We start from the raw sequence: 72,089 nt of genomic DNA, 5'->3' as shown, positions 1-72,089 counted from the left end.
GCTTCGTAGCATCCAAGTAAGTGGGAAACCAGCCTACTTACTTTGATGCAACTTTAATGTTAAAACGCCTTACAACTCGACTTTGATCAAAATGTCAATATGATAGAAGCAGCGTACAAGTGAAACGCGCCCGGCATTATTATAAGTACAGTTATATGGCAGCATCCAAGTGTGCTTGGTCCAAGTACCTTTGATCGTGTCATCACGCCTTTTTAGGACCACCAGCGTAGAGAGTTAAAAAAAGTAGCTTGTAGAATAATATGATTAATTAATTTAAAATTGTTTATTTTACTTTTTTTTGTTATTCCTGCAATTTGTCGAAAACTACACGTAGCATGAAAAAAGGAAATATACTGGTAGAATCAAGGTATCTAATATACTTAAAATCATTGTAGACCTGTGTTATTTAATTAATTCGAAACACTACTTATTAGGAAGAAAAAAAAACGGGAAATCCGGGAAGTATCAAAAAGATGTTTCTGTCGAGAAAAGGGTATAAATATTTTTACGTCGTTTCTCCTCATATTCGAAAATTCCAAAAATAACCCAACCGGAGGAATTCTAAGCCGGGCCTGTTTTACATATCACGTTAGGAACAACGCGATGAAAACACTTAGGTATGAATATGGCATTATGCAGAAAAGTCCAGGTTCCTGTATCACTTTTATGTTGGCCACGTTGCGGCCTCTATTTCTGGCAGGGCAGTCATGCGTGTAAATTATGTAAATGCCCCGGCCGCAGCTGAGCTCTGCTGCCGTAACTTTGTTAGAAGAATTTATATTTAAATTAAATAGAGGTTTTTTGGGGTAGGGAGTAGGCAGTTGCCCCAAGTAGCAGCGTGTGTGTGTTGCTTTTGCTTTCGAACATTGTCAAGTTATTTATTTTTCTCGCAGCGTGAAAATATTGTGCGTTTTAGAAAATTTTTGATTTAAAACTAAGAAAATCATTATAATAAACTTGATACTGTACCTGTGTACCAATATCTTCTGGTTATGTGCTATATAGGAAGTAAATTTTCATGCATATTTCATCGATAGGTTTGTAGCTTCTTAATAACGGTCTAGGAAAAGCATCTAGCTCATTTGCTAGCTCAGAATTAGAATTATTTGAGTTAAGCAACTGGTATTTTCATTGGAGGACATCGTCATATTTATTTCAAACCAAAATCAACGAGAATATTCGTATAATTTAACAAAATTACTGTAAACCACTATAAATATGAATTGTTGGTGAGGTTCAAAATTTTTTCTCTTCTTAAATAAATTTAAGCGTTAACATTATTAGGTATCTGCATAGAAATGTGTATCGTATTCCACAAAATTTGCAGGCTATTGAGGAAACAGAAAATGTACAGATTACCGAACTTAACAAAAAATAATATTTATATTAAAGCAGCATTAAAGCAGTTATATGTCACTTTTTCAAACATGTCCTTCAAATCCGTCAATTATTTAATAGCTGTTAGAAAGAAGTTACACTTCATATACCGGGTGTTGCATCATCGGACGGGACATAGGAAATCCCATGTAAATTTTAATGGGGTCAGTTATTGGCTTCCCTAATTATTTTAGAGAATAATTCTATTTAGGTTTATTGAAGAGCACGAAAACCCTTGAATGTGGGTTTTCGTGCTAGAATAACTTTAGATATTTTTGATTAGCTCGTTTACGAGTTATCGCCGATTTCTTTTTAAATATTTCTCCTTTCTTATGGCCCTGTATTTACTTATGAGCACCAGTCAAGGTAAAACTAACTAAGGTAATAACTGTCAAATGAAGTTGTCATTTCAGAAATTTACCTATGCAGTGCTTTATTATTATTGAAAACTCATTCCTACATCGGAAATCTTAAAGATGTATTTATAAATACAAATTAATATAAATTAAAATAAAATAAAGTAATCAATTACAAGATTAATTATAGTATTATTACAATATTCAATAACTTATTAATTTAGGTTCTATTAAATTAACATTATTAGCCTGAAACGTTAAGCATTTTTTTTCTTTGTTAGGCAAATTTGTATTACTGTAAACATAACTTCTGACAAGCAGCGTCCGTTTAGGTTTAACGCAGTAGTGTTTACAAAAAATAATTATTTGATTTTGAAGATTTTCTTGCAGTGCAGTGGCGAAATACCCATAAAGGATTTTTTTGGAAAGATGAATCCGTCATATAGGTATAGACATTTTTTACTATTAAATTGTTAGAACTTTAGGATTTAAGAAGATGTTCAAATATTCCTCCATCCACTGCTAGGCAATAACCCAGGCGATCATAAAATTCTCTTCTTACATTCGCTAGTTGGTAAACTGAAATTCTACTGCATTCGGCAGAAATAGCATTTTTTAACTCGTCTAGATTTGGGTATTTTTTATCCTTGTATATCCGGTTTTTTAAATGGCCCCAGAGAAAGAAATCATTTGGCGAAATATCAGGAGACCTTGCTGGCTAATTTACTGTATGATTTAGGCCAATAAAGTTTCCATTAAAACTATTGTCTAAATATTCCCGAACAGCCAGGGTACTATGTGCCGGGCAGCCATCCATTTGATACCAAACTTTCTGATTTTCCCTAGCGGCATCGTAATATAAAGCAGGTAAAATGATTTTCGAGTAGTTCCAAATAATATTCTGCATTTAAATTTCGTGTAAGAAATAATGGCCCGATAATATTGTGTTCGAATATCCCTGCCCAAACATTTACTTTCTGTGGATATTGCGTCCTTGTTTCGACAAACCTGTGTTGGTTTTTTTTGTTCCAATGTCGATAATTTTAAACATTGGGTTCATTATTTAAGGTAAACGTGCATTCGTCAGTGAAACATATATTTTTAAAAAATTCCCTATCCGTGTTTGCTCTCTCCATCATATCAAAACAAAACGGCTGCCGCTGTATTTCGTCGCCATCTCGTAGCTCTTGGTGTTTTTCATATTTGAAGGAATAGTATTTACGTCGTTTCAAAATTCGAAACGCTGTAGTGTGATCTATTCCTATTTCATCCTCAAGTTTCCTTGTGCTGATCTTTCCATCGTTCTCTTCCACGCACAATAAAACTTCCAAGTTGGTTTCATTTCTTGCATCTTCTCTTTGTTCCTGCCTTGCTTCACATCCGCAGTTATTTATTAGGGTACCTTTGGTCTCAAATCTCTGGATATTCCTTGCGATTGTAGAATATCCAGGTATCGGTCTATTCGGATACAGAGCAGCAAACATGTCCGACACCTCTTTTGATAACTATTTCCTTGATAATACCATTTAATCATCAATACTTTTTCTTCGGTAGTGTAATTCATGGCTAATATTTTCGATGTAGGTATGAATAGGTAAATTTCTGAAATGATAACTTCATTTGACAGTTATCTTTCCCTTGACTGGTGCTCATAAGTAAATACAGGGCCATAAGAAAGGAGAAATATTTTTAAAAAAATCGGCGATAACTCGTAAACGAGCTAATCAAAAATATCTAAAGTTATTCTTTTGAATGTGGGTTTTAGTGCTCTTCAATAAACCTAAATCGAATTATTCTCTAAAATAATTAGGGAAGCCAATAATTGACTCCATTAAAATTTCCATGGGATTTCCTATGTCCCGTTCGACGATGCAACATCCGGTATGTGCACATAGTGCACACATAATTTTTTTTACTTTAAACTGATTGAATTAAAAATAAAACTTAAATGAAAGGAAAAATATGTTGATTAAAAAAATCACAGTTCATTTATGTTTAATTCACTTTGTTAATTTAATTATCCCTTCAACTAAGAAAAGAAAGGAGAAACGATAAAAAACGAATGATCTTAAGCCCAGTTCCTTACCCTATAATAAGAATTTTTAAAGAGCTTTCGAATAAAACTCGATTTTATTACATACCCAGACCCTACCTAGGCAAATAATTATTCTACATTTCATGGAAATATGCTTTTTTATTAAAATTTCGCCTTTAAATTGTCGGCTGGAAACTCGCTAGTTAAGCTGAAGATTATCCTGTGTTTTCAGACTTCTTATTTACCTTCGCTTAAGATTTTCCCCCTTATACATGAAGTTATTGTTTTACATTAAAGTATGTAGGTATACTACTTTGTATAAGTTTTAATTACCTTGTTTTTAACTTTATAAATATACTAGATTTTTTTACAGCAAACTGGGGTATGAATTTACTAAATTCGCTTTATCCAAATGATTTAAATTCTGGTTTATCAGTGCCGTTCTCATTTTATTTAAAAAGTGTAAAATTATGATGTAGTGTAGACGTGGGGTAGACTCAATAATTTGTTGTTTTATTTTACGTTGTGAATAAATGTTGGTAGTTATTAAAATTGTTATAAAAATATGGCGTTAGGCAGGGATGTGTCTTAGCGCCTCTCCTATTCAATATATTCATGGCAGAGCTCTCCATTATAGTGGAGAGCAGGAGAGAGGTTTAGGCATTAGATACAGATACGAGGGCGCGCGCCGGTCTGTTCAACGTAAAAAGACTCAGGGCAAAAACACGTACAAAATTCATCACAGAACTTCAATACGCTGATGACTGTGGTCTAGTTTCTGTAGTTACTGTGCTCGACGTTACAGCAATTGCAAGAAATGTTGAACATATATACATGGGCATACGAGGCTTTGGGACTTAAGCTGAACATCGATAAAACTAAAATCATGTGCACTCCCCCGGAAGATCACAACAATACTATAAAAATCGGAAAAGAACTATTGGAATATGTAGCGGAATTCCATTACCTCGGCAGTTTGATTTCGGAAAAAGCCAATATCGACTCTGAAATTCAGCACAGGATTAGCAGCGTCTCAAGAGCATTCTGGCAATTAAAAGACAGGGTTTCCTACAATCATGCCTTGAGCACAAAAACGAAACTTGCAGTGTACCGAGCCATAATAATATGTTATAGGGAAGCGAAATCTGGGTGCCGCGCCATACCGCCGATACATGAACGCATTAAACAAGTTGCAACAGAGACATCTTAGACAACTCTTAAGAATCAAATGGTTCCATCATGTCTTAAACGTATCGGTCCTTGGAAAAGCTAACTGCAAGAGTATTGAAGTCATGATTAAAAAGTCCCGCTTAAGATGGGCTGGTCACGTATGCAGAATGCAAGAAAACCGCATACCAAAATCTCTGCTTTACGGTGAGTTTGTAGACGGTAAGAGGAGGCCGGGTGGACATCAATCTAGATTTACTACCTTTATACAACTATCAGTAGTAGAATAAATAATAAATAACATAAAATAAGCTCAAACAAGACAAATCTACAAAATTTAAAATCAAATTCAAATGTGTCAAATGAACCGTTAAACAGAACTGTCAAGGATCCTCACCCTAGAGTATTTTTTCCGCCCATTTTGCAAATGTAGTATGACACTTTTATACAGGGTATGACATCCTGTATAAAAGGTGTTACCAAATGATATCAATTTTTAAAAAGCGGGAAAAATAGAAACTCTCGAAATAAATAACTATCTTTGAAATATTTTATTAGAATTTTCTCCTGCTGTCCACATTTTAAGACTTGTCATAAATTTTCTGTTTGCTACCCTGATTACATCAGATTCCGGTGACATAATATAAAAATTAATAAATAATATTTTCTTGCCTTTAGCTGTGTATTTTTTCTAATTTCGAAAAATCGAAAGTAGAGAAAAAATTAAAAAAAAATAAAAAGTAAAAAGAAAATTGTTTTGCTTGTCGTAAAGGGGGGAACCAAGCTCCACTCCCACAACCGGTTTCTGGGCCTACCCTTCATCAGGTGGGCTGTCCAGGGGCTGGTTCTCACCGATACGGCAAGCAAAACTTCTTCTATATCAACAGACGATGTCGTAAAGTGTCGGTGAGATATTAGTGCATCTCCCGTCAAAAGATGGTAAAGAGCGTTTTTCGGCCCGCTCAAATCGGTGAGAACCAGCCCCTGGACAGCCCACCTGATGAAGGGTAGGCCCAGAAACCGGTTGTGGGAGTGGAGCTTGGTTCCCCCCTTTACGACAAGCAAAACAATTTTCTTTTTACTTTTTATTTTTTTTAAATTTTTTCTCTACTTTCGATTTTTCGAAATTAGAAAAAATACACAGCTAAAGGCAAGAAAATATTATTTATTAATATAAACTAAAGCTGTAAGAAGTTTGTTCATTTAATATAAAAATTTATATCGTGTATTAGTAATTTTATGCGGTAAATTTAAATTATCAGATGTGCTACACAAAATGGATTTTTGCTGTTGCTATATTTAGGAAAATTGGGGGAAAACTTTTAAGGGCGAGGGAAATCGAAATTAGTGGTGGAAAAATTGCCAGGCGCTCGTATTTGTTCGCGATCGGCTCGGAAATTGAGCTGCAAAATCGACTAATTTCCATATTTGCTTGATTGCTGTCTACGTTGGTAAACAAAGAAAAAAAATCGTCGAATTGTTGGACAATCAGTCCGTCAGATGCAGTTCGGTTTGTAATTCGTTTGGAACGCCTGGCTGATATTGTTGATGGTCTCTAACATAATTGCTTCACTTTATATCTGCCAATTATCGATTTTGGGAATTTTTGAAAACAATTACTTTTTTTAAAAAAACGTCACAAAAGTATTAGCACAAAACATCGCCCTTTTTAGGGTTCCGTACCCAAAGGGTAAAAACGGGAATCCTATTACTAAGACTTCGCTGTCCGTCCATCCGTCCATCCGTCTGTCACAAAGGTCTATGAACCGTTATAGCTAGCCAATTGAAATTTTTACAGATAATGTATCTATGTTGCCGCTATAAGAACAAATACTAAAAATATTATAATATATTAAATTAATGTTTGTAAATAAAAAAGTACTTTCATTAAACATTATCTTTTAAGTAAGTGTAAAACTTGGAAAAAAGTTGGTTATAATAATGGTTTTATAATTCGGAAACTCTCTATTTATTTATCTAGTAATGCTAAAACACTCTATTTTAAAGTCGATTAGAGAAAATAGTATGATTCATTTGCAAGTAATGTAAATATTTACGATCTGGTAAAATTGTGATGTAAGAGGAGGCTTAGCTTGCCTGAGGCGAATCAGTTGTTGATAGGCCGGCCGGCTGTTGTGTTGTGTTTTGTCATAGAGCTGATATTTGGGAGTTGAGGGTCTTTTGACTATAAACGTTGCAAGTACTGTAAGGCAACGGATCGTTTGACCGAAAGAAAACCTCTTGTGGTGTGACGTCTTGCCTTCGAGGTTGGTTTTGAGAGTTTGAGGTCTCCCTTGTCTTCTCGATTGACACGATGCGGCGTTGGGGTAGTGAGCTACCCCAATTAGCTTATTCGATTGGGATGCGAATCTGTTTAGCGGCAGATTTGCGTCCGGAGGAAGCCCCTATACTATTTCAGGTGACACTAGCTCAAATATGTGTTGTTATTCTGTGTAAACTGTGGTCAAAGTCCAATGCTAATGACCGCGGCGTGGCTTTTTACAACAAAATTGTATTTTTAAAGATGTTTAATAGATATAAATATGCACTTTTGTATAATGAAGGCTTACTTGTGTGAACTATCTGTAACACTTTATTCAATTTATCACAACTAGGGACCACAAAAAACTCAAAAATTTACTCCACGATTAAAATATTACTTCTATTACACTTCGTGCCAGTGTTGCCAAAATCAAATAAAGTTGCACCATATTAATTTATATTATACAGGGTGAGAATATAAGTGCAAATATTTTCAGGACGGGTATATCTCGATAAAAGAAACATATTTTCTCTTTACTATTTTTCAAATAAGTCCAAAATAACCGAGTTATTTAAGTTTGAAAATTAAAAAAAAATGATTTTTTTTGATCTGAGATTAAGAAATTATACCATTGGAAAATTTGCTGTGAACAGACGTAGGCAGTTCTAAAAAGTTTTCGAAAAATATACTGGGAAATTTAAAAGAAAATGCACGATTTTTAACATCTTTTTTTTTGCAAAAAAAAACTCATAAACGTGTTCCTGGGGTCGAAATATACCACCCCTGAAAATATTTGCCCTTATTTAAGACTCACCCTCTATTGAATACATATTTAAAATTAAAATATTATGATATATATTATGTCAGTTGCCGTCTAAAATGTCATCTTGATAACAAAAAGTTAGTTATTGTCAGAGATAGTTAAAATATTAAAATTCACAAGCTATAATTAGTAATTAGACAATTATGCTATATTTTATAAGTATTTTTTCAAAAGCAAAAACATAATGGTATACAGCGTAATTTTGATATGCAGGTTCAAAACAAAAAGTTATATTGTTATATTTTTCAGTTTTCGTTGTCAGCCGCGGAAGTTTCAGTAATTTTAGTGTTGCGGGTATTTTTGTTTGTGAAAAAGATTTGCGTTTGGATTGCAAAACTAAAAGTGGCAGTTTTAATGCAATGTAAGTAAGCCTTTGTCCATTTTTGATTTTACTTTTTTCATACCAACGACAAAATACCGTGCTGGCAACTGTTACTTTTGGGTCGGCATTTACATGTGTGGAAGTAAATCGCATAGGGATCTTATTAAGTCGAAGTGAGAGAAATGCGACCGACCGACGCGACGCGCGACTGTGTGCTGTTGCGGCGTTGCCGATACGCCTTTCCCTATCAAGTAAAGTAAAATCACAATCGCAAACCGCTTATAAGAATATCGTTAGGGTGTCATTTTTTTAGGACGTCAGGAGGACGTTAGGAGAAAACGTCAGTAATCGCGATAATTTAAAAACTTAACTTCGTAACACATAACAGGCCATAACTCAAGAACCACTTTAGACACTGAAACTTTTTTTATTTTTAAGATCGGATATTTTACAATATGTTTACATAAGAAAAATTCGATAAGGTTGTTTTTTCCATTCAAAAATTGTAAACAATCCATCCATTTACTTTTAGAGCATAGCAATTTTCAGCAATCGTGTAATTTTTTATTGATAAAGATTTTCACATACTGTCTACAAAGAAAATACAGCAGAAATATTAACAAAGTTCTTGAAAAAACTACAATCTATTATTTCTAATAGATTTCGAGATATCGATTTTTGAATTCAGAGTTCTAATAGCGCGACCACTATCGAACACCCACTCAATTCCACTTATCAAACCAAAAATGCAAGTGTTTCTAGCTTGCACTTAAAAAAATTCAAACTATAGGGAAAATTACAACGACTCGTTAATAAATAAACAAATCAAGTATCACGAGACGTAATTAAATCGTGAAGCTGAACCCATGACGTACACCTTTCCCTAGAACTTTAAGTACTGACAGAGGTATTGATTGGGTCGACCGGTCAACTGCGACAAATCTGCTATATCCCCTTCCACGTGCTTCCACGTCTCTTAGCGATGTGCACAGTTTCTCGGTTTATTTCATACGTTTGGCAACGTGTTTACTGTCCTCTCTTTGTTCAGTACATTATAAACGCATTGTACTCTTCTTACATACGGAAATCTCGACCCAAGACTAACCTTTGCCAGCCCTTAGTATACATATATTGAAATTTTATAATTCGTTTTATTTAAAGAAAATGTTAGAAGACAAACCTGTAATTGACATACCTAATTGTTATGTAATGTAGCGTTTTTTTTAAACATTATCACTGCGAACGGCAGCTTTTCGTTGGTAGAGCAGTCGTGGATAAGGTATTTCACTGGAAAGAAACTAATTAACAATAATAACTCGAAATTATAAATATTGGGCGCTAGGCATGTACAGAGAAAGAAAACATAGTTGTATATTACTTAAAACTAATGACTATATTTATTCATGATGTTCTTAGATGGTACATGACATTGTAGAGTTCTAATAAATATATAGTGGTTATATGTCAAAGAAAGTGGTGGTAAGAGTCGTACTAAATATCAATGAAAACAACTACGATAAAATACAAGACATGTAAAGTTTAAGAGAATATATGAAATGTAGCATTACTTTAATTAATTTGATATATTCCATATGATGCTAAATCGAAGATGTTGCAACCTGTAGATTCTAGAATCTATGTTTGGTTATTCATCTGTTAAAATAGTGCGATAATAATATCTATAAAAGTAATACCATTACAAGATGTAATGCAATGAAACCTAAGATCTAAATTATATTTAGTATTAATTATTATATTAAATATTAAATCGACATGAATGTTCTTAACAATCTAACCACTAAACATAGTCTGTACGATATTATTTAAGATGTACGTTATTGTTTAAGACTGTAAATGTTTTAAATGTTAAATGTAAAACTAGAACTTAAATCTACACTTAGCTGTTCTTTATGTAATCTTGCTTTAAACAGTAACAGCGTGAGGTGGTCTCGCATCTCTGTACTCAACCATCCAACACAACCAAAGGGGCCAGAATGAGGACACCATGAATTGATATAGCCGTAACTAACTAGCTTATAGCTGGGAACTAAGCAGCATGGGACTCAAGCTACATCCACGCTGTGGCACTTATATGTAAGAAAAAATCATTCTTACTGGGGACACTCGTCCACAGGACATGCGTACATAAGACACTACCCGTACCTTGGACCCTAAAAATATGAAACTCATGTTTAAAACCAAACAAGGTCTAATAAACAAAATAAACCTACCTCGAAATACTTCCGAGGGCTCAATAAATAATAAACAACCTGTCCTTTCTTCCATGTGACATTCTGGAGGACAAAAGAAAAGGGACGCCAACGTGCCAGCAAAATACAAATACAAGTTGGGACATCCGTAACTCTACCCTAAAAAAAATATTCAATAATAATATCGAATCTATAAAAGGTAATAACTCATCTTTACCTGTAGCCTCGAAATAGCAGCTGATTCAGATTATACAGCAAGATTTAAATAATCACCATTTCTAAAAACTGGGACTAATGGCGTCTGACAGGCCAAACGGTCAAACCAAAAGTGCCGTTAAATCACAGAGAGTTGACAGAAGCGATGTTGACAGCGCGCGCCTCCACAGAATAGTAAAACGATAACAGGGTTGGCGACTAGGGAACGTAAAAATTACGCCAAGCGTACCAACAAAATGATCAGGCCTGAACGAGAGGGAATCCGGTGACGATAGGCCAGACATCATATATTATATGTAAAAAAGACATGTAACGAACTAAAAACGTTACAGTAATATATTCCATTTAAATGTAATATATTACTTTACAATTAAAAAGTATAAATTTAAAAAATATATTAAAAATATATACAGGTATTAATTGAAATTTTTAGTATGGGAACAAACACGAGAGGCGCTTTTTATTTACTTTTGTTTCTTAACATGACAGATGAAGTTCTAAAGGAGGATGTTTTGTGAGTATTAGTTTTTGCGACGCGATTGATAATATAAAAAACGCATTTTAACGCCTATGTGTGAAAGTAAAGTACTTTTACGCCTAAAGCTTGATTTTCATGCATCCGTTATACGTTGATACGTGGGTCCGACGGTGCTGTGATTGGTTATAGCGTTTTTGCGCCACTTTTCATCCGTAAATATTTTACTTCAGCCCGTCAACGGACCCGTTCATTCTATAACTGACGTTTTGACACTTTTTTGACAAATTTAATCTAACCTTAATAGAAATATAAGTAAAATAGCAAAATCGTTATGGAAACGAGATTATAAAATAACACCAACGTATATCCGATAAACGGAGGCATGAAAATGCAATAAATTTAAAAACTGCGTTATTTTCTAACCAACCAAAGTCTTTAAATTCTACCAATAAAATTAATATCGTATCAACGTATCGTCGGACAAGGGATGCATGAAAATCAAGCTTAAGCATAAAAGTACGAAAATATGATATTAAACTGACATAAAGTGTCAAATTCAAGGAGCGTAACCATAGTTTCGCAATATATGCAAGGTACAAGGTACTACTTTTAAATCTCTTTATATTATTTGGGAACGTTTGAAATTGTTTAATAAATTATTTGTCGTGTTTGAAAGAAATAGCATGTTCTATTCGGAGTAAAAATGACTTTTTGTGCCTCGAGTGTCAAACGCACAGCCTCGCCTCATAAAGTCTCATTTTTACTCCTAATAAAACAATATACTTTGGTTTGCCACATGCGACTTTATTATAATAAACTAGAGCCACGAACCAATCAAACTCTACTCGTAAAATAGTAATGGCTGATTAAAATTCATCCCATACCACAACATTCGGTTTAAACTTAGGATTGGCTGCGATTAACCGAAAATACCATTATATTGTCAGCGAAAATCGCTTTTATGTAGGTATAGAAGAGTGATTAGTATAAGTTATCATTTTATGTTCAAGAAATTTTATTGTTTTGATTAATTTTATGTGATATAAAGTTTTTAGTACGATATTGCCGCGGTTAGCCTTGAATTAATAGGTATGAAATATACAGACCAATCCTGATAAATAAAAGTGTATCTAGGTTAGGTTTCTGGGGTTTGGGATCATGTTTGATCCCTCACTCGGAGGTCTTGGGCCCAGTGCGATATTATTATTTATTACAAGTAAAAAACTATTTGTTATACGCGAAAAACTATCTTTTACGCGTAAAAAAATATTTGTTTCACGTAAAAAACTATCTGTTACACCGTCGCATTTCTCTCATTCCGACTTAATAAGATCCCTATGCCACACATATACTTTGACACATGTTCACATGTAAATACCGACCCAAAAGTAACAGTTGCCAGCACGGTATAATATTTTTTATTTGTAATATGTACTACCACAAAGTTGTTCTTAATTTATTTCTTTTAGATATCAAATATATAGATTAGGGTGAGCCAAAAAAGTAACCTATGGAATTTATGAGTTAAAATGAACCTCATAACTGAGAAAAAAATATCCCCGGAAGGCAGGATTTTTAGCTCAATTTTAAAAGGTGTCGGTGAATATTCAAAGTTTTCCATTTGAATAACGCGTAAAAAATCTTTTTCCATTAAAAGTACCATAACTTTGAAACGGTTTACGATAAACATTTTTACACCGCGGATTCTTGTAGAGCATAAAATTTACTAAAAAATCTATCTGAGAGTTTTTTTTTCAATTCAATAATTCGTATATTTGAAAGCTTTGAAAAGTGAATAAAATCAATATGTGCAGTTTTAGTGTTTATTGATCAGTAACTCGTAACGATTTTTTAGGAAATGTTATGCTCTGCAAGAATCCGCGATGTAAAATTTTTTATCGTAAACCGTTTCAAAGTTATGGGAGTTTCAATGGAAAAATATTTTTTTACGTGTTATTTAAATGGAAAACTTTGATTGTTCACCTAAACCTTTTAAAATTGAGCTAAAAGTCCTGCCTTCCGGGATATTATTTTCTCGGTTATTGGATTCATTTTAACCCATAAATTCCATAGATTAGTTTTTTGGCTCACCCTATTATAGATATCAACGGAAAGACAAAAACTGGAAAAAATCATCTCCATTCTAGATACCGGCGTCCAAAAAAAATTGTATTCAATGTCTTTCGATATATATATATGTTTTAGTTTATCTCTCGGGACAGCGCCCGCCATTTTTCATCGTCGGCTGATTGATTGCGGCCGGTGTCGGCAAACAAAAGACCTGACAAATTGATGAACAATCCTGAGCTGTCACTGACAAGCCCGATCGTTTGGCAACAGCGCCGCGTATAATTGCAGCAGCGATGGCATCGGTGTGAGGCATTGCATTGTTTCGGTCCAACCGTGTATTCATAACTCTAACCAGGGCCCAGTCACTCTTATGGAGCATTAAATTACAAATTGACGATTCGGCCCACTACAGATGGTGCTAATTTACGTCGTGTATATATGGTTGCAGAACAGTTCTTCGTGTATGTATGGTTGCTTCAAACGTTACGATTGGCTCGGTCTTTAAATTCATTTTATGAATTTTGCGATTGATTTCCCTCTTCCGTCCACACAGTACTTCAAATACTCCTTTATTTATGCTTCAAACTATATTTAAGCTGCCTTTATTTTGTTTTTAATACAAAATGTATTTCTCGTGCTTTTTATTGTATTCCGACTCCAACTTTTTCATATCATATTATTCAAAGGTAGCCATATTTCTTAGTGCTTCTTGAATTATACAACTGTGATGAACTGCAACGAGATGAATTTTCAAAGTATAAGCAGCCTCTAGGATAAATTTTACATATCCGTTGTAGCAGGCTGAATTCATAATTTATTACCACAAAGATATAACTCTCGTCAAGATATCTGGTGGTGTAGGGGATAAGGCTCTCGTCTAGCAACACGAAGGTAGCCGGTTCGAGTCGTGCGCCGACACGACTTTTTATTTAATAAATAATTATTTTGACCTTGAAGCCCTGAGCCGCAACTCGGCCGCGCTATAATTGGCAGCAAAAATTTGTTCGCTGTTTTATTACATTGTTTCGGTCCAACCGTGTATTCATAACTCTAACTAAATCCGGATCCGCTTTGAATACTTTACCCCCTTACAATCCGATCCTCTTATTTTTGCTTCCCGCGTGTACAATTTTTTACATTGACTGAATGGTTCTAATATGTTACCAATTGTTCTCTCTCTCTGTCTTTTGATTTTTCTATACGAGTATAGCGTTGATTGATTAAATTTCTTTCATTCTTTGTTTCTCTCATCGTTTCTTTTTGTTTCTTTTATTTATATCATTGTATTTTTTATTAAATTTTAATATAATAATAGTTATTTTTTATACAAGACGATAAAATGGTATTTTATCGTCGACCGAAAAGATTAATTAATTTCGGGAGACGATAATGCAGTTTTATCGTCCTGTATAAAACAATATTTTTTTTCCATAGCGAGATACGTTTTAAAAAATATTCAGAAATTGTTATTTCAAGGAATTTATTACGAGTAGAAAAAATATTGTGCTGGGTTGGCGTTGGTTTCTATGTAATTTGACAAATAAATAAAGCTGTCTCTTTAGTTGTCAGTTTTGAGTCAATATTTTTTAATTCTCTTTCGTGTCGATTGCTGATTGAATTGGAGTCAGAAATGGCTCAAAACGAAATAAGTAAATTACCAACAGATATTCAGGCTGAGGAGACAAACGCCATATCCAAACTACTTCCATTTAAATCCCGAATAACTTATGAAAAGGAATACAAAAATTGTCAAAAATGGCAGCAATTAAAAAACGTGCGAAAAGAAATAAAGTTTTTAACCTATCCTCGCTGTTAAAGTATCATTTAATCTACCCTTGCGGTTAAAGTACTATTTTATCTACTATTTTTGATAAATATAAGGCAATTTTAACAGTTGCTATGGAAAAAATAAATATTAGGTTTTTTCTATGGATACAACAGACTACCTGTTGCTAGGATATTCTACTAATTTTAATTTGTTTTTTAGACATTGTAAATGATCGTACACTAAAAAGTATAAAGTGTAATTGAAACCACTAATTGTGAGGTTTTGAATGTAGCTTAAGATTCAGAAATTATTAATTATCAGAATACGTACGTAGAAATTTTATTCAATTTGCCCTTCTCTATAACTCGTCTCTTTTACACGTTTCCAATACTTGCTTATTGATTGCAATTGCATTTTCAATTTCATTTTGGCGCGCTCGACCCGATCGAAATCTTTAATCTGATCAAGTTCGGTGTGTTTTATAGAAGATAAATATTTGAGCGTCGACCTCCTCGACGAATTCAATTTTCAATAACTATCCGAGGCGAACCCTCATTCCAGTCCCCAACTGAAACTCGTTTTGTTCTAAATCCCCCCTTTTTACTCCGTCCCCTATGATAAATTGACCGATAAATCTCTGGATAAAAGGAAACTGTGTTTGACTATCAGATTTTTTTTCTGATAACAACAGCCAGCAGCTTAAGTCGAGATGTAAACAAAATGTAAAATTTTATTTGGGCAAGTTTTTACGAAATATTTTTATTTATCTTTTGGATATTATGACGCTATAAATTAACGTGGGGGAAGAAAATCTTGAAAATTATTAATGGCCTATCGTTAAAAACTATCGTTGTTAATTTTTAATGTTTAAATACTTGCTTTGTAACGTTTTTAGTTCGTTACATGTCTTTCATATATAATATAACATATTATGATGTCTGGCGTATCATCACCGGATTCCGTATCGCCGAGGCCTGATAATTTACTTGACGCGCCTGGCGTAACATATTATGATGTCTGGCGTATCATCACCGAATTCCGTATCGCCGAGGCCTGATAGTTTACTTGACGCGCCTGGCGTAATTTTTACGTTCTCTAGTCAGCAACCTTGTTATCGTTTCACTGCTTCTGTTATGCTTCTGTGGAGGGCTGTCAAGATCGTTTCAAGGCGCCTCTCTGCGCTTTAACCTCACTTTTGGTTTGCGGCGTTTGCGGCATGGTCGCAAACCCGACTTTTAGAAATGGTAATTTAAATCTTGCTGCAAAATCTGAATCAGCTGCCATTTCGAAGCTACAGGTAAAGATGAGTTATTATCTTTTTTAGATTCGATATTAATATTGAATATTTTGAGGTAGAGTTTTGGATTGGCCCACCTCAACTCGTATTTGGTGTTTGCTGACACACACGTTAGTTTTCTTTTGTCCTCCAGAATGTTAAATGGAAGAAAGGACAGTTTCCTTTGTTTATTATTGAGCCCTCGGAAGTAATTCGAGGTAGGTTTATTTTGTTTATTAGGCCTTATTTGGTTTTAAACAAGAGTTTCGTATTTTTAGGGTCCAAGGTTATGGTCCAAGTTACGGACTATTTCCAAGGTATGGGCAGGTGTCCCATATATATGTATTGATTCCAAGGTTATGGTCCAAGTTACGGACATTATCTTATGGTTGGATGTCAAAGGTACGGACAGTATCCAAGGTACGGGCATTATTCAAGGTCCTAGTACTGTTCCAAGGTACGGGTAGTGTTCCCATGTATAGTTTTCCCATGGACAGGTGTCCGATGGACGAGTGGCCACTGTATGGATAGTTTATCCTATGTACAGAGACAGTACAGAGATGGAAGTCCACCTCACGCTGTACTGTTTGAAGCAGGATTGCCTTAAGAACAAACAGCTAAGTTTAGATTTAAGTTCTAGTTTTTATGTTTTAGATTTTCTACATTTTCAGTCTTGAATAATTATTAATATCGTACTAGTGGTTAAATTACTTATGTCCGATTAGTATTTAAAATATGATTTAGATCTTAGTTTCTTTGCGAACATTACGTTTTGTAATAGTATTAGTTTCTATATATATTATTGTGTCATTTTGACAGATGAATAACCGAACAGTTTCTAGAATCTATGGGTTTGCAACATCTTAGATTTCATGTCGTATAAAATTTAACAAATTAATTAAAGTAATGCTACCTTTTTATATTTTCTATGGCCTAATCTATATTGTATTTTATTATAGTCGTTTTCATAGAATATATTTAGTACTATTTTTAACACAACTTTCTGCGACATTATAACCACTATATTTATTAAGATTTTACAATGTTATTTACCATCAAAGAACATCATGAATGAATATAGTCACTAGTTTTAAGTAATAAACAACTGCGTTTTGTGCATGCCTGACTCCCAATATTCATATTTTTGATTTTTTTATTGTTAATTACTTTTTTTCAGTGAAATACCTTATCAACGACTGCTCTCCGATGAAAAGCTGTCGTTCGCAGTGGTAGTTGTTTAAAAAACGCTATAGTTTTAATTACGAACTAAATACATTTATAATAATAATCCACAGCTCTTGTCTACCAATCTAAAGGTGATGGGTTCTAACACCCTGTATATTATTACATTTTTAGTTTCTCCGATTAAAATAAAACTAAATTTGATTAAGGTTTACTACACCGTTTTTTCTACTACTTCATTTCTCCGAGGGTATCAAAATTTTTAACACTAAATATTTACTGAAGTTTATTTATTGATCAGTTATTATGTGACAATAATAAAAATAATGCTACCTGATAAGAGTGTCAGATAAAATTATTTTAAATAATTTCTAGTTTTAAACAGCAATAACTCTGATATTTTAGGAGAATCAGATGCACAATTTAACTGTCTATCAAATTGTGTTATACCATCTTTTACCTATCCCTTGAAGTTTTCGTAGAAAAGGCATTTTCTTATAATTTAGACCTCGTTTATCAATATACCCATGGAATATTGACATTTTAGATTGTTTTTGAAGCAGCAAATGTACAAAATGTACAGGTGCTAAAAACGATAATATTACTAGCCCAATTGTATACAAAACTATTTAAATCTTTATAAAAGCGTATACCATTAATTAAATATACAACCATTAATTCCGGCCAAATATTAATTAATTACATACTTAATTGTGTTAGTTAATAAAGTATTCTAAATAAATGTGAATTTGAATCAGAAATCAATATAATAATAAGTTATGAAAATGCACGTCTCTGTTTTTATAAATAATATCTAAAAACTGAAATAAAATTTTTAAGGTGTTACTTTTTACCACAATGTCTAATACACTTACAAAATTCAGTTTTTTAGTATTTGGATCAATTATTATTAATCAACGCAAACAATCATTTAATGTAGTTTGAATACTTTAATTTGTGTTTGAATCATATTCATTGGTCCACTTTAACAAATATTTATAAAGTTTTTTCTTTTTTAATGAAATAAACGAACTATATCGACAATATTAGTATCTGTAATCTTCAAAAATTATCTAAAATGTCAATATTCCATAGGTCTAAAGAAGGTGTAAATTATAAGAAAATTCCTTTTCTACGAAAAGTGGAAGAGATGAGTAAAAAATAGTATAATACAATTTGATAAACCATTAAATGGTGCACGTGATTTTCATAAAATATACAGGGTTGTGATACAGATCCATTTAAATTAAACAAGTTATTGCCGTTTAAAGCTAGTAATTATTTAAAATAAATTTTTAGACACTCTGTATAAAGTAGTATAATTTTTATTTTTGCAACACAACATTTAGTAAATAGAGATAGTACGTACTTTAATACAATATTTGGTTTTAAAAACTTAAATATGCCTAGAGAAACGGAAGCATTAAAATTATTACTGTATTTTGAAAAAAACCTCAATATTTCAAAAACGGTAAAATTAAAGTGCTATAAACCTTCATCAAATTTACCTTTATTTTAATCGTAAATTTTTAAAACTAATTTAAAAAAATTTTAACATCCTGTAACTCTAAAAATATGCATTTCCATATCCATATTTATAGGTACTTTTTTTCATATTTTTTGATTAGGAATCAATGAGTACTTACTTAGAACTTTTGCAAGTTAATGATATTGCTTTTTTTAAAGGTTGCTATTAGTCTTGGCTCAAGGCAAATTAATAAAATTACGTTTATCTCATCAAGTAGGCCGAAATCGACAAAATATCAAGAGACAACTTTTAATCGACATTAAACTGTTTACACTATTTCGCTAACATGAGAAAAAAAAGTCAGTAGCGTACATGCTTTTTTTAGAAAAATATTCCAGTGATAAACCATATACACGTCCCTGGTGAGTATGTATATGACACTTTTTTTGCTTTAAAATATGTCTTTATAAAAATCGAAAAAATATTAAAATTTTAACACCCTGTAGCTACGAAAGAAAGCAGAATCGGACCTATGTTGATATGAAAAATAAAACTTATTTTTACGTAAGGAATCACTCCACGAGAGACGTTACATGTTTTTGATATACCTTATAGTAAGTTAAATATTTCGTATTCGTCTGAAGATTCCTCTACGTCCCCCATCTTTTCGCGGCAAAACAAAAGCGTAATAAGTCTTTTAAGTGGGGCTGTTGGCTTTGTGGGGGTTCTGCCAGGCGTGAAGTTGAACGCGAGTGCCCTCTAGGAAGACGGAGACATACTATATTCCGAGCATTAAAAACGATACTTATATCTCCATTAAATGCAGACAATAAAGATATCGTGGCGAAGGGCCTTTGCTCGGTCTCTTGCAGGGTCGACGTTGCTTCGTTCGGTTGGAATTTCCTAAGATAAAAATCAGTGACGTGTAAAATTGTGGCAAATCCTCGAAACTGCATATTCTTTGTCTATGGAGTAGAAGAGAAGGAATCGGTGTGCGAAGCCGTCGCGTTAAATTTAGATTTAACGTCGTACATTACTTTTCCTCTAGGTTTAAGCGAAATTTTCTTTTATTAAACAATTTATTCTCCGTACTTTTTTTAGAATTGAAGACATCAGTTGATAAAGGTCGCATTTTTCTAAAAATCATTTTTATTCAGTATTTCATCATCCCTTTGAGAGATCTATTCTCCAATAGACCTCTACATATCAAATATAAATACCATAAAGAATATCCTAGGTGATAAAAGTGTTTAATTACCGTTAAATTATGGTTAAAATTACCTTATATCTTACAGTTGAGGGTTGGAACCTTTGGTGTTACACAGCAAAATAAAAACAATAAATCACCACAATACACCAAAACACTTTTACTTTTACACTGGACGCGCGTTTCGCTAACCATGTTAGCATCATCAGCAGATGATTATAAACTAGTTAAGCTATTTCAGTTTATAATCATCTGCTGATGATGCTAACATGGTTAGCGAAACGCGCGTCCAGTGTAAAAGTAAAAGTGTTTTGGTGTATTGTGGTGATTTATTGTTTTTATTTTGCTACCTTATACTCGTATCTATCAAAATATAGTAGATAAAATAGTACTTTAACCGCAAGGGTAGATTAAATGATTCTTTAACAGCGAGGATAGGTTAAAAACTTTATTTCTTCTCGTACGTTTTTTAATTGCTGCCATTTTTGAAAATTTTTGTATTCCTTTTCATAAGTTCTTCGAGATTTAAATGGAAGTAATTTGGATATGGCGTTTGTGGCCTCAGCCTGAATATCTGTTGGTAATTTACTTACTTCGTTTTGAGCCATTACTGGCTCCAATTCAATCAGCAATCGACACGAAAGAAAATTGAAAAATATTGACTCAAAACTGACAACTAAAGATGCAGCTTTATTTATTTGTCAAATTACATAGAAACCAACGCCATCCCAGCACAATATTTTTTTTACTCGTAATATAATAATAAGAATAACTCCCGTATATAGCGTTTGACGCCTTGGGAGTATACTCTGTTTTTTTTCTCAGGTAAGATTTCGACAGACGATGACAGAAGAAAAGCAGATGACGTCCCATACCAATCTATTTATTTTACTAAAAAAAGTTTCTAATAATTTTTAAGTTATCTATGGATGGGTTTAAATATAAATCCGTCATGCGTCGTGTCTTGTTGTTTTTAACCAGTTTTATTGGTTTATTTAAAAAATGACAGATCGTATTTCAATTTTATTGTTTGACGGAACGATGAACGACAAACGGACGCCGATGCGTATGAACTCGCCTTTAGATTTTTGTCATTTTTGACGCTTGTCAAAGTCTTGCCAAATTCTAGGTTATAATTTTGTGTCAACTTTTGTTAAATACCCTGCGTTTTGGAAGATGATGCATTTTGATTCGTATTATTACTTGTGTTTTGTGTCTTTTGAAGTCAAGTGGAGGAAAAATCGAGTGAAAATTAACTGTAGACCCAGAGCACAGTTTATGGTTAATACTCGCTGCCCAGGCAGAAAGTCTTATACACCAATGAAGTTGCCATCGATAAAGTTTATATACTATTTCGTCCTAGATAAGTGCATCTCGTATATGGTAGAAGGATCAAACTAAACACATACTAAAAACTGGAGTAGCTGTAAAATATCGACATCACACGATAGGTAAATAATGGATTTTAGTACTGCAGAAAAATAATGTCAAAAGGTACTGGTTTAAAAAAATTAAGATTAAAGTTAATTAATCAACCTTTAAGGTATAAAATTTGGTAGGTGTTATTATTAATAAAATAGTTTGTTTTATTTACCTATGTTGTTTTATTTATTCCTGTGGAATATTACAAATTTGTATTTGTACATAAGTTATATTGATAAATATAAGCATAAATGCGGGTAGTTTCATAAAGCTTGAAAGTAAATAATAGTTCTTTTTTATATTTTTTTTGGTATGTAGTGTCTTGTTCTTGTTTGTTTTGTATTAACACATACCGTTTTTATTAAATAAAATAACTCGATTACATTTTTTCAGTTTTATGCAGTTTTTTTCACAATATTTTGAAGTAATCACTTGTCATCTTGTCAATCAAATTTTAAATATATTCTGCTATGCGTTCCAGTTATACCAACTTATTTCTTTGTAAAATAAAATAAACTACTCTGAAATTAAAATGACAGACACATCTATCACTGTCAAGGATCTTCTCGTTGGACAGACTATAGCAAGGTACAGCTTGCCATGCTAGAGCCATTCGGTATACAAGGAAGGTAATGTGGCTAGCACTACGCTTCATCCGCCTATTATTACCTCAGGATTGTGAATCCCAAGTACTCATTTAAGGCTGAGTCGACCTAGGTACCCAAACTATTTTTATTTTAAGAAAAATAGTCGGCTGATGAAATGCGGGGTGTGGGATTCGAACCCACACCTTGAGATTGGTAGACGAGAGCCTGTGCCTCTACGCCACCGGGCACCTACTCGTAATAAATTCCTTGAAATAATAATTTTTGAATATTTTTTAAAACGTAACTCGCTATGGAAAAAATAATGTTTTATACACGATGATAAAATTGCATTATCGTCTCCCAAAATTAATTCACTCGCGATTTCATCGCTCGTGAATTAATCTTTTCGGTCGGCGATAAAATTCCATTTTATCGTCTTGTATAAAAATAACTATTAGACGGGTTTTGTCGATTTACTCGAAACTTTAAGCGACATAACACCTTTATCCACTCATATCTTTAATCATTGTAATATATTTATTTTTGTTATGTGCCATCTCTTGTGGGGAGATTCCTCACGTAAACGTGAGATTTATTTTTGATATCAACATAAGTCCGATTCTGCTTTGTTTCGTAGCTACAGGGTGTTAAAGTCTTAATAATTTTTCGATTTGATTTATTATACTTTTCTTCCGAGTACTTTTAGTGATTCTATTGATATTTCGTCGAATTCGGCCTCCTTGATGAAATAAACGCAATTTTATTAATTATGAAAAATAAATCTTACAGCGCTTTCAGATGGAGCGGACCGTCCGCGACAGAGCGTCCGTGACCTCGAATAAGTACCATGAGTTTATATGTACAATTTCACATGGGCGCGTATGCTCCGTCCGACGGAGTTTGTTCGACGGCTATCTTGAAAAAACACGACGGATGGTCCAAAAAACAAAAAAAACATATGGGATGGTCCGCGGACGGTTTTACGTGAGGAATCCCCCCACGAGAGATGGCACATGTTTTTTGAAACACCCTGTATATCTCAGTAATAATTCAGAATTACGGATTTGTGGCATATCACGTTATTACAATAAGCCCTTCAATTTATCATACACATATTTTTTGGCCACTATTGCTATGGATTCTCTATTTCAAACTATATAAATTCTTAGTGAAATTATAAGAATATACAAAATGATAAAAAATTCAATATTTTTATGAAAATACTCTAAATATATTCTATATTCTTTATATTTCAGTCAGCATTATATCATAAAATAGAAACAAAAGGTTCGAGAATGCAATTCTTGTTGCAAAGAAAAGAACTAGAACTCGTCTTGAGGCCAGACGTCCAGTTTATTAGATAGGGACACTAAACAGTTTTCAAACAAAAGTATGCTCTGCAGTGAATAGAGATTTTTGAAGCTGTTGGAAAATCAACACAAAAGAAAACGGCTTACTGGCATATTGTTATGTTTTCGTATAAAGGGGGGCATCGACGAATGCAATAATATTTTAATTATTTCATTTTAAGTCGGGGATATTTATAAATCTAGATGAAAAGTGTCAAATTTGAAATTGGTAGATTTTTAAGACTACAAATAATTACAGTTGGAGGTTGGAACCTTTGTTATAACAGCAAAATAAAACACTTATTCTCCACAATACACCAAAACACTTTTTACTTTTGCAATGGACGCGCATTTCGCTAACCATAATCAGCAGATGATTACAACCACTTTTTTGAGCAAATCATTTCTTTAATACCGCAACTAAAATGCATCACTATACAAAAAAATTGGCGCCGGGAGGCACGGATAACTGTCCATACTAAAATATGTTAATAAAAAGTTGATAGTCAGTTCTTTTAGTTTCAAAGTAAAGGAATTTTTCCAATTTTGGTCCGCGGTTATTTCCCCTATCCGCCACCTGGGTCGCGTCCGATGGGAGTTTGGAGTTCTCGACACGGATTTTCTCAAAAACGGAATATATCAAAAACTGCGATTTTGACTGATTTTGATGTTATTACAAATTGTGTTGCAAATATTATCCCTAATCTTAAATTGAAAACCGCGTTTCGTTAGCTACTGTAATTTTGGAGTTAAGATTTATTAAACTTTTTAACCCCCTCCCATCTTCCCCTAGGAGATGCAAGACCTTGTCGTTGGTGGGGAAGCTCCTGATCAGGTGCTGGGTGGAATCCCCCCTAGCACTTGGCTTGGTCTAAGAAGCATCTCACTCATCGTCTTGTCCCTGACTATAGTGTCGTGGCCAGGGAATTGCACCAAGACATATAACGATACCGGGCGGGGCTACGGACAGCCTCAATCTTGGGGCACCGGGGGGCACCCCTTTGTATTTTACCCCTTACTTCTACATGCGGGGCTCTGTAGAAGTGGACCGACTGTCCCTAGCGACTCATGGGAACACGAAACTGAGATCTGGTAATAATAGTAATAAAAACATCACCGGTCAAGCTGTGGGGAAACCCCCTAGTGACACTGGGAACAGTAACAATGAAAGTTCCAAGGGGCCAAACCCAAAGAGAACTACAGGAGAGGTGGCTGACACTTGCGTGAGACCATCCTCCGCAAGTGGCATACAAGCTACCACCTCCTCCAAGGGTCGGGAGCCTACCTCCTACCTCTAAACCCAACAGGCGACACAAGCTACCATTTTGTCTACCCGGCCTGGGTCGTAGCTCCTCGCCTGTGAGGGATACGGAAGTCCTGGGACTGTATGATGAGTTATAACTCAAGAAAGGGGGACACAATAGATCTCTAAGGTCGCAGAGATTAACCCCCCTCCCACTTATTCTAAATTCTAAAAAAAAACCTCCCATACCCCCTTACCAACCCCCCACCCCCACCAAAAGCTAATGGCCAGATTCTCGGGTGCCACAGTATTTTTGTGCGAAATTTGGTTAAAATCGGTTTAGCGATTTTTGAGTTATCGTGTTACAGACAGACAGACAGACAGACACCATGAAAATATTTTGTATTTAGGTCATTTATGACCCAAATAACTCATTTTGAGTGAAATTAAAAAAAACTTTTTTTTTACCTAATACGGTATTTTGAACAATAGTCTCTCTTATTATTGAGAACAAACCCATTCATACAAACATAGTGCAGTTAGCAGAACTATTATAATCATGTTTGATGAAATCACTTATTTATAGTAAACTGATCGGTCTAATTAAATGTTATCACATACTAAACCAATAAATGCAGAACAACAAACAAAAAATGTAATATACCAAATACGATGTGAATGCGATAAATTTTACATTGGTAAAACATCTCGACCCTTAAATGTTCGAATTAAAGAACATAAAGATTATCTAAGAAAGGGAGATGTTTACAAAACTAAGATTTATCAGCATTCATGGGACACAGGGCACATAATAAATTTTAATAAAGCCAAAATTATAATGAAAGAAGCGATAGCCTCTAAAAGAACAATAAAAGAGGCTTTTTAAAATACAATCTAATAAAAATAAATGTATTGCTACTGCACCTGTAGATGTTAGTAATGTATGGCAATCGCTTCTTCGATTTTAAAGAACAAAACATAAATAAACATAACATACGTAAAAATTAAAAATAACCATACAGAAAGGTTTGGGGCTTTTTGGTTTTACCTTATTAAGTAATTGTTATCAGGTAGTAATTATTGTTAATTTTGAAGTTTAACTTGATATATAATGTCATTTTAACAGAACGTCAACGATTTTTGTAGACGAATCTGTTTTAAAAAAACTAAAGTGTTCTCGAATAGTTGCATTTAAATATTTTAAATAGTTTTTTTTCTTTATTCTTTGTATTTTTTTGCTTCCGACGACGGAAAGAGATAAACTTTCCGAAGCGGTAAGCATTTTTTTTTGTTTGTTAGGCAAATTTATTTATCTGTAAACCTAACTGATGACAAGTAGTTTCCCTTGGATTAACGCCAGCAGTGTTTACAAAAAATAATATTTTATTTTGTAGATTATCTTGCAGTGGCGAAATATCCATATATGATTTTTTTGGACCAATAATAGAACATGAAAGTAAATTCCATTCAAGAACAATAAAAGCTCAATTTCAAGACAGTCAAATTGCTTCAAATAGGGTTAAGATTATTCAATATCATAATATTTCCAACAAAAATACACTCTCAATAAAATCCAATTCATGTTATTGTTAAATGATGTATTGGAAACCAATAAATTCCTGTAGTTGAAACATTGATTGTGTAGGTATACTCTCTAAGCAATTATAATATTACAATTACAATTATGTTATTTTGATTCAAAAACTGTTATAGTCGAGGAATGGGGAAAGTAGTGTATCTTTAGAGCAATGGTATTATTTTTGTAGATACGATAGTGTTTTCTCTGTGTATTGAACAACTGAAGCTAAAAGTTTGATAAACATTTTACAGGTCATTACAACAATCTTATCTTTTTTGATAAAATTTAAAAAGGCACTCGTCAAGAAGCAAGACGTTCTTAAAAGGAAATTGTTCGTCGATAAAGATATTTCTCTGCGGTTAGAACCGTTATTCCTCATTCTATGAAAGGAGACATTCGCTTCCTTCAACCATTAATCGGAAGTGGAACTACGTGATATCTAATAAATATCGCATTAACCTTCATCCCCGGTTTGCCTGGGAACGACACTTGCCGAACATTACTACCTCATTTGCTACCGTCTGTGCAGCTATTTATCATGAGGGATATTGACGCAATTGAAAGGATAGACCGATGTGCAGGGAAATGCCGCATTATGAAAAACTGAGGATAGAATAAAAAAATATGGTTATAATTTCTGTTGCTATTTTTGTGGCCTTTATAAGCAATTTATTTGATTTTAGGATATCCCGATGTAGGTTAAATTTTGTCACATATATCGGGCTGGCAACTGTTACTTTTGGATCGGTATTTACATAATATGTGGAAGTAAATCGCATAGGGATCTTATTAAGTCGGAGTGAGAGAAATGCGACGGTGTGCTGCTGCGGCGTTGCCGGTACGCCCTATCAAGTAAAGTAAAATCACGATTGCAAACCGCTTATTTTTAAGACTCTTTTTTCGAAAAAATAACTAGATAAAATCATTAGACATGTTTCTGAGCATCTGAAATGGAATTATAAGGACATCGCTAGGGTGTCATTCTTTTATAACGAGAAAACGTCAGTAATCGCGATAACTTTTTAACACATAACACGCCATAACTGAAGAACCACTTTAGATATTGATTTTTTATATTGAAGATCGGATCTTTTACAATATGTCTACATAAGAAAAATTCGACAAGGTTGTTTTTTTTCCATTCAAAAATTGTAAACGACCCATCCATTTACTTTTAGAGCATATCAATTTTCAGCAATCGTATAATTTTGATTTTTTTTTTATTGATAAAGATTTTCACATACTATCTACGAAGAAAATACAGCAGAAATATTAAGCAAGTTTTTGAAAAAACTACAATCAATTATTTCTAATAGATTTCGAGATATCGATTTTTGAATTCAGAGTTCTAATAGCACGACCACTGTCAAACACCAACTCAATTCCACTTATTTTACCAAAAATGCAAGTGTTTCTAGCTTGCATTTAGGGAAATTTACAACGACTCGTTAAATCGACTTTCTAAAATATAAAATAATTTTTCTTCGTTTTTTTTAAATGGAACACCCTGTATATTATGTTTTCAATAGATGGAGAATTAAAAAATAAACATTCTTTGTATTTAGAGTATTTCAAAAATTTAAACGGTTTTGCAAATATTCGCGGTTTTATATTTCATATGGCATTTTCCACAGTAAATTTTTATCAAAGCCACCCAGTGATTTTTCTCGTGTAATTTACCATTGAAAGCGCCATATGAAATAATACTGCGTGTATCTGCAGAACTATTAAAAACTTTGAAATACTTTAAATACAAAAAATGTTTATTCTTTAACTCTCCATCCAATAAAAAAATAATATACAGGGTGATCCATTTAAAAAAACAAAGAAAAAGTATTTTATATTTTAGAAAGTTTGGCGTAGAATATGGAATATCCTGTATGATTTACGATTACCATATTTATAGCAAAGTAAGAACAGACCATGTAAAGTAAATACCTAATATAATTTTGATTTCAAACAGTACTTGAATTTTTAATAATCATTTTTAAGAAGGGTTGAAAAATATATATTTTTCATTTATTTATTAATATCTCTGAAACTATCGATAAATATTTACTCATATCTTAATATTATGTAAAGTGATCTAAAAGGAACCTAAAAATGCAATAATATACAATTCACAATTTTTTTATTCTAGGAGCTACACATGCCCGACGCACTATTGCCGGACCCTGTATAAAATCCTTAAGTGACTGACATACTGATTAATCACGATCCTGCTGAAACCACTCAACGTAAGAAGCTCAATTTTGGCATACAGGTTGATTCTAGGGTGTAGAGGTTCGATAAGAGGGGATTTTTCGAAATTCCAGTTCCAAGAGGGTGAAACCACCTCTCAAATATTTCAATATTTTTTATTTAAAAAGCGGTCAAGTTTCCGAAAAAACGCTAAACACGTATATTTTATTTTGTTTTTTTACATATTTTAAGATTTTTTAAAAATGTATACAGGATGTTTCGAAAAATCTGGTCATTGATTAATCACGATCCTGCTTAAAGCACTTGACGTAAAAAGCTGATTTTTGGAAAACAGATTGTCTTTAGGGTGTAGAGGTTCGATAAGAAGGGATTTTTCGAAACTCGAACTCTAAGGATGTGAAACTATCACTCAAATATTAAAATATTTTTTATTTAAAAACCGGTGAGTTTTTCGGAAAAACTCTTAAACACGTATATTTTATTTTGTGGTTCTCCACAAAATTGAATATGGAATTCCAAGAGGGAGAAAACGCCCCTCAAATATTACAATATTTGTTATTTAAAAAACGGTTAGTCTTTCGGGAAAACGCTTGGACAAGCATAACTTATTTATTTTTTTTACATATTCTGAAATTTTTTAAAAAATCATACAGGGTGTTCCAAAAAGTTGGGTAATTTCTTAACCACGATTTTGCTTAAACTGCTTGACGTAAAAAGCTTATTTTTGGCAAACGGATTTTTTGAAAGTCAAATTCCAACGAGATGAAACTACCTCTCGAATATTACCAAGTTATATAATAATATCGCCATATTGTTTTTTCTCATGCTGACATAAATGTGAGAACATTTTATCCAGTTTTTATGTTAATGGAAATTCTTGCTTTGCATTATCACCATTACAATTAATTCGACGCGAACGAAGTCGCTGGTACATGCTAGTTTTTTTTAATAAAATTAATGAATGGGATAAGATTCTAACACTAAATTGTATTTTTCTCGGCTCCAATTAGAATGGACAAAGCTGGGTTTTCCCGTGTAGTTTTTATTTAAACAGGGTCGATTTTCTCAAATAAAAGTTTTTAAAACCATCAGTACAATATTTGGTTTTAAAAACTTCAATACAATTAGAGAAAAAAATAATGTTACTGTATTTGCACAAAAACCTAAATATTTCAAAAACGGTAATATTAAAGTGCGGTAAACCTTAATCAAATTTACCTTTATTTTAATCGTAGAAGCTAAAAATGTAATAATATACAGGTTTCATTAAAAAAAACGACTTTGATATTTTTTATTTATTTGGAACACTCTGTACTTTTCGAAAATAATTTTAAATTGTAGCTTTAGTAGTCATCCAACGATCCCATCAATTACAATTTCTAAAAATTTAATCGTATAGCTACAATACTCCGTGTCTAATGAGGTGAAAGGCAATGGCCTAGCTACGTTGAAACACCGGTTCCTATTAGAACACCGAAGTTAAGCGACGTAAGGCGATACTGGTGGATGGACGGGTGACCGGTTCGAAACTCTGTATCGTGCTGTTGTCCAAGGGAAAAGTGTAAAATCTATTGATACACATTGCTCATTTACGCCGGTTCGAGGCCGGATGAGATCGGATATCTCGTGAGTAAGAGTTGATTTAGACACTTCCTGAGTCGGTAGGCCATTGACCATGATATGGCCGAAGACCGCGGTCCAGATTTCGCGTAAACAAAGTAGGCCCCGTCCAGATTAGCCCTGGCAGCAAAAAGGAGACGTTAACTGAAATATTTACTTTCTAATGCAGTGAATAATCCTGTATAACCAACTTTAAATAAAAAATTTTAAACTATTTGCTACCAGTTTTTATTTTCACTTTAACTAATAAAATAAAGGGGACTTTGAATTGACATTATTTAAACGAAGAATTTTTTTAAAAAGTATCCCAAAAACCAATTTAATTATTTAGGGGCGAAGAAACTTTTTAAATTTAAAATGAAAATTGACGTCTCCCTCATTATTTTTTTTGAATGTATTTACATTAATTTGCTAATTTAAAAGTTTTCTTCCATTCGCTTAGGCGTACGAAATTAAGCGAACAAGATTCTTTTCGGTTGGGGTGTTTTTTGTTTTGACGTTTTTAACTCGCGCTGCATTTTAAACTTAAACGCTTTCCCGATAACTTCTTCAAAAAATTTAAAGAAAATATAAGTTTTTTAAGGAATTAAAGTTATTTGGCCGCAGGAAAGTTTGGCTATTTAGAAGAACCGAAAATTTTATATGAAATGTGTATCCAAATATAATTAGCGAAATGGATCACACATTAAATTATTTTTTTTTTCTAGAAACGAACGTCTCGACCTGAAAAAATGATAACCCGCTTTAGTGCAAGTAAATTTCATAATACATTAGTGTCCGATACGCATTTCCTTGAATGTACTATTCTAGGTGAGAACATGATTTGTTAGGACAAATTATGCTGGACTACCGGACAGTAAGAAGGTATTCTGTATATAGATAATACCATTTAATAGAAATTTATCCTTTACAAAAAGAAACTTGAAAAAAAATTGCCCCAGCGTTTCAACGGAAAAAATCTGAAATTATCATTATATAGATCACGTCGCTGCGCTGCGCCGCGCCGCGTCGTCATGTTGATTGCATTAAAATAATATTGAAATCGTGCTTTTGTCATAATCTTTAAGTATTTTGGTTTTTGCTAGTGCAGTTATTCAAACTATAAAACACTCAGGTACGAGATTTGTGTGATTTAACGCTGTTTTGGGTAGCAAAAAATTTGTGAAAAAGAATTCGAACTGGGCGTCATGTTGTGTTGTAACAATAATAGTTTCTAATGTTAATAAAATTGCCAAAAAAATGTTAACACGTAAAGGAGAGCGTAATTAGGGCGTTGTTTGGTGCAATAACATTCAATAACTCAACTTTTCCGGATATTCAACTCTCCCGAAACAACATTTTATAGCTTCATATCACACCGATTTGATCAAAAGTAAAAATGAATTCAAGCAGTTCGACGAAACAAGTGAGTAAACAAAGTGCTCGTTACATAATCAAAAAATTAAAAAGACATATACTGTACTATGAGAGGATAAAATATAATTTACAATATTAATGATATACTTTTTTAATCAACTAGTGATTAAATGTTTTATGAACATCTTCTAAAATTATAGATATTATAAACACTAGCAAAACCGGTGATTCAAAACTCTAATTTATCTAAAAAGTTTTTTAACTGAAATAATAAATTATAATACAAGTTAGACCTTCTGAAGATATCAAAATATTTACTTTTTTATTTTTATATTTAGAATTTTCACAAATTATACTTCCTGACACTTTTAGAATAATTAAATAATAAGTTTTTCGTATACTCGCTATTTAAACCAAAAATTTTAACGATATTCTCCGATTGGGGCTACACTGGCGGAGAATGCACCAAGCCTATAGGCATTTTTTACAAATAAACTTGTTATTGAACTATCATGAACAAATATAGGCAATATCTCGTTTGCCGCAATAAATTCAATTCTGTATTGGCAAATGATAGGTAAAGGTACGCTGCTACTCTGCTGGCTTTCAAATACTTAAAATCCGGATGAGAAGAGGAGGCGAAAAGAGGGAAAGACACGCCGGGTTCGGATAAAAGTATCCAGGTAATTGATGTGTCCAACGTGGAAAGTTAAATCGAAAAGTCTGGCTTTGGCAGATCCGAATTTATGTAATACTGTGGTGGATTGTTGTGGAATAGTTGATGGGAATGTGAGGTATCTTTGGCCAGTGCGCTAACCGGTGAGGTGAAAGAGGATGTTTCTGACAAGTAAGAATATATCTTCTTTTCCTTTTATTTTTTGAGCAAGTTTAGTTTGGACAAAAATTACAATTTAGTAAATGTTACTAGTGTCTATGTTTACACCCAGATTCATTTTTTTAAAAGAGAATATACAAAATAAAATAGTTTTTTTGTAAACACCTTAAGAGTCCATTTCACTAGTCCGAAAAAATAAGTATTCAGCATTTAGCGTTTTATGTAAAACTGGCTAGGTATTTTTACACAAATGAAGAAGGAAATTGAAGATAAAGGATTATACTATATTCATATTTTAGCAAATTTTTAGACAACATCTTTATTTTTAAAATTTTTATGATCAAAAATCAACAAAATATTTCTTATGTTTGGACTAAATTTTCTCGAAAATAAAGACGTAATTTACAATAATTCCGATACAATACGGAAATAGATTGAAGTTTTTTGATTACAGTGATCTATAATTTATATGGTTTTGTAGCAAATTGCTCGCTATTTATGACAAATGCTAAAGCTCTGCAAACTTTAATCAAGGCTTAATCAAAGTACGTGTGTTTGGAATTTTGGGTGTGGCTTAACACGACAGGATCGGACTAAGCCTTAGGCAGATTTCTGAAATATAATATATATTTTCTTCGGCCACACATCCGCTTTACCCGACCCCTGAGAGCGACCCAAAAGTACAGCGTAATAAACTCTTAATCCAACAAAGACAAATTTGTCAGCGGCATTTTACTAATAATAAAAATTTGTCTAACGGACAAAAAATGCTTAAAGTTTCGGGAGGTAGGTATATCCGGTCCCTTCGTCGGAAGCAAAAATAACACAAAGATCAAAGGAAAAAAAAACATTAAAAATATATAAATACAACAACTATTCAAGAACATCTTAGTTTTTTTAACAAATACGTCGGTTAAAAATCATTGACGTTCTGTCAATATAAACAATAATACAGTGCAATATAAAATTGTATTGCTCAGGCATGTATTGAGATTAGTAGTCTATGGCTTGTTCGATTTTAATAAACCTAACATTAATAAAAGTGACATAAATAAAAATTATAGATATATAAAAAATAGTTATATACAGAAAATTTGAGGTTTTTTGGTTTTACCTAATCATAGTGATTGTTAATTTTGAAGTTTAACTTGACATATTGCTATTTTAACAAAACGTCAACATTAACGTTTGTTCATGGACTATCATTAATTTTGATTATTTAGAGATGGTTGGAACACAATCTATCAAAGCAATCAAACATTTTTGATAATTTATTTTGTAATTTTTAATTATACAGTTGGGGGTTGGAACCTTTGGTGTTACAACAGCAAAATAAAACCCTAAATTATATATATATATATATATATATATATATATATATATATATATATATATATATATATATATATATATATATATATATATATATATATATATATATATATATATATATATATATATATATATATATATATATATATATATCACCACAGTACACTAAAACACTTTTACTTATATATAATAAATCACCACAGTACACTAAAACACTTTTACTTTTTTACTGGACGCGCGTTTCGCTAACCATGTCAGCATCATCAGCAGATGATTAAAACTAGTTTTAATCATCCACGTGCCGAGTTTGATTCTAATCGACCAATAATTAAGAAAAATCCTGATGATTTGGTCCACTTAGAGGCATCGCGCATCGGTTCGAAACGTTGAAGGCGTCATCCTGTAGCCCTTCCACAATTATACCGAAATGGACCCACATTTTTCTTCAGTATCAAATCTTAGTCTCACCCTGATATAGATGTAAACGAAACGTCGTATGAAACTTTGCTTCACTTTAATAAATTAGTTAGTATTACCCAAATGTATATTTTTTGCAAGTCTAATATTCTTATTAGTAAAATTTGTGAATACAAAATGCTCTATTTGTTAACTTTATATGTTTAAGTCAATATACGTTGTTCGTATATGTAAAATATTTGTAAGAAATAAATATAGGTCGGGAGCACACAATCAATAAAGCTTGTTTAATAAGCTACTTACAGTGTTGCAGCCGCAATGTTCTCGAAAATATATGAACAGAAATTGTTTTCCTAACACACGTACATGCTAAAATATCCTAAATTCTGATCGGAATAAATATCTTCAGCACCCACAACATACATATTTCTCTTGTGAGCGGGCAACATTGTTGCTCGGTATCTATCGATTATCGATTTGTTTACTCAAAGGCCTCGTTTGTTTCGACTAAAATTCAAAAATAAACAATACGAATGCGTACATTTTATAGTGTGGTTAAAATTACTTACCGGGTGTTTTTAAAGTGGCTCACACCTATAGTATATCACTTCATATAGTATGTTTCACCACAACTTTTGATTTTTAAAGCTTCATTCAGAACCTCGAAATCAATGGAAAAAATTAATAGCTTCAATTTGCCGTAGAAGTTTGTTCATCTAATTTTAATGTAAGCATTCAGAACGTCATAATTAGTGGTAGTAATTTTCAATTATTGGAAAAAGTTAACAAACTTTTGACATTTCCACTAAGGGCTCGAATACACTGACGACCAGGTCGCACCGGCCAGGCCGCTGCTATCTCTAAAACCATTAAATCAAATGATACCGCGCACACTAACGTCCTGGCCGTCCGTTGGTCGTTGCGGCCAGTAGACGGCACTAAAATATTATTATTTTCTGCCGCTTGTTGCCGGTTTTCTTCCAAATTAATAATTTTTCAAATGAAATCCCTTAAATTCAACGCACAATATTTTATTTTCTATAAGATGCTTTAGTGTAGTTTTTGCACACGTGCAGAAAATCCAAAGAAATAGTATACAGACTGGATCAAAGGGAAACTTAAATCTAATCCCTTTTTTTATCAAGGGTCGATTCTAGTAAAAATTCAAAACATTTTTATATGACATACCTACTCTATTTATGGTTGGTATGATACCTGATATTATATCTTTGAGTCTCGATGTTAAAAAATAAAAAAAATAATAATTAAAATTTTTCTACAACCACTTGTTTTGTTTTATTAAATTAGTTTTTTTAGTTGTATTGTAGTCATGTACAAGGATCACAACTGTATTTTATATATTATATTTAATTTAACGTTTTCCAAACAGGGTTCATTAGATTCGAGATTAGATTATATTTCTACTAGGTACATTATTTAAAAAAAAAGAGTAAAAGTAACTTAAACATTCATAAAAATAGAAGTAATTACTGTTGTAGATTCTCAGTAACAGTAAAAAAGAGGAATTTATATTGTAAACATTGAAATAACTGGAAGCTAAACTTTCTACCTGCTTATATTTAGAGCCAGTGTCTAACGACCTTTTTTACGATGGCCCAATATGTTTACTTCTGAAGTCGATAAGAGCCATCAGTAGAAGTCCATATCAGTAGAAAAAAGAAACAGAATATCTCCCTTTTTGTCGGTTGCGCGTACAAAATGCTTTTTGTTCGGCCTATTTGTTCTGCTTGTTCGTGCGCGCTCGGTTCGTTCGGGCTAAAATGCTTAAGTCTAGCGCACCATTAAGAACAATACTGTTTTTGCCCTTTATTGATATAATGCTGAAAATCTCTCGAGTTACATGTCTCACTCTACACGTATTAAATTACATAGACGTAGGATGTAGAATATTCTGTTATGAAACGACTGATGGAATAGCAGGCATCGCGGATTTGAAAAACATGGAAATAACGGAGTTGGAGATTCTACTTACTCCATTTACAACACCAGTATTTATTAACGAAAAATCCAAGAATATTTTAAATGCATTATTTAGTATTAGAACATTTAATAAGCTCATGAATAGCAACTTCGCTTTTTAGTTAACTCGGATATTTAACATTTCTGAAACAATATTTTCTAATTGGTAAAACGTAAAAAATCGTTAGATCTGACAACTCTGTTGAAACTGGTCGTTCATCTGGCCGCAGCTATAAACGCAATGCATCCGGCCAGCCGACGGCCAGGCCGTTGCGACCTGGTCGTCAGTGAGTTCGAGCCCTAATTGTACTTCAAAATTTGCGATGAATATCATTTTGGCCTTTGATTATCACCCGTCAAGAAATATTTTGGGCAGAAATCAAAAGTTTATTGTTTTATAAGCTAAATTTTATGCGTTCTCTATGTATACAACAGACTACCGCAAGTTGTTGCTAGGATATTTTATTGATTTTAATTGTGTTTTTTAGACATTGCGAATGGTCATAAATTAAAAAGTATAAAGTGTAATTGAAACCACTAATTGGGAGGTTCTGAATGAAGCTTAACACGCCGCATTCTTTTTAAATTATTTGATCAAAAATTGTGCCAATTAAAACATATTTATTATAAAACTATTTTAATTAGCGCAATGTCCTAAAATGATTGGTTTCGGAGATGCAGGGTGTAGAAGTTTTATTTTTATTTCTACTTTTTTCAAGCAATATCTGAAGTAACGTCAATATTTGGATGAAAATTGGTGTCTGGAAGTTTTTTGACATGATAAATTTGATTTCGATGTGTCAATATGACCCATTTTTGGTAAACTCTGTCTCATATAGTTTCTGAAAAATAAAATTAATTTTTTTAAAAAGGTCCGATTAAATTTATATCTCCGAAACTAAAGTTCCAAAAAAATTCGTAATATATCTACAAATTCATTTACCCACTAGTAGATATAAAAAGCATTTTTGGTAAACTCTGTCTCAAATAGTTTCTGAAAAATAAAATTAATTTTTTTAAAAAGGTCCGATTAAATTTATATCTCCGAAACTAAAGTTCCAAGAAATGTCGTAATATATCTACAAATTCATTTACCCACTAGTAGATATAAAAAGCATTTTTGGTAAACTCTGTCTCAAATAGTTTCTGAAAAATAAAATTAATTTTTTAAAAAGGTCCGATTAAATTTATATCTCCGAAACTAAAGTTCCAAGAAAAGTCGTAATATATCTACAAATTCATTTACCCACTAGTAGATATAAAAAGCATTTTTGGTAAACTCTGTCTCAAATAGTTTCTGAAAATTAAAATTAATTTTTTTAAAAAGGTCCGATTAAATTTATATCTCCGAAACTAAAGTTCCAAGAAAAGTCGTAATATATCTACAAATTCATTTACACACTAGTAGATATAAAAAGCATTTTTCGTAAACTCTGTCTCAAATAGTTTCTGAAAAATAAAATTAATTTTTTTAAAAAGGTCCGATTAAATTTATATCTCCGAAACTAAAGTTCCAAGAAAAGTCGTAATATATCTACAAATTCATTTACCCACTAGTAGATATAAAAGCATTTTTGGTAAACTCTGTCTCAAATAGTTTCTGAAAAATAAAATTAATTTTTTTAAAAAAGGTCCGATTAAATTTATATCTCCGAAACTAAAGTTCCAAGAAATGTCGTAATATATCTACAAATTCATTTACCCACTAGTAGATATAAAAAGCATTTTTGGTAAACTCTGTCTCAAATAGTTTCTGAAAAATAAAATTAATTTTTTTTTTAAAAGGTCCGATTAAATTTATATCTCCGAAACTAAAGTTCCAAGAAAAGTCGTAATATATCTACAAATTCATTTACCCACTAGTAGATATAAAAAGCATTTTTCGTAAACTCTGTCTCAAATAGTTTCTGAAAAATAAAATTAATTTTTTTTTTAAAAGGTCCGATTAAATTTATATCTCCGAAACTAAAGTTCCAAGATAAGTCGTAATATATCTACAAATTCATTTACCCACTAGTAGATATAAAAAGCATTTTTGGTAAACTCTGTCTCAAATAGTTTCTGAAAAATAAAATTAATTTTTTTAAAAAGGTCCGATTAAATTTATATCTCCGAAACTAAAGTTCCAAGAAATGTCGTAATATATCTACAAATTCATTTACCCACTAGTAGATATAAAAAGCATTTTTTGTAAACTCTGTCTCAAATAGTTTCTGAAAAATAAAATTAATTTTTTTAAAAAGGTCCGATTAACTACATATATATACTTCTATTATACTTCTTAACTACATATTTTATAACTGCTTTGAAGAGTAATAACTTTTCTTCCGTACCTGTATAAAACGGTTGCTCGTAGAGATTTTTACCAAGAGACATTTTTACGTAAAAAATCACGGTAATATATATTTCTTCACTCAGTAGTTTATACCTTTCAAAGCAGTTAAAGCACATGTAGGTGGCGCCCCCTACAAATAGGAGTTATATGGACATCAAAATCAAATTTCTCATATCAAAAACCTCCCAGACACAAATAAATTATTTAGAAAAAATATTTGAAACTTCTACACCCTGTATCTTCGAAACTAAACATTTTAGGACATGCATTTATACGAACTTTTTTATTTATTTTTATCTGCAGAATATGTTGCCGAAGTTTCCAGAATACAATTCGGACCACCCTGTATATCACATATTATTTTTTTATTTCATTTAAATGGGACAATTTTTCTAATAAGCGTGCGTAAAGAAGTTTTACTTCAAAAATATTCTGAATAGAATGGAATATGATTTGTCAACTTTGGATCTCTTCGCTTAAAGAAATAGTTTTTTTAAATCTCAATCTAGAGTGCTATAGTCTACTAATTTTTAGTCCAGAGTTAAGGCCACTAATTTTTAATCAAGGACCCTTGGAAAAATACACTTGATTGACTAAATGTTTTCGCTTGATTTCCTGGTCCGTTTAAAGATGTCGAAATCGTATTTTTAATCATAACTCAATTTTTTCTACTGGAGTGAGTGTAGTCCATCAGCATATTTGTAAAAAGTATTTTTTTACCAAGAATTTGGTACCATACACTTGGTAATTTGCATCAAATTGTCTTTGCTGATCACAGGCTTGGCACTGAATAAGGAATTTTAAAATACTATTTTTTAAGCGAAATGATAAAAGTTGACAATGATAAAATCATTTGACTGGTTTCGTTACTTGTTCAGTTTTAATTTAAAAATACACACACCGGAAAAGTCTAGGGATATTACAATTTTATCCAGCCAATGTCAGTAATTTTATTATTTGCATTTCTGATATAATAAAATTAAAATAAACAAATAGTTTACAGGACGTATTGGAAATAAAAATGCGAAATTTACCGAATTTTTCAAATTTACCTTGATTTTTATTGAACTCAAAAAAATACACACATTTTTTTAAATTCTAAACTGTGAATAAAAAAAAAGTAAAACCATTTTTACATAATAAAGGGTATAAGCCTCCTCTACTGTTCATTACAGCCCTACATCGTCTCTCCATGCTCCTGATCAGGTTAGCATACCCATTCTCAAAATTCTTCTTTGGACCGCGTCCCATACGTGCTCGATGGGGTTGAGGTCAGGAGATTGTGCCGGCCAGGGTAAGATGTTTAATTGATGAGCATTGATAAACTCACTCTGGCTGTATGAGGCCGTGCATTGTCATGCATGACAGTGAAGTTTCTCCCAAAATCATTGGCATATGGTAACACGACAGGCTCCAGAATGAAATCACGGTATGTGATTCCTGTTAGAAACCTTTCAAGAAAAACGAGATCGGTTTTTCGGCCTAACTGGACTCCTTCCCAGACCATAAGTGTTCCACCTTGATAAGGGTGCACTTCCTGAACCTGATCCAACCGAATAAGATTTCCCGGTTCTCTCCATACCCTAAGCCTTTTCGAATCCGGATGAATTCCAAAGCGTGACTCATCCGTGAAGAGAACATTGGCCCATTGTTCATTCGGCCACTGAACATGATTTTGAGCCCACAAATATCGTACCTCTCGATTTCCTCTCGTTAAGGGTTGAGCTCTCCAGGGGCGTCTGCTTCTTAAGTTGACCTCTCTTAATCTATTGCGAACAGTGTCAGGACTAACGGTTACATTATGTGTTTCCTGGAGAATTAAACTAAGCTCTGGTGCTGTAAGAGTTGGTCGGCATCGAGCATTTAATTGTAAAAAATGATCTTGCCTTTCAGCAACATCACCACTTTCACGGTAGCGTGCACTTAATCGCGATATAACACTTTGCGTTATATTTGCTACTAGCTATGATTGCTTTGCTATCTAGCTACGTCGATTTGGCGCATTCCAGCTTCAAGCATAACCATGGCCCTCAGCATTTCGTCTCTGTTAAGATGTCTACGCTCCATAATGTCGTTTAATACTAAACAGAGTTATTTAAATGAATTCTGGCCAGTTATCATAAAAACATAGCCAGTACAGGTTAAATTCGAACAATTGAGGCTAGGTGCTTTTTATGCATTTGACAAAAAATGCACAAACACTTCTGCAAATATCCCAAATTTAGAAATAACTAGTGTGACTACTTCGTTTCAATCGAAATAGAAAGAATCGGCCTACAAATATGTGGTTGTTTATTCAAAACATTTATTTTTAACTTTAATAAAATGATATCCCTAGATTTTTCCGGTGTGTGTAGATACAATCTTTCTAAAATTCATTAAAATCGGCTTGCCCAAAATTGTTCGAATTTGTCATGTGTATTCAGCATAGGAATATCTTTAAAAACCTATTTGCAACTTAGCTGTAAAATGAATAGGGGAGCCAATATTTGGATAGTTCAAAATTTGCATGGGATGGTTCCTATGTTACCAGCGATGATGCACCACCCGGTATATGATTAAAATAATTGAATGCAGTAGTAAAAGGAAAGTGTATTGGTGCATAAGGCTAATTAGTGTTTCTAACAGCAAAGCATCCAACCCCAACTGTATAGTGTAATGAGTACCTATGTTTATTTGTAATACTACGTTTTAATTAAAAAGAAGTAGAAAAAAAATTGGTCAAGTGCGAGTCGGACTCGCGCACGTAGGGTTCCGTACCATTATCTATACAACATTAGACACTATTTTTTTCCGATTTAGCTGAAATTTTGAATGCGCGTATAAGCAATTAAAAAAAATAAAGAAACACATTACTAAAAATTGTATTAATCAATAATAAATATGTAAAAAGTAAAAATAAATATGTAAAAATATGTAAAAATTAAAAAAAAACGATTAAAAAAGTCGTCTTGACTAGCATTCGAACCAGCCTTACTACGGCTCCAACGTCATAGCAGCGTAAAGTCCTAACGCTTTAACCACGCGGCCACCGAGGACTTGAAAGATTCTATGTAAAATTCTTACTTAAAATATAATAAAGAAAGTACTTTTTTTTTTTTTTTTTTTTCAAGCTTAAAGCCGGTTTTAGCCACTAAGTCGGGATAATTCTTATCAACGACCTAATCGCGGTTCAACACAGTGCGAACGATAGAACAGGTAGAAAGAATTGTGGACTTCTGCATGGTAGAGATGATTCTTTCCAGGTTGTGAAGTTGGAGTTTTTTAAGGCTTTGAACAAGGTTTACGTCTACTAGGCCGTTACAGGTAAATATTATTGGTAATATAAAAGTCTTGCTCAAATCGTATATAGCTTTTAGTTCTTGCGCCAGTGCTTCATATTTTGTGTTTTTCTCTTTTCTTGCATTTTTAATATTTTCGTCTAGTGGTATTGTGATATCCAGCAGGTAAGCATGTTTTTGTTTTTAATAGAAGACTACTATATCAGGTCTATTATGCTGCACAGTACGATCTGTGATGATGTCAGTATCCCAGTATACTTTTACGTTTTCGTTTTCTACTATTTTTTCAGGTAAGTATCGGTAGTAGGGTGTAATTTCATTTAAAATATTTTCTTTTTTACAGATTTCTTGGTGTAGAATACTAGCCACCCGGTTGTGCCTGTCCAGATAATATCGCGGTGCAAGATAGGTACATCCAGAGCAGATGTGTTGAATTGTTTCCGGAAAGGCATTGCATAGTCGGCATCTGTCAGTAGGTAAATCCTTTTTGGCTATTATTTTTAGGAAATTTTTAGTTGGTATTTGCTGGTCTTGTATAGCTATAATAAATCATTCGGTCTCAGCTCTGAGCTCTCCATCTCTAAGAAACCGTAATGACAGATTTCGGTGAACGTCTGGGTTATATAAGTTGGATGGATATCTTCCATGCAAGGCTTTCCCTTTCCACTCCTCGATTAGTTCCTCAGCACCCCTAGTACCTGCAGGTAATCTTTGACCTGCTAAGTTTAAAGGTGTGAAATTCCTGTCGGCGGTCTTAATAGTGAAAGGAGAGGGTCATTTGATTGGTCAAAGTAATGCTGCAGACTTCTGATGTGCTTTTCATGCATAGCAATGAGACTAATAATTCCTCTTCCACCTTTGTCCCTTGGCATGTAGAGTCTAATGGTTAAAGCATGGGGGTGGTGTATTCGGTGCCTTGTCATTGATGTTCTGACTTTCCTATCGAGAGACTCCAGGTCGGTTTGTGACCATTTTAGAACTCCGAATGTATTAAGAATTACAGGTGCTGCCCATACATTGATCGCAGCTATTTTATTCTTCGCATGAAGCTCTGTTCTCAAGACTTTACAAACCCTCTTCATAAATGCATCCTCCGCAGTCTTTTTTATTACTCCATCATCAATTTTTAGAGCTTGATGGATACCAAGATATTTGTAGGTTTCACCTAGATGTAACGGTGAGAATGTTATTTCGTTAGTTAAAATAATCTCGTTAGATTCTTCGATTTTCCCTTTTTTACAGTGCAAGAATGCACATTTTTTCATACCGAAATCCATACGAACAGCTTGGCTAAAGGATGCTACAAGTTCCATTTGCCCTTTAAGTTGTTCTGGGTTGCTCGCGTAACATTTTAAATCATCCATGTAAAGCAAATGGGAAATCTTTACTTGGGGATTGTTCTTCACAGCATAGCCATATTTGCTAGACTTAAGCATAAAACTTAGTGGGTTTATGGCCATGCAAAACATTAGTGGGCTCAAGCTATCCCCCTGGAATATCCCTCTTCGGACTTTTAATGGTTTGGTTTGATAGCTGTCCCTTGAGGAAGTAACGAGAAGAGATGTTTGCCATTGCTGCATTAAATATTGAAGAGTTCTGACTATTGAGGTATCTATCTTGTAGATCTCCAGAATTTTAAGTAGCCATGAATGTGGTACAGAGTCGAACGCTTTCTTGTAATCGATCCAAGCGATAGATATGTTTCTTTGGTTTTTATATGCTTGCTTTCCGATTACATTATCAATTATAAGCCACTCTGTACTTCCTCTAGACCCTTTTCGGCTGCCGTTTTGTTCTCTTGCCAGTATATGGTGATTTGTTAGGTGTTTTGATATTGATTTTTCGAATACAGACGTGAAAATTTTATATATGACTGGTAGGCAAGTTATTGGCCTGAAGTTTTTAGGATCATCAATAAATTTATTTTTAGGTATCATATGCGTGATGCCCATGGTGAAAAAAGCAGGTATTGTTTCAGCGGGATTTTTTATTGCTTGGGTCAATTGTATTGCCAAGACTGCATGGACATGTGTGAGGTGCTTCCACCAGTATGCCTGGATTTTATCAATTCCGGGTGCTTTCCAGTTTCCTAGTGAGCTAACGGCCTGTTTAATATCGTTCTCTGTTATCTGGATTTCCCTCATTTTCGGTAAATCTTGCGTGCGGTGTATTTCTTCTTTAATCCAGTAAGCATCTTGATGTTCTTGCTCATTTCCCCAGATGTTATTCCAGAAGTTATACATTTCATCAGCTTTAACAAGCGCCCTATCAGGTTCTTCTTTTTGGGTGCTCAGTGCTCTAAGAAACAACTTCTGGTTGGTAATAAATTGTTTATTTTGTTTGCGCCGTTTTTCACTCTCATTGTATCGTCGCAAACGACACCCTAATGCAGCTATTTTTTGTTTCAGGTTGTCCATAAATTCCCTTAGGATACGAACGGAACCAGCTTCCAAGTTATTTTGTCGGATGATATCATTTACTATTCGTTTGGTTCTGTTCGACGGGTTATCATTTGTTAGGTATGTATGTAGTACTCCAATAGTTACCCTAATATCTTTTATTTTATTTTCCAGTCTCCTCTTCCAAGGTGGTATTTGAGGTTTATGATTTGATGATTGCGCCATCTCTCCTATCCTCAATCCGGTAACATGACAGACAGCAGCAGCGGCGCAGTAGATTAAATCACATGTGTCCTGAAGAGATAAACTTTGCGGTAAGTATTGGCTTAATGCTCTATTCATGATGGCGACAGTTGACTTTGTTTGATTATTATATTTAATTTTAGGAAGCCTTGGACGACTTAAGAAGTCAACACCACTATATTTCATACGGTACTCTTCAAATATCCGTCCAATTTCTTCGGTTACTATATTTTCTTCAGGGTGTGGTATGACCGAGTGCCGTGATTGTCTGCGAATTGAAGACGCGTGTTCACGGGATTGAGGTGTGTTGTGGGTGGTCTCTGAAATTTCATTTAGGTTGTCATTCTGTTCCTGTTCCGGGTCTTGTGTTTCTGCTAGTACTGCTTGCTTTAGATGATCCAGTTCTGCGTTTGATATGACTTTTCTACGTAATACTGAGCGTAATTGGTCTGCAAGTTGTTGCGATTCTCTAGGGAAATCGGGTCTAAGACTGATCCACTGTTCATAAAGCCGTATTCTATATCCTGTCTTGTTCTGTTCGCCATTAGTTGCCCTGTAGTATGCGCGTATCAAATCTAGGTTATCATTCCTGGTCCAGCGCACACGTCTCGTGCGGGGCTGCGGGTTAGGAACGGGGTCATTTTGAGTACGACCCAAGTTTTCTAACCCTCCATTATCGGTGCTTTGTCCGTTTCCGTCGCGTGACCTTGTGGTACGATTTCGCGTTGGGGCGCCACTTGCTTCGCCTACCTCCGCTAAGGTCGGTTCAGTCTGGCGAACAGGCGCCGATCCTCCACCTGTCGCATCCGAGGCTTGTTTTCTAGTTTGTAGAACCGATTATTTTATCTTCCCTTGAAGGGTGGTTAGCCCGCCAAAGGAGAGTTGTGACCGTCTAGGGTCAAGTTTTGTGTTATGTGTCTGTATGGGGATAGGTGTATGGGAAGATAGTCTGTATTAGTGGAGCCCGCTCCCGTCGGGGTATGGCACAGGCTGTACGGCTTGCCCTGGGTACCGTAGCGGACACAGTAAAGAACCCTATCCCGGTTACTTTCCTCTGTCTGGCCTGACTATATGACTAAGTACTTTTTACTAAAGTACTTTTTTATTTATAAACATTTATTTAATTCTGTTTTTAGTATTTGTTCTTTTAGCAGCAACATAGATACATTATCTGTAAAAATTTCAACTGTCTAGCTATAACGGTTCATAAGATAGACCTTTGTGACAGCGATAGATTTTGTTTGGGCGGATAGCAAAGTCTAAATAGTAATAGGGTTCCCGTTTCTACTTTTTGGGTCCGGAACCCTAAAAAGACTCAAAGTCTCGTTTTGTTTCTACTTCTTTTAAATTTTAAACCAGGTCTTTTTGGATGCCTTCTTAAAATACTACGTTTTGCTACGAAAAAATATTGGATAATGTATGTTAAATTATTGTAAGGCTGGACCATATAATTGGTGGCTTGCCGTCTAATTTAACATGGCAAGTACAAAGAGAGTCAACTTGTTCCTATATGCACTGTGACATACACATTACACAGATTGGATTTTAGCGTAGCCAAACCTATTAGGAGCGACACGTAGATACTAGGTCAGGAAATGATAGCCAATCAGAACTACCAGACATTAAACATGGGCTTAAATCGACCAGTTAAGACGAATTCTTAATCGGATAACTTCGATTACGTACAAATTAATTTATATAAGCGATACCAATTAAAACTTTAGTTACATAATCGAGGGCGCGATTTTTAAATTCATTGTTGCCAACTATGGATATATTCGGCGCCGGGCTGACTAACTGGAATTTGCATTTCCCGCTAGGGATTGAGGTGATAGCTCCACTGTAAAAAAATGCCAAGTTGCCATATTTATTAATTTATTTCCTTATATGGTTATTCGTTTTGACACTTTAGTTTTGTATTATTAGTTTTTAGTTTAAACGAATTGTGTTGTGATACTTTAAGCTTAAAAGTTTTTACTTGCAGACCTTGCTGTCGAACTATAACGAACTGTTGTTCTTTTTAGAACTTCTTTTAGTGCGAAGTGGTACAAGATAGCTTCATAGCCGTTGCAAAAATCGCATCGCAAATTTATTAGAACGTTTTGAACAGGAAAGCGGTAGTAATGGCCCTGTATGTCCCTTAAGTGCTGTTAAGGAGTAGTGCTGGAGTAAATAATAACTGTTTATATATTTATAATTAATTTATTTTTGTTTCCTAAAATATTTTGATTAGAAGAAAATGTATTAAAATAGGCAATGCTGCACCGGTCAAGCTTAATCACGTGATTAAGAGTTTATTTGATACGAACTATGGTAATCGCAAAACAATTTCCGGTGCATGTGATCAACTTTGAGTGACAAGATATGGCGACAGCGCTGCCAGATTGTGATGGATTTATGAGATGAATCTTAATTTAAAATTGACAAACAACATATTTATTATATCATTTTTTAAAGAGTTTTACGTTTTATTGTTAATTTAATAACTAATATTTTAGTGATTAATTATTGATTTATTTGTTTTATAGCTTATTTTACTTATCGTACTACATATCGTTTACTACCTACATATTGCCAAAAACTAGTCCATTATGAATATTATTATAAGCGTTATGGGTTATTTACTTATTTATTGATGTACGAGCCCTAACAACTATATGTTGGGACAAGATCATATTTTGGAATTATTGCCTTGGTTTTTCAAAATGACTGAAAAATATAAATTTATTTTTTAAAATATAACCATAGCCATATATCCTAACAACTTGACAATATTTTTATGAATTTGTAAATCAATCCATATTTACAGTAGCGGATTTTGTTCATAAAAGGACAAATTTGCTGACAACTAAATGTTGGGACAAGTATTTTTAAATAATTAATATCATCATAGGCGGCTTTGCTATAAACGTCACAAATGTCGCAAACTGTTTACTTCAGCATTGACAGCTTGTAAGTAACTCGATACTTTGAGTAGTGAGATTTACTGTAAGTAATTTTACTTTTTTTAATTTTCAATTTTGTTAATTTAATTCAAAGTAATGGTCCGTGGAAAAGCTACAAATCAAAAACTACGCGAAATTTTCATTCGTCAATACAGTATGGGAAAAACAATTCGAAAAATTTCTGATGATTTAAGTATTCCAAAAACCACCGTCTTTAATATAATAAAAAAATACGGCGAATCTGTCAATGTAGACGTTAGAGGTAAAAGTTCGGGAAGGTCAAAAGTTGTATCTCAGAGAGATTTACGAAATTTAGTAAAAATTTGCAAGTCTGCGAGAAGAAGTACTCTTCGCGAAGTAACAGTTAAATGGAATACTGTAACTGGTTTAAATATATCAGGAGAATGTTGCCGAAAATATATCCATAAATGCGGTCTGGGGTTTTACAAGGTAAACTTTATTTTGTGTGCATAATCAATTACCTTAAGATTATTGAAGATACAAATTCTTATTTAGGCCAAAGAAAAACCGCTACTGACAGAAATTCAAAAGAAAAATCGCTACAAATGAGCAAAATCTAAATTATCGTGAACACAAAATGATTGGAATAAGGTCATATTTAGTGATGAGTCTAAATTTGATGTTGCGTTGGAGATCATCGAAAACGAATAACACGAAATAAAGCAGGAGCCTTTCATATAAAGATTGCTTAAAAAAGGGTTGTTAAATTTCCTAAGGGGATTATGGTTTGGGGTTGCATGTCAGCAAGGGGTTTGGGCAAATTAAATTTTATAGATGGCACTGTTAACGCCCAAAAATATCAACATATACTTGAGAAATCACCTTTACCTAGTGCTCAACAATTGTTTCTAAACGAAGACTATATTTTCCAACAAGATCGGAGCATCGTGCCATTCAGCAAAATCAACTAAAAATTGGTTCGGTAATAATAATGTAAAAGTTCTATCCCATCCTGCAAGTAGTCCGGACCTCAATGCTATAGAAACTGTGTGGCATAAAATGAAGCAATATTTAAGAAACCACCCTCAACGACCAATTTTTGATTTGCGGACAAATCTGCAGGAAATTTGGGATAATTTTTCTCCTCAAATGTGCCAATCTTTGGTAAATACAATGCCATTAAGAGTTCAGGCAGTTGTTAAGGCCAAAGTTGATGTAACTCCGTATTAAACAAATTTCTTGTTGTGCTGTCCCAATATAGTTGTCAGAAAATTTGGCTTGATTTTGGCAAAATAAGCCATTATCAAAAGTGACTTGTTTGCAAAGTTATAAAAGTATAGTAAAATTGTCTAGATGATATTGTAATGTTTGAATTTAAAATAATAAACAAAATAAATGGAGTCGTTTTAACAAATTCCAATTTTTATAGCAAAAAAAGACCTTGTCCCAACATATAGTTGTTAGGGCTCGTACAACTTATAATACCACAGTAAGAGGGTGCTATTAAAGCACAAACTAATAATCACAGAATTTAATAAAAACTTACTTTGAAAATGGTATAATGTGCTTATCAATCAAACTTACTTTTCTGACTGCAGTCAAGGACCTTTATTGTCATGGTCTTTGCTTCGACTGTTTAAATGCTTCGACATATTTTCAACCCACAAATTTCAAGAAATTCAATACAAAAACTCGAAAATTTACTTCTTAAAAGAACTGTTTGTACTTAAAAGTGCAGTTTTTTAAAAAAAAGCTATGAAAATAGGCAAAAAACGAGAATTACTCACAAAGATTCAACAACACGATATTATACAAAATAATGACTGACACTAGGATAATTGTCAAATAATAAAGGACAACATTGCTGAACGCGGCGCAATGTGACCAACATAGCCATAATAAAATTCGGTTTAAACTAATTTTTGCAGCTAATATTTGTTACAATCATTTGCTCTATAAAGTAAAATGAAGAGCTGCTCGGTATCTTAAAGTATACAACAAATTTAAACATTTTTGCCAAAATTTCATTTAGTCAGGTTTATAGACTTAAAATTGATTTATTGTTAAATAATTTTGTGAGACACCTGTTTTTTTCGGTACTTGCGTGTGCCGTAGCCATTGAGTAAAGCCGTAAGTGAAGCCGGTGAACAGGCAGTTCTAAAAAGTTTTCTAAAATATAGAGGAATATTTAAAAATAATGCACCATTTTCTACATCTTTTTTTGCGAAAAAAAAATCATAGACATGTTCCTGCTATCCATATATCACCCTTAAATGTATTTTCACTTATTTAAGACTCACCCTGTATAAGCGTTTTCAGGAAATGCTGGCCTCGTTATCAATTGAAACATAATACCTGTCTACAGAAGTTTTATGGTGTAGATATCGACTCAGAGGAAGACTCGTTTGCGAGAGCGGGGATCTGCAGTACTTTGAGTCAGATACAAATAGTGAGACAGAATAGTAAATGTATGATATCTGTTTTGAAATATTAAAAAAATATATTTATAATATAATCGTATACATGATTTATCTACATATACTTAAATGGATGAGGCGGCGAGCGTTCCCTGAAAGCGCTAGATAACTGTCTGCACCTGATTTAGCCACGATCTTTTTGTCTGCCCTTTTGCATACGACTTTTAAAATAAATAAATATGACATTCCACCAATCGGCATGCATGTATGCCATAAATTTTTTTCATTCTTCAAATTTCATTTTTTAATAATTTTCGAGATAATTTTTAAAATTTCATGCCCTTCGCGTTGTCTGTCGGCATTTTAGCGACTAGAAAAATGTCTGCCAATAATTTTCCATGTTTCTTAATAATAAATAAAAGCTATTTTTGCAATTATAACCCGTGTACCTTATAATATTTTTAGTGTCAAAATTTCACCCTTTCGATTGGCCATCCCCCTTTAAGCCCCGAGATCGCGCTGGCAGACATGACAAGGATATCTCACACAATAAATTAGCCATGTAACGATGAGAAGGCTTATTATGTAGCCAGCTCTTAGACTATTTATCTTTCACAGAATATTTCACGTAATTTTCGATTTTCAACCAAATGCGATTTCAATAAAGATAACGCATTTGCATTATCCTTCATATCTTATTCAGTTACGTCTAAAAGCAAATCTAATATCAGAAGCAAAATGGGCTGTTATAAAGGGATAGCTTGTCGGAGGAAAATAGCATTATTATGTCGGAAAGCTTGAAGTTTTGTATATAAAGTTACATTATCTTTTTGAAATTCTGTAGAAATAAAGAAAACATGCACTATACCAACATATACGTTTCACATCAGAATATCTCTATGCAGAAACTATAATACAATACGATCGAAAAAAAAACGGTTTTGGCTATGGTTATGAAATGAAGTTCGCTGTCATTTTTTATTTGTAATATTTTATGGGGAATGTCATGGATCATCAGTTCTATGTTTTAGTAATTTTTAATCTAATAATAGAGAAGGCTGGTTTTTCTGGGTTTGTTTGTCAATCAATGTCATTTTTGTGACAGAAATCAAGGAAATATTGAATAAGTTCGAGTGAAATTCTCATTTAATTTCTAAAATTTGTAATAATATTTTGTATTTACATCCAAAAGCAATGGAGGTAGGCAGTAAAGGTAAATAAATTTCATTAACTAAATAGGACCTAGGACCATTTAAACTTATCATGCAGCCATTGTTTCTTAAAGTCAGGAACATTTAAAGAAAACTTGAAAAACAAGACAACAAGTAATTGTGAATGCATAAAAGATAAATTTTATAATAGAGGTATTGAAATTTAGAAAACGTCAACATTTGACGTTTCAAGTATTTGACAAAACCGTTCCGTATAAAACCGATATTTTTCAGGAACCGCTGTTCACCGTAATTTACCGGTCTGGTTCGCCTGGTTTTGCAACGGAATACAGCCTTAGGATGTATTCCGTTGCTTACCTTAGTTATGGTTTTATGTTCCATTTCTATCGGTTTCCTGAAAGTTTTCTTATTACGGAACACGGTTCCTGAAAAATTCCGTTTTAACTGTCACCAAACTAATCAGCGCGAGAAGGCGGGTTTTTCTGGTTTTGTTTGTCAATCAATGTCATTTTGTCATTTTTTGACAGAAATCAAGGATATATGGGAAGTTCGAGTGAAATTCTCATTTAATTTCTGAAATTTGTAATAATATTTTGTATTTACAGCCAAAAGCAATGGAGGTAGGCAGTAAAGGTAAATAAATTTTATTAACTAAATAGTTTTAAGGACCATTTAAACTTATCATGCAGCCATTGTTTCTTAAAGGCAGGGACATTTATACAAAACATGAAAAACAAGACAACATAGATAAATGAAACAAGTTTAGATTGGAAAGTGCCCATAAGGACAATGTAAACACTATTTGGCGCTATTCTTGCAACGGTCGCGACCCAAAACTTTTGAAAATTTCGGAGCGGTTCGGCTTTTTCCGGAATTATATCGCCAAATATTGTTTATTCAAATTTATTATTATTTCCATTTAATTTTATAAATAAAAGACGGTGTGTTGCATACAAGAAACTTTATTTTATATAAGGACGCATGTATGAAATACCTATAAAACATTGGAAACCGACGTTATGCCACGATCCCCGATGGTTTTTGCAGTTCACAGTTCATAGCACAGCTTTTTAAGTTTTTAATGCCACTTTTTCACAATTATCACCGGTTGGAGTAAATAAAACTTGAATTAAACTCACAAGATAACAATTATTACTTTCAAAATGGACGCTATAAACACTTTTTGGAATTTCTTTAATGAGAGCGGTTTTGATTTTGAAAGATTATTATGATTTTTGACTTTGACAAGAGAAAATTATTTCTGTATTTGTTTGTCGTTGTTCTTAGCGACCGCTATAGCAGCGCCAGATCGCGTATAACGGTCGCGACCCAAAATAATTTCGCGACCTAAAATTTTTACGGGCTTTCCAATCTAAACTTGTTGCATTTATCTATGCAAGACAACAAGTAATCGTGAATGTTTTGTAAGCTACTTTTCAATATTAAACTCGAAGAAAACGTAAAAGCAGAGAATAGGTAGCTACATTAAAATGCATAAAAGATAAATTTTATAATAAAGGTATTGAAATTTAGAAAACGTCATCATTTGATTTGGTTTGATTAACAATATGCAATAATGGGCCCAACTACAAAGAGAGTCTCTGAATATGTGGGAGAGGCTGCTAATCAGGATTGATTGAAGTATTCAAGTATTTTAGGTTATTTTCTGTTTTACCGGAAATAATTACAACTTTTGAATTTTAAATAGTACCGCGATATTTTTTACCTTATTTGATAGAAAATGACATTCACAACTGAATGACATGTCATATATCAACTTTTAATATTTTCGCTTATAAAAATAGCATTTTAAGTTTCAATCTAGAGTGCTAAAAACACAACACTAATTTTTAATCAAGGAACCTTGGAAAACTACACTTGATAGTCTAATGTTTCTGTGATGTTTTCTGGCCGGTTAAAAGATGCACTAATCTTATTATTTATTAGTACTTATTATAATACGTTAATAACTAATATAAATAATAAATAATCGTCTAACCAATATTTTGATGGAATTGGTAATATCTGATAGAAATACTGTTATCTGTCGGCGTTATAAGAAGAATAACTTTAAAGTATAACTTTAAAAAGAAATCAATCAAATATATTATCTAAGCTTAATTTTACCTCATTTATTTTTTGACGTAAAGGACGTGTTAAGTTTGAAGGTAATAAATAATCTTCCAAAGTTTAAATAACACTAAACCCCAAATGGCTTAACTACTCAGTTACAACGGCATTATTAATTAAGTTTTAAGTGGAGTATGAATAACAAATAAATTTCAAACAAAGTTAAAGTTAGTCGGTCACGCGACGATGTACGAACTTGAGTCGTATGTACAATTCGCTCCGAAAAATCTATAATATATCAGAGGCGACTCGTTTTTAAAACGATAAATTAAATATTAAAGCTGCAATTAAAGAAAAGCAAAGAAAAAAATGCAGAGCAGTCTTGTGTATTAAGTACATTATTTAGAAAATAAAAAAATTGGTCAAGTGCGAATCGGAATCGCGCACGAAGGGTTCCGTACCATTCATTATCTATACAACATTAGACACTATATTATTATAAACTTTTTTTCCGATTTAGCTGAAATTTTGAATGCGCGTATAAGTAATTAAAAAAAAATGAAGAAACACATTACTAAAAATTGTATTAATCAATAATAAATATGTAAAAAGTAAAAATAAATATGTAAAAATTAAAAAAAAACGATTAAAAAAAAGTCGCCTTGACTAGTATTTGAACCTGCCTTACTACGGCTCCAACGTTATAGCAGCGTAAAGTCCTAGCACTTTAACCACGCGGCCACCGAGGACTTGGCCTATGTAAAATTCTTACTTAAAAGATAATGTTTAGTGAAAGTACTTTTTTATTTATAAAAATTTATTTAATTCTGTTTTTAGTATTTGTTCTTATAGCGGCAACATAGATCATCTGTAAAAATTCAACTGTCTAGCTATAACGGTTCATAAGATAGACCTTTGTGACAGACGGACGGACAGCGAAGTCTTAGTAATAGGGTTCCCGTTTATACCCTTTGGGTACGGAACCCTAAAAATTACACAGGCCGACAAAAAAAAATTTTTTCGATGTAACACAAAGCTCAATAGGATATTGTGGTAGAATGAACCTATCTAATCACGAAAGTGGCAAAAAAAAAGTCGTAACACGTAAGGTTTTTTTGTTACATTAATAAAACATCATTCAATATTACAATATTCAATATATTAAGATAGCTATTCAAAACATGATTTAAGAACTTCTTAAGCCTATATACCGATTATATTTTATAGTTTACACTCCTCAAACATTACTTATACCTAAAAAGTACAAAAACAATCGAAACGAGATCAAAACATAAACAAAAACTTTTACTTTTTCCTTTTATGAGGGACCGCGTCTTCTCTCTTCAAAAACCAACAGTAATCACCCATCATGGCTGGATCCCATCGTCATTGATAACGAATTTCCATTGTCCTTATGTCTTGATGGAATCTCTCACCTTGCTCATCACTGACAGCACCCATATTTTCAGGGAAAAATGACAAATGAGAATGGAGAAAGTGAATTTTTAAAGACATTCGGGCACCAAGCGATTTATAAGCATCTAAAAGCTCATTAACCAATTGTTCGTAGTTCGCATCCTTATTGTTTCCCAAAAATCCCCTCACTACACTAACAAATGAGGTCCATGCTCTGAGTTCCTGCCTGGTAAGCGTGTCTGTGAAATTTGTGTCGTCCAACAATTTCCTGATTTGTGGTCCAATAAAAATACCCTCTTTCAATTTGGCATCACTCAACTGGGGAAAGACTTGCCTTAGGTATTTAAATCCATCACCTTCTTTATTCATAGCTTTCACGAAGTTTTTCATGAGGCCAAGTTTGATATGAAGAGGAGGCAGGAGGACGTCTTTGGGGTCTACAAGAGGGATATACTTGACATTTTGGGAACCCGGTTGAAATTCACTTCTTTCTGGCCAAATTTTCTGTACATAATGATGATTTACTGCACGACTGTCCCACAAACAAAGAAAACAGCAATATTTTGTAAATCCTCCCTGAAGTCCCACTAAAATTCCTATAACTTTCAAGTCCCCACATATCTGCCATTTATACCTGTTGTAGTTGATTCTATCTAAAAGCATGCGCATATTTTCATAAGTTTCCTTCATTGTCACTGAATGGGCAACTGGTATAGAGGGTTTTAAATTTCCGTTATGCAATAACACAGCTTTTAGGCTATATTTCGACGAATCTATGAATAAGCGCCACTCACAGGAGAATGTTCTATAGAAAGTTCCTGCATTAAGCCATCGATATCAGTACATGCACACAACGAATCCTCCATACTGTAGAATGCAGAGAACGGAGCATTTCTTTTTCTAAAAGTGGTGATTTTTGTTTCATTGGCTAACAGATTCCATTCCTTAAGCCGGGATCCAAGAAGTTCTGACTGCTGCTTTGATAACCCCAAGTCACGCACTAAGTCATTCAACTCGCTTTGAACAATCAAATGTGGCTTGTCGGAACCGCCCTCTGGGGTAAAGGTAGGATCAGTACACTGGTCTCCAGAGCTGTTTGATTCAATATCTTCCTTATCTTCCAAAACAATACCTTGCCAGTCTAAGGGCGCGATCGGCACTGGGAGATCTGCACCATGAAGAACAGGTCGTATGGCAGACGGCAAATTGGGATACTCGATCTTGTGCTTTTGTTTTTTGGAAAAACCTTCAGTTTTCGTCAGGCAAAAATAGCAATCGTCAAAATGGTTAGTTGGTTCTCGCCATACCATTGGAACCGCAAATGGCATTTTTTCCTCTTCCCTTTCATCCACTGCACAAGCGACACGCTACAAGTAACGCAGCACACATGAGGAGCCCACTGCTTGTCTTGATCTCCAACCAAAACTCCAAAATACTTGAAGTAGGCTTTCTTCACATTTTCAGAAAATGGTCTGGCTTGTGATTGCACCATAAATTCTCCACAAATGTAACAAAATCGATCAGGAGACACTTTACAACTGCGGCGCGTTTGACTTGACATTTTCGTACTATTTATCTACACGCATAGAACAACTCACGTCGAAAATCAACTGAAAACTGAACTCTCTTATGTTTTTCACAATATATTATAGTGCACAAAATGCGTCCCTTTCAATCATCCCATCATAAAATTTACCTGTATGTAAACGAATCTACCTAGACTTAATACCTGACATCTATAAAATTGACTACCTGCAAAAAAGAGGCGTAATTAGGCAACTGAAAAGTGGTACGTGTAGGAGCTTCAGGAGTATTTTTTCTGTTATTAGAAGCATATTTTTATGAAGAAATTCTGCAACTGACTCGTGTTACAAAAATCATGTCGGCCTGTGAATTATTAGAGATATTATTACGTTTCTATTAATCTAAATAAATTAGTTTCACAATAAGCTACTAAATAAAAGTAAAAATATTGTTGTCCAAAGAACGAGTTTCTTTTTAATACAATTTAACACCCTTTATATTTAAATAAATGTAATTTTATTATTTTATTATTATTACGCCAATATTAGTTATTTATCGTCATTTTCAGCTTATTCAACCATTTCCAATTATGGTGTAGCCTCCCTCACATATTTAGATACTCTCTTTGTAGTTGGGCCCATTGTTGTCTATTGTTATGGCTAAGCAAGCCCAAGTTATTCCTGCTAATTTTCTAATATCATGGTCCCATCTCAGGTTTGGTCTTCTTCTAGGTCTCTTAATTCCTCGTGGGTACCATGCTGCAATTTTTATGCTCCATTTGTTGTCTGTCCTTCTTGCCAGGTGTCCTGCCCAGTGCACTGAGGTATTTGATTCTTTAGATGACATCTATTACCTGGGTCTTTGGTCGTATTGTCGATCCCAGCATATTTCGTTCCATTGAGCGTTGTGCAACCTGCAGTTTTCTTATAATGTCCGTTTTGGGTGTCCAGAGTTCATATGCATACGTCATGACTGGTAGTACACATTAGTGGAATGTTTTCTTCTTTAAATAAAGTGGTATTCTAGTTTTTAATATGATTGAGTTTACCTTCAAAACTCCATGCTAACTTAATTCTTCTGTTGATTTCTGGTAGTAGAGATCCCGAGCTCTGTATTAGTTGTCCCAAATATATACATTCTTCTACTATTTACAGTTTTTTATTATTAATTAGGGATGCGGTAATATCTGTTTTACATCTTAAATGGAATTGGGCAGTACATATGTCTAGAATGACAGATGGACGGTGGACAAAGAGACTTGTGGAATGGAGACCAAGACACGAAGCCTATAGAAGCAGAGGACGACCTCCTAGTCGATGGGCAGAGGATATTAAGAGAGTGGCTGGAAACCGGATTCAACTGGCACAAAATAGAAAGAAATGGTTAGAGTTGAGGGAGACTTTTGTTCAGCAGTGGACAGAATAAGCTAAATGATTATGATGATCTTATTTATTAGAATATCTTTTCTGTCTACTAGTTCGTTGTACATTACTTTAGTTTTTTACCTGAATTAATATTGAGACCTACTTTATTGCTGGCCGTAATTAGTTCGTTAATTTGTACTTTTAGTTTTTCAGTACTATTGGTAATTAGGTCTATATCATCAGGGAATCTTAAATTTCTTCTAGACTTGCTGTAAACAGCTTTGAGGACATCTCATCCCCCTGTCGTACTCCTTTGCCAATTGGGAATTCTGGGTTTTATATATCATTACTCTGCTGGTTTCTCTGTATTCTGTTGTTTATTATTTTTGTGAGTATATTACTGGTAGTAGATTTATTGGCCTATAGTTTCTGATGACTACTTTGCTGCCTTTCTTATGATTTAGAATTATGATTTCATGTGACTAATAATAGTACATAATAACAAAAAATCAAAAATAATAAAAAAAGCAAAAAAAAACAAACAAAAAAACAATAAAAAAATTTTATAGTAATTTAGTAAAAGTAAATGTGTGTAATGGTATAATGTCAAGTTTCTATTTTTGTGGTTTAAATATTGCATAAAATGTAATAATACTACTATATTATAAAAAATGTCTATACCTATGTGGCGGATTCATCTCTCTAAAAAATCCTATACGGGTGTTTCGCCACTGCAAGAAAATCTACAAAATAAAATAATTATTTTATGTAAACACTTCTGCGTTAATTCCAAATGGAAACTACTTGTCAGAAGTTAGGTTTAACAAATTTGCCTAATGAACAAAAAAATAAATTTTATATTGGTGAAACATCTAGACCCTTAAATGTTCGAATTAAAGAACATAAAGATTATGTAAGAAAGGGAGATTTTCACAAATCTAAGATTTGTCAGCATTCGTGGGACACAGGGCACAGAATAAATTTTAATAACGCGAAAATTATAATGAAAGAAGCGACAGCCTCTAAAAGAAAAATAAAAGAGGCTTTTTTAATACAATCTAGTAAAAATAAATGTATTGCTCATGCATCTGTAGATGTTAGTAATATATGGCAATCGCTTTTTTGGTTTTAAAGAACATAACATACGTAAAAATTAAAAATAATCATACAGAAAGTTTGGGGCTCTTTGGTTTTACCTTATTAAGTAATTGTTATCAGGTAGTAATTGTTATTTTTAAAGTTTAACTTGATATAATGTCATTTTAACAGAACGTCAACGGTTTTTGTAGACGTATCTGTTTAAAAAAAAACTAAAGTGAATTTAAATATTTTAAATAGTTTTTTCTTTTTTCTTTGAATTTTTTTGCTTCCGACGACGGAAAGGGATAAACTTTCCGAACGTTAAGCATTTTTTTGTTCGTTAGGCAACTTTGTATATCTTTGAACCTAACTTGTGACAAGTAGTTTCAGTTTGGGATTAACGCCAGAAGTGTTTACATAAGATAACTATTTTATTTTGTAGATTTTCTTGTAGTGGCGAAAAACTCATATAGGATTTTTTGGAGAAACTAATATATTATATTATACCTACGGCCATGATTATATCCAATGTTCCAAGTTTGCGTAATGTTTACCCCGAGACTATTCCATATTCAAGCCTCAATCTTTTATTTACATATTTCTGTAATTAAGCCGACCTAAAAAGTGAAATATAACCGTCTCATCCGTAAATTAACATATCCACGAAAAGATCCGAAGTCGAGGCGAGTTCTTCCAACAGCGAGTAATTTATTGGGAACGATAAGAGACGGAATTTATGGAGAAAAACATGGCATTCCTTCCTACAAGACATGAAAAATATTTTTGTATCGTAATTTAGAATTTTTGTGTCCGGACATTTAGTAATTGCCGACAAGATAAATGCAACCATGCTGGCGCAAGATTAATTATACTTGGATTGCTATTTCATATTAAATAGATAGTTTATATAATGTTTTTGGCGAAATAAGTTCTATTGCTTTAATAAAAATTGATTCTCTGGAATGTCAGTATATTCTTGAAGTGAAACTTCTTTACGCGCGTTGGGAGTAAAAATTCAAGGCCGTGACACATGAGCTAGCGTCAAGAAAAGTGGTAACGGCAGTACTGTCACAGATACCCTGTTCGGGATAGATCTAACCCTTTGTAAAATAATTGAACTCGCTCTGGGCAACGATTTGTGCCATACGCTGCTATGAAAATCACTATAATAATCTTGATACTGTACCTGGTGTACCAATATCCTATAGATGTGTGCTAGGAAGTAAATTTTCATGCATATTTTCATAGACAGGTTTGTAGCTTCCGAATAACGGTCTAGATAAAGCATATATCCGGTATAATTTAACAAAATTACTGTAAACTATTATAAATCCGAATTGTTGGTTAGGTTCAAAATGTTTTCTCTTCTTAAATAAATTTAAGCGTAAACATTATTGTGCATGACATAGAACAACTACGAATTTTTTGGATTAAAATAAGATAATTGCACATAATTTACCTTGATACAAAAGTGCATTATTTGTCCGTTAGAGGGCACCAATCAAAAATAAACCCGAACATTAATTAATTTAAAAATTATTTTTTTTATCTTTTTATGAAGCTTGTGAAATATAATTTGTGATACTAACATAAAAGTCCATATTTTCGCCAACTAGATTATTAGAGCATAATGATGTGACAAAAAAACATTTTTTGGAAGTCAGCTTTGAAAAAAATCCGAAAAAATCTATTCATTTTTTTTTAAATTTGATGCCCTCTAGTGGACAAACGAAGCACTTTTGTATAGAGGTAAATTCAATCAAAAATACGTAGCAGTTCTAGGAATATCGGGACACCCTGTATTTATTTAAACTGAAAAAGTCCATTTTTTGTTGTAGTGTTGAAAAGTTATTAAATATTACTATAGGTTTGTTCCAACCCGCCGCAGAACCGTCACCGAACGATCACGCTCGTGCGCAGTAATTCAAATGTGTTCCAACCGAGATTTGATGGTTATCGGACCTATTTACGTACCATCCTACCTTGGGATCGTTTAGTTCCGATATCAGAACGGTAATTACGGTACATGGTCCAAATTGAGAACTGTTTGGGTTGACTTGCGCATTAAAGCATATTGCACGGATTGTCGATTTTTAACAGCTGATTCTGGTCCGGCGTCCGGCTGATGCTTCTGTCTTGGTTATTTTTTTACGAATTCGAATACGTGTGCGTTAAGACCGGTCCAGACACAACATCTTATCGGACGATAAAACGTACAGACAAATCGTTCGACAAAGTGTACAAAAATTAGCTCGTCCACACGTTTCCAATTAATCGGTCCAATTTTAGTTTCGCGACGTTTTCAGTCATGGAAGAAGCGCTTCTTTGGTCGCTCTATGCTATTTGCGTTGTAGTAAAAACCAGAAAGATACAAAATCGAAGACTTAGATGATCTAGGGAATAGCTATACGAGTACTACGATGAAAATATACTAAAATAATTTCCAATAAAACGGACGTTCGTCCACACGTTCGATCCAATTTTCATAAAATGATGCCTCGCGCTTCAAACTTTCGACAAATCGTACCAACCTACTTCGATCAAAAAAAACGTACGTTTTGTGGTACACACGCGCCGTTATACTTGATACGACTTGTCTGATTCGATAAGTCGTACGATAAGACGTTGTGTCTGGACCGGCCTTTATACTTTTGCTTGTGAGTTTGTGTGGAGTATATCTTTCGGAAATTTTAATGAATTTTTTATTTATATAATAATATTCAAAGATTCTACCACTGCAATGAAATAACAGGAAATTACGCATAACAGGATCATAAAAGAGAGGATAGGTACATAAGTGAGTCAGTGAGTATTCAGTTGAAACAACACTTACCAACAATTACTGGCTTCTGATTCTCCATTTCAAGAATAATAGTAATTATTATTTCAAATTGCAAACAAAAATAATAGTGTTATGTTATGAAATTCTAACCAAAAACAAAAAACCGATCCATACACGCACGCTTCACACTTTTGGCAGTCCCGAAAACAATCCACAAAGCGTTCCAATGTTGATACTTTTTCACCGTCACGAAATTATTTGAAGTCCGCGCATGCTAACATTCGAGTACGATTTCTAAACGATCCCGAAATGCTGGTTGGAACAAACCAAAAGTAATTGAATTTAATAAAAATAACAGAAAATTAAGTGAAATATTTTTATATAAATAATCTGAAAGTCAAATAAATTTTAATTAAAATTAAGCAGGTAATTTAAAAAAAATACTTATCAGTTTCATCCGTTTCAGCGTTGAATTTATGACAATCTAATGTCCGTAACCAATATATTAGTACTAAGTAGCTTGACGATACCTCTAATATAGCATGCACAACCACCGATATAGAGCCATGTGTCCTAACATAACCAAGCATATTATTATATTGAAGGGCGAGATACGTTTTGTATTATACACGGCGTGACATAAAGGATGCCGCTTTGTCTCTCTCGTACTACTGCAATTTATGTCCTGCTGATATTGAATCTTGCTCGCCATGCCCTATTTATGTTAATTATTGCTAAAGTGTCGACATAACTCGCGCGTGCTAAGTGCTACTAGGTTAATTTGCGGATACGTAAAATAAGTAGTAGGTATGCTCTATTGTTGTATTTATGCTGAATAATTGCATATAAACTAATCGAAAAAAGTTAAGTATATTGTGTTTTAGCTAGGAAGAAATTTTTTCAGAAAAAATCTGTTATAACTATTAATACCTATGTCGTTTGTGTTTAAAAAATACTGTTTGTAAACAAAAAAATGTACCCAAACAAATAAAAAGCATTATCATCAAAAATGTACATTTAATTTTTGTTTAGAATAGAATTTGTTTGCGTGTTGCTAAGCGGAAGTTTGCGATTTTGTAGTTATTCTGTCATCGATAATATGAATAGACGACATTTAACAGAAGAGGAAGAAAATCAAGCGATTGGGTTGCTTCTTGACGGTGCGCGACAGATCGATGTGGCTGATCGATTTAAAGTCACCTAAAGTGTAGTATTCTAGACTTAAAAATCGAGTTAATGAGACTGGATCTATCATGGAGAGGCATAGGAAGGGTAGACCAAGGTCGACAAATGCTAGGGAGGACCGAAGCTTAATGAGAGGAGCTAGGATGGATCCTGCAAGAACCTACACGTTGCTCAGCCAGGACCTTTTGGCTAAGAGCAGGGTACGTATTACCCCTTGGACGGTCTTAAATCGATTAAAAAAAAGCAGGTTTACATAGGCCTATAAGACGCCCTCCGTGATCCTCCAATGATGTCGTCAGCATAAATTTCACTTGTCATTGTACCTTCACAGACATACAATTCCGTTCGGCCTCCGTAGAAAATTCCATCCCAGCCATTACACCTCTAACTCCAAAGGGATGCCCTTCTTGAACATATCGGTCGTTAACTCTTGTATTTCTTAGTCTCTACACTCGAACTGTACGTCTGTCAGTACGAAGCCTCATCGCTGAGCATCGCAGTATGCCACTCATCATTCCAGTTAGCCCTTTCAATACACCAGAGTAAACGTTGAGCTTTATGACCTCAACCTGACTCTCGCGGTCCACGGAGGGCGTCTTATAGGCCTATAGCAACGTAAGCCTGCTTTTTTTAATCGATTTCAGACCGTCCGAGGGGTACGTATTCTGCTGGCAGCCAAAAGGTCCTGGTTGAGCAACGTGTAGTTTCTTGCAGGATCTATCCTAGCTCCTGTCAGTAAGCTTCGGTCACCCCGGGTCATCTTCGAGTCACCTATGCCTCTCCATGTCATCCAGTCTCATTAAATCGGTTTTTAAGCTTAGAAATTACACTTTAGGTGACTTTAAATCGATCAGCCACATCGATCCGTCGCGCACCGCCAAGAATCAACCCAATGGCTTGATTTGCTTCCCCTATTGTTAAATGACGTCTGTTTATATTATCGATGACAGAATAACCACAATATCGCAAACAGCCGCTCAGCAACACGCAAACAAGTTCTATTCTAAACAAAAATTAAATGTACATTTTTGATAATAAGGCTTTTTATTTGTATGTTTTTTTATGTTCACAAACAGGTATTTTTTTTAAACACAAACGACATAGATATTAATAGTTTAATAAATTCATTCAAACGACATAGATATTAATATTTATTTTTAATTATAACAGATTTTTTCTGAAAATTTTTCTTCTTAGCCAAAACACAATATCCTTAACTTTTTTCGATTAGCTTATATTGATTCAGTCCTTCGTTTTAATAACATATTATAATGATTCAGTCCTTCAGACTTTCATTGTTTGATCTAACACTGACACTGATCAATAAAATTGTTTTCGGTCACTTCCTGTTTCACCGTGGCGGAACGTTATTAATGACACTTTCAGTATTTTTTTTTTAATTTATTCTATAGAAAATGACACTCTGAATAGAATGACATATCCAATGTCAACTTTTGAAATTTTTTATGTGGTTTATTCATTGCCTGGAAACTTATATGGTGAAATTTTGATAAAATAATTTAGTACTCACTAAAAACACGGTATGTCGCTAGTAGTAGGAAAAATAGTTTTTAGAGGTTACTAGTTTATTTGGTTGCCTGTGATATGCATATACAGGGTGTTTCCTAATTAATCTAAAAAATAAAAAATCGTTAGAAAACGTCTTAAGGCGGGCTCTTAATAAGTATATTTATTTTTTTCTCGGCAACCGTTTGATGAACAAGAAAAACTCAAAAGATCAATTTTGTTGAAAAAGTATGACCAGTCAAGAAAAATATATTTTCTTTAAAAAAGCAGTAGTGTGCCATTTATGTTAAGCAAAATATCGATTTTTTTTTAATTTTTAACACCCTGTAGATCAGAAAGGAAGTACTTTAGACCTAATGGTTATATAAAAATTGTTTTAAGAACACATTGTGACGACTTTTTCTGTCATCACTGAAACAGAAAGAAAAAGGTATCCGTTGCTCAGGGTTAGAGGAGAGCTGGGTTCGTAGGTAAGGCTTGTGACCTGTGGTGACTTAATAATGTTGTTAAATAATAAAATAAAAGTAATAATGTATAGGCTGCAAAGATTCTAAAATTGATGTTAAGTATTCAAATAGTAATGGTCAAAGACAGTAAAAGGGCGCCACTTACTTTGGGTATGAAAAGGTAAAGTAAGAAACCAGTAAGAAAATTTGATCATGAAATAGCTAAAATAAAATAATCAACAGCAATAAGGGTCTATTATGTTCATCAAGAATAAAAGTCAGATATAACTATCCTACGTTGAACATTTATTTAAAAACGAACACAATTATCAATCAGTTTAAACCCAGTTTCAATTATCCCAATGAAATCGTTAGCTACTTTAAGTAAACTCAAATTTAGTTAGAGTTCTCTCCGGTATACTATACTACGTAATATATAAACAGGTGAAATTTATGTAAGTACCAATACGATGATGTTTCGAAACAAGTCGTGTACAATAACCTTCAAAAATGAATCCGTGTTAGCGATTCTCACATAAAAGATCATACTGAAGTAAAACGTACCGTTAAGGACAAAGCATGACTTATAATGTTAACTAAAAGGTAAATTTTGACTATAATATACGGAATAAATGACAACAATTTACAGAGATATTCAAAATATTGTCTCAAAGTAAAAAAATTTAGGGAATACCTTGTGTGTTGAACTTAGAACTTATCTGTATTTTTTTTTATTTTGTGACGTAGTGAACAGGTAGGCAGGCAGTCTCCAGACTAACGGAAGTGGATGTAGACTCTTCGATAGTAGCAGGAGTCTTCGATATCAGTAGAATAAATGTAGAGTCATAAATACTGTCTCAATAGTGGTTACTCATATGCCAATTACTTATACGTCAATTTCTTATACGCCAGTTACTCTATATAAAAAAAACCCTCAGAACAGTCACCGAATACCAAAAAAATAACTTACGGTCTGAAAATCAGCTGTACACATTCCAAAATATAGCCAAACTATATGCTGATCCAAACCAGTAATGCACAATCAAACATTATCAAAATAAATAAAAAACGGGAATAACTGAAATAAAATTTAGTTAGACATGGCGATACAAAATGGTAGATACACTTACTGTGATCTTATTCCAGGAAAAGGCCAAAAAAACACGAACTAGGCTCTGAACAGTATATTCTACAGGATTTCAAATCTCCACCTTTGGATACCCGTGCCTTTACTGTTAGGAAAAGTGTTTCAGAAAGCCCTTTTTTCTCTGAGATTCGTCAGACGCTGAACCACGCGTCTTTTTCTGATCTCAATCTCTCGGAAAAAGTCTCCTCCTCCTTTTCGCAAAACGGAAGTCTTCGAATTGACAGGTCATATGACCAAAGGCAATTAAGTGAACTCTATCGTCTATACTGAATGAAATTTGTTTTTATGGAAAGGAACCGCTACCTGTACTGAATGAAGTTTAACATCTAGCGAATAGATGGCGCCAGCAATATTAAAATTTGGAATTTTATAAAAAGAAAAATAAAACGCTACACTGCCCCCCTCCAAAAAAAAGAAAGGCCCTCAAAGAGGACTTTCGCCCAAACACCACATAGGAAAACTAAACTAAGTTTGTACAGGGTTTTGGATTTTTCAAATGAAAATTTGGTGGATGATAACTTCGTGTATCACACGTCCATAAAGGAGTCACTATTGGTAAGTCGCAATCGGTATGTCAAATCAGTGAGATTACACAATCGGGAAAGTCAAATCACCATATAATCCAAATAAAAACATTCATATAAACTATATATGAAAACTAAAACTAAATCTAAACCTAAAAGTATGGGATAGGAAAAGAAAGAAAGAAAGAATCCCATGGAAGCGCAGATGTTCCTGAAGAAATCCTCAAGCTGATTGTCCGTACTCAACCCACCTAGTGTGAGGCAACGAAAGATTCACAAATCGCGTGTAATCAGTCATGCGACCCCTCACACCCAAGGAAGCGGAGAACAAAACAAACAACAAAAGAACCTCAACAAAAGCCATGCTACGGATCACTATAAGAGGTAAGTTTGGCGTGACCAAAACAAACTACCTTCGCCACAACCTGTGTGCTCACCGGTTAACCATTCAAGGTAACTCACCTGTATGAGAAAAAGAAAGGAAAATAACAATAGAAATCACAATAGATAAACATATAAAGGAAGAGAGAAAAGATTGTCACGAATGACCCAAAATATCCGTAACATAGGATTCCAGCCTATGAAACGCTATTGCAAATATGGAAAGAAAATCACAATCATACCCAATACACAGTAAACTTACGAAGTTATGAGGTCAGCTATGTCTCACCATTAGGTTGCAATCAGAATCATAACAACTTTTCGTTTTGTCACGAAGTCGTGTTCTCAAAATACAAGAATTGCTTAAATTTCAGATTCTTGTGAACTGAATGTCATAGAATGGAGCAAATGGCACAAAACCATATGAGTGATTAACAGAATTACCATCCCACAAAATATTTACTCAAAATTAGGTAATCTGTAGAATACTCGGAAAAAGAAAAATACTGCTATATGCTCGCATTTCTAAATAGAAATACTATATTATACTGAAAATATACGCAAAAAAACTAAATAACACAATAGTTATGCTGATTCGCGACAAATCCGTAAAAACGATAAGCGAATTGTTGTATAACTTTTTAATATAAACTAAAAAAACTAAAATATAATCTATGTATCCTTTAGACTAAACCCTAAAAAGGAATCGGACATAATAGATTATTTAAATTACTGTGACGTAGTAGAGACATTTCCTGTATCATCGTCGTCAATCATGTGACCTTGGTATGGTTTAAGATCTTTTATATGCCAGCGGCCTGCGTTATTACCATCCTCGTCTACTAAAACATAAACTAAATTCGAAATTTTCTTTCGTACTGAAGATAAAACAAAACGAGGGGCTAACTTGGCTGAAAAGTTAACACCAGCATTTGATAAGACCTTATTACGTCTCCAAACCAAATCACCAACCTGAAAAGATAGATCACGTCTACGCAAATTATAAGACTTTGAGTTTCTTTCGTAAGCAGCATGAAGTTTCTTACGGACTTCGCTAAAGACACTATAAAGATTTTTGAGTTCTGAAGCGTAAGAGTTGCGATCGCCAGGCATAATTTCAAAATCTTCAGAGAACTTAACTTGACCATAATAATTACCAGAGATGGGAATATGCCTACCGAAAACTAAAAACGAAGGAGAAAAACCTGTGACCTCATGTTTAGAAGTGTTTAAAGCAAACTGAATATTAGAGAGTTGAACATCCCAATCTGTATGTTGTTTAACATAAGTTCTAATAGCTGTTCCTATTGTTTTATTCATTCGCTCAACAAAGTTACATTGAGGAGAATACACAGCATTATACCAGATCTTCTGAACTTGATATTTCTTTGCTAAATCTCTGAACTCTTTAGCAACAAACTGAGGACCATTATCACAAATTATATATTGAGGTACTCCATAAGTAAGGAAAACTTCACTCTCAAGATACTTCACAACATACGGAGATTTTGATAAACGTAACGGACACAGAAGAACATACTTCGAAAACCAATCGCCAACAACTAAAAGCCACTTATGACCCTTTTTTGATCTAGGAAAAGGACCCATAAGATCTAAAGCGATTGTCTGAAAAGGCATATTAACTTGTTTTTCCTCTTCCCATCCTACCTAACGGCATAGTATTTGAAGATTTCTGAGCTCCACAAACACGACAACTCCTAACAAATTTAAGAACATCGGCTCTCATCTTGGGCCAGTAAAATTGTTCTTGAAGTCTTGATAAAGTCTTATAGACACCCAAATGCGAACAAGTTGGCGGATTATGACATGATTCGATAATATTACGACGTTGAGGACGTGGAACAACCTTCTTCCATTCTTGAAGATTTGATGAAAATGGTAGCTGTACCGGAATAAACTTAAAAAGAAAACCATCTTCAATTTTCCACTGTGGAAATGAACTAGGCGAAGCTAAAATCTTTCGCTTCATTGTCTCATACCATGCATCAGTATGATCTAAATCTATATTCAAAATAGAAATTTGTGGACATACAAAGGAATCATTATCTGAAATATCTGAAGGAGAATCATCGCCAGGTATTCTACTAAGAAAATCAGGAACTACGTTATGTGAACCTTTACGATGAACTAAATCAAAAGTAAACTGTCTAAGTCTGACAGCCCATCTAGCAAGACGACCAGTAGGATTCTGTAATTTATTAAGCCACAAAAGAGAGTAATGATCTGTACAAACAGTAAAACGTACGCCATCAATCCAAGGACGAAATTTTTCCAAACTAAAAATAACAGCTAAGCATTCTCGCTCAGTTACACTATAATTCCGCTCGGATCTAGTAAGAGATCTGCTAGCATAAGAAATTACGGTCTTCGTCATTAATTTTTTAGAAGAACTCCACCAAGACCGGTGTTAGATGCATCTGTTTCTATAATAAAGGGTTTAGAAAAATCCGGCTGGGACAAAATTGGAGCAGAAACAAGAAGTTGTTTAATTTTCAAAAAAGAATCTTCAGCGGCAGGATTCCACTGAACTCCTTGACCTTTCTTTTTACCTTTTAACAAATCATTAATGGGTGAAACTAAAGTTGAAAAATTTCTTATAAAACGACGATACCAACTACACAAACCTATAAATCGTTTAATTTCAGTCGTCGTGGTAGGGCGAGGAAAGTTTAACATGGCTGAAACTTTTTCTGGATCAGTTCTTAATGAATTAGAGCCAACAATATATCCAAGAAATTTTAAAGATTTCTTGAAAAACTCACACTTCTTTATATTTATAGTTAAGTTAGCATCTTTTAACTTGTCTCTAACTTCAGAAAGCAATTTGGTATGTTCCTCAAAACTGGGTGAACATATGATTATATCATCCAAATAGCAAAAAATGTGTGGTTCATAACGTGGTCCAAAAATAGCATCAATTTCGAATCGTCTTTGTTGTGTCTGAGCGGCATTGCACAAACCAAATGGCACCGTAGTGAATTGAAATTGACCTCTACCAACTATACTGAAAGCAGTTTTTGGTTTTGAATCCTCTGATAATGGAATTTGCCAGAAACTTTTACGCAAATCTATACTCGAAATATACGTAGCTCCACGAAGAGAGTTTAAAATTCTATCTATATTTGGCATAGGGTAGGAGTCATACTTTGTAACCTGGATTTAAAGATCGACCATCGAAACAAAAACGAAATTCACCAGTTGGTTTTAACTAAAAAGCACTAGGGGAACACCACAGACTATTAGAAGGTTCCACAACACCAAGTTTAAGCATATCATTTAATTCCTCATTTAAGATTTTTGACATATAAGGTGACATTAAAAAGGTTTTTGACGAAATGGTTTGGCATCACCAGTGTCAATTGACATAGTAATTTTATCAGTACGACCAAGACCATGATCACTGTTAATACTGTCAAAGAGTTAATAAGAAGTTCAGCTGGTTTTCTCTGATTTGGTGTTAAATCATCAAGGGTACACAACATATTTACTGCATCAGTGTTATAGGGAAATGAAGAAAACTTTGGCTGAGATCTAGAGTTGACTTCCCACCAATTCTTCTTAAGATCTTCCATAAGATCAAACCGCAAGATAAAATCACAACCAAAAATAAAACTATGAGGCAATGAAGGTATAGTATTTTTAATACCTATTTAGAGGTACCAGCCGTTTTAGTAACTTAACGTATGCGGCTTCTTGCACCATCTAAACCCGCATGAAAAAAATTAGGTTATGACCTTTGTCATGTCAAATGCTTGACATATTTCTTATTGCATTGGCGGAGTGACTTGAAATTTCATATTATCAGTGGCGGTTTATAATAATAAAAATTAATTTTATGAAATTCTAAAGATGTTGACGTATTAAAAAAATATAAAAGAAGCGCACTAATTTTAAAAAAATAATGTTTTATTAACTAGATACCGAGTTTTCTTAAAAAAATACCTATATTATTTAAGATCTCGATTTAAGGCTTATACCAAAGAATATCTTAACTTATACTTATGCTTAATGTAGTAAACTATATTCAAAACGATTTAGGATCTCGATTTAAGGCAATTCAAAAAGCGTCTGATGCACTAAAAGTATAATAAATAATATAACAAGAAGTCGAGCAAGCAGTAATAATATTTATTTAAGGGCCTCGTTTAAGTACAAATTCTACAGAAAAACAGGTTTAAAGAGCTTTTCGCTTTTAGCAGCATGGTATTTGTTCAAAAATAATATTCTTTTTAATCTGATTCCAGGCATTTCCAATAACTGTTTTCTTCCATCCCGTTTTTTGAAATGAAAACCCATTTTTTTAATTCCCAAATATAACGAACTTTTGGAAATCTTAGTTTCTGGAGACTCTTCGATAAATTGCCGGAAAATAGTTTCTACTGTGATTTTATCCTTTCGCGCATACATTTTGTAAATTACTTCCCTCAAACAATGTAGGGTATTCTTTGTAATTCGGATTTTGCTCCGGGAAACGCTTGCAGACATATTTCTTCTAAATTCGAAATCTGTAGCTCTGTTTGGTTTTTCAAAGATTATATAATGTGCATTCTGGAACTTTTAGTGCTTCGGACGCTTTTTGAATTGCCTTAAATCGAGATCCTAAATCGTTTTGAAAATAGTTTACTACATTAAGCATAAGTTTTTTGGGATTCATCAGAATATCGCATTTTTATATCTTATTTTGCGTTATGACATTAACATGAAATGTAACTTCAAAAACGTGACATCTAACAAATTATTAATAATCGACGTTCATTTTTGTTGGTAATTTTTTGTTTCAACTGATTTATTAATAATAAATAAGGATGGTGTTATTCTAAATGGGTATTAAAAATACTATACTACAATAGCACTGATAACTTGACATGAACTATCAACGACTAAAGGTAGATCGACTACACCAACTATTTTCTTTTCAGTATTGTCTGCAGTACTAATTGACAAATGAGTTGGTTCCCTAATATTCAAATTTAGATTCTCAATAACAGGAATACCAGCAGCTCCAATAACTGTAGATGTACTTCCAAAATCTAAAAGACCACAAATTTCAACGCCAAGAATTTCTTCTAAAATATAAGGTCTGTTATCAGATACCTTAGGACAAAAAAGAGGAGAAACTTTATGATTGGTAGTGGTGGATCTATAAAAATTTTTAACACATAGTAACCACTTTTTCCAATCAGATTCTGAAAATAAATTTCTGGGTTTGAATGTTTGAACTGCACGACCAGAAACACGAGTTCGTCCAATTAGTTTTTTTGAACATTTGGGACACGCCGGTGACTTAACACCTAAATTCCTACATTTAAAACAAAAAACCTTACGATTCTGTCGACAATCATGAAACGTATGATTCGGACCAGAACAATTCCAACAAACTAAACGCGAAGCTGTTTCCTTACCTGAATTTTCTACAGATCGGGGCATACTCGAAGTATTTACCATATCAGGGTCAGAAGACGACGACGCTACAGCAGAACAAGGAGACCTAGCAGTAGTATTTTTATTTTTGTTCTGAGCATTTACATTCTTAGATTTTTACTAAACTGTACGCGACGAGAATCAAACGAGCTAGAATCAGGAGTGGTATTTAATTCAGAAACATTTAAATTTCTAGAATGTTTTTCATTCTGATGTTTAGCATTTTCTAATTTTTCTACACAAATTAGACAGTTCAGACACAGATAAAACATCAACTAAAGCTAACTGATTAATGTATTCAGGAAGTA

General features: G+C 33.5%; 1 protein-coding gene across 1 annotated transcript; it reads right to left on the bottom strand.

Annotated features, from left to right (window-relative positions):
• Window positions 1-42,481: 42,481 nt before the first annotated feature.
• Window positions 42,482-55,069, bottom strand: LOC115888202. Its single transcript, XM_030907835.1, has 2 exons — window positions 54,400-55,069; window positions 42,482-45,195 (listed from the first exon to the last, which is right to left on the bottom strand). The coding sequence occupies exons 1-2, from the start codon at window positions 55,067-55,069 to the stop codon at window positions 42,482-42,484; spliced, it is 3,384 nt and encodes a 1,127-aa protein (XP_030763695.1).
• Between the last annotated feature and the right edge of the window lie 17,020 nt (window positions 55,070-72,089).

The sequence above is a fragment of the Sitophilus oryzae genome, unplaced genomic scaffold (assembly GCF_002938485.1).
Source record: "Sitophilus oryzae breed Bouriz unplaced genomic scaffold, Soryzae_2.0 scaffold_690_pilon_pilon, whole genome shotgun sequence".
NCBI classification, from domain to species: Eukaryota; Metazoa; Arthropoda; class Insecta; order Coleoptera; family Curculionidae; genus Sitophilus; species Sitophilus oryzae.
Note: the sequence above shows the minus strand (reverse complement) of the source record. Positions and strands in the feature narration are given on the sequence as shown.

Bases quoted from the DNA above. Each gene is read 5' to 3' on its own strand.
- LOC115888202 (XM_030907835.1), bottom strand. From the start codon at position 55,069: ATGAAGGAAACTTATGAAAATATGCGCATGCTTTTAGATAGAATCAAC. The intron at 45,196-54,399 runs GTGAGAGATTCC...CGGATGCGACAG, and splicing joins TGCTGTCAGTGATGAGCAAG to GTGGAGGATCGGCGCCTGTT.